General features: G+C 44.1%; 3 protein-coding genes, 1 long non-coding RNA gene and 2 pseudogenes across 12 annotated transcripts; 2 read left to right on the top strand and 4 right to left on the bottom strand.

Moving 5' to 3' along the window:
• Positions 1-27,583: 27,583 nt before the first annotated feature.
• Positions 27,584-28,928, bottom strand: LOC136463115 (protein ALP1-like; annotated as a pseudogene).
• Positions 28,929-30,093: 1,165 nt separating this feature from the next.
• LOC136465435 (nudix hydrolase 8-like) lies at positions 30,094-33,233 on the bottom strand (annotated as a pseudogene).
• LOC136466940 (pentatricopeptide repeat-containing protein At1g51965, mitochondrial-like) lies at positions 31,866-37,799 on the bottom strand. Of its 4 annotated transcripts, none has more exons than XR_010761509.1 (3): positions 37,086-37,799; positions 34,208-35,648; positions 31,866-31,963 (listed from the first exon to the last, which is right to left on the bottom strand). XR_010761509.1 is itself a non-coding variant. In XM_066465474.1 (2 exons), exons 1-2 carry the CDS (start codon positions 37,782-37,784, stop codon positions 34,446-34,448), a joined length of 1,902 nt encoding a protein of 633 aa, XP_066321571.1. In that variant the 5' UTR covers positions 37,785-37,799; the 3' UTR covers positions 33,055-34,445. The 4 variants fall into 4 exon arrangements, 1 of the variants encoding a protein (XP_066321571.1); XR_010761508.1 differs by lacking the exon at positions 31,866-31,963 and adding an exon at positions 32,786-33,032; XR_010761510.1 differs by lacking the exon at positions 31,866-31,963 and adding an exon at positions 32,786-33,028.
• A 2,062-nt stretch (positions 37,800-39,861) lies between these two features.
• LOC136466937 (endoribonuclease YBEY, chloroplastic-like) lies at positions 39,862-48,738 on the top strand. 5 transcript variants are annotated; one of them, XR_010761503.1, is made up of 13 exons: positions 39,862-40,320; positions 40,494-40,745; positions 40,830-40,925; positions 41,413-41,587; positions 41,684-41,764; positions 41,855-41,955; positions 42,452-42,544; positions 46,510-46,581; positions 46,924-47,043; positions 47,135-47,185; positions 47,966-48,151; positions 48,288-48,444; positions 48,651-48,738. XR_010761503.1 is itself a non-coding variant. In XM_066465471.1 (12 exons), exons 1-12 carry the CDS (start codon positions 39,988-39,990, stop codon positions 48,336-48,338), a joined length of 1,590 nt encoding a protein of 529 aa, XP_066321568.1. In that variant the 5' UTR covers positions 39,862-39,987; the 3' UTR covers positions 48,339-48,426. The 5 variants fall into 5 exon arrangements, 2 of the variants coding, with proteins under 2 accessions (XP_066321568.1, XP_066321569.1); XM_066465471.1 differs by lacking the exon at positions 48,651-48,738 and having other exon boundaries at positions 41,876-41,955; positions 48,288-48,426; XR_010761504.1 differs by lacking the exons at positions 47,135-47,185; positions 48,651-48,738 and having other exon boundaries at positions 47,986-48,151; positions 48,288-48,426.
• Positions 48,739-49,121: 383 nt separating this feature from the next.
• On the bottom strand, positions 49,122-50,527 carry LOC136466938 (protein OXIDATIVE STRESS 3-like). The gene is made up of 2 exons (XM_066465473.1): positions 50,006-50,527; positions 49,122-49,461 (listed from the first exon to the last, which is right to left on the bottom strand). The coding sequence occupies exons 1-2, from the start codon at positions 50,278-50,280 to the stop codon at positions 49,128-49,130; spliced, it is 609 nt and encodes a 202-aa protein (XP_066321570.1). The 5' UTR covers positions 50,281-50,527; the 3' UTR covers positions 49,122-49,127.
• LOC136466939 (uncharacterized) lies at positions 49,319-51,456 on the top strand. Of its 2 annotated transcripts, XR_010761507.1 has the most exons (3): positions 49,319-50,265; positions 50,534-50,892; positions 51,344-51,456. It is a non-coding gene; the product is annotated as an uncharacterized lncRNA (long non-coding RNA). The 2 variants fall into 2 exon arrangements; XR_010761506.1 differs by lacking the exon at positions 51,344-51,456 and having other exon boundaries at positions 50,534-50,911.
• The last annotated feature ends 19,668 nt before the right edge of the window (positions 51,457-71,124 follow it).

Here is a 71,124-nt window from a genome sequence, read left to right as displayed (position 1 = left end):
GTAATAAAAACGATAGTATCGCAAGTTGAGTCAATGAGTGAGTTGTGCATATTTAGGTGCTTTGTTGAATTGTCATTATATTTATGCTTGATTTGCATGTTTGTAATGATTGCAATGATCTTGTTGGGTGTTCCCACAATTTCATTTAGTTTATAGGCCTAAGGTATAAGGATTAATGAAATAAATAGTTGGGTTACGGTTTTCTTCTATTTTTCCTATCCCGTCTTTGGAACTGTATGTCTTTATCGGTTCATATCTTTGATTTTGGACAATAAAAAGAAATCATGAGGAAAAAAAATTTGGACAACAGTAGACTTCAATCACAAGAAGATGCAAGCTATACTTTGGTGTCCCCTACTTTACCTTATCTTAAGGGGGGTAGCCAAGTTGAAGGATTTGTAAGATTAAGTTTCTTGCATTCTAGTGATTCATGTGGAAGTATTGGATATTTCGATGGTTGGGGTTTTCTCTAGTCGTTCATACTATCAATCCTTTCTTGTCATCTCTTAAAACTACAATAAAGAATGCTATGAATGACTAAATCCTAATGCACATATGTTGGAAACAGATGGCCTCTACCAGGAGAAATGCCTCACAAGATGTTGGAAGGAATGTTCCCACCTCTAACCCATCGCCGTCAAGTCCCCCAACCAAAGAGCAAGCTTTGATGACGCAGACTCAGCTAATGGAAGAGAAGAAGAGAAAACGTGATCTTCAATGCCAGCTAAGGAACACTCATCCTCGGATCGCTACGCCACTAAAATATCAGTCACCTCCTATGAATCTACTTGTGAGTACAGATCAAAATCAGTATCAGCAACCCGATGATGAAGTGCAATAGGTCAGCTCTCAAGAGCCAGAACAGAATGTCCATGGGAAGTAGGTGCATGGAAATAAGTTAAAACGGAATCACATCCTTGGAAGATTGAATAATGTGAATATGACTACCATTCATGGAACTAAGAAGGTCGTTTATGGATGGATTACAGTAGGTTCAGCCAATGCTATGGTGATGTTTGACCCCAGTGCGTCACATTCGTTTATCTCCAGTGCATACGTAAAAGAACATAAGATAACTATGCTACCAATGAGGAAACCAGTGATTATTAAGTCCCCAGGAGGAGAAATGAAAGCAAACCGCATATGCCCAAGAGTTAGTCTTGACATAAAGGGGATAAAATTTGAAGCAAACCTTATTGTGTTAGAGTTAGTGGACGTTGATGTTATTCTTGGAATGGGATGGATGTCTGCATGTAAAGGAGTCATCAAGTATGCCCAGCGTTCGGTGTTTCTAACCACACCATCAGGAGAAAGAATTGAGTATGAGGGTTTTCATCCTGCACCTGAGGAATATGACAATGGAAATGATCTAATAGAAGGTGTGAATACTGAGGATAGTAAAGTGGACTGTGAGTTTCTAGATGATGGTGTAGAGGAACAAACACCCTTAGAGGAGCTCCATCCGACAAATGGTGATTATCCAGTTAGAATCTTAGAAAGAGCCTAGGGAACTCTTAAGGGAGAAGTGCTTAATGTGTGTAAAGTTCAATGGAATAACCAATCAGAGGAAGATGCAACCTGGGAAAATGAGAATCAATTGAAGATGGATTTTCCTCATCTCTTTGAGGTGTAACACAACTACGTTAGAAGTCAAGATGGGGGTGTCATATGAAGTTAGTTATGCCCTTGAGTTTAAGATTTCTGTATTCAAGACAGTTGTGTCCCTTGACTTAAGGGGTAGTTCGTGCAACCAAATCTTTTTGTTCTTAAGCTTTGCAGATGAGGCAGATGTAACTTGTTAAGCTGGTTTACAATGCAAGTTAAAATGTTGGAATGTTTATCTGAGTTCTATTCCTAGTTCTGTCTCCCTTCCTTGTCCCTAGTTTTCTCGAATCTCGGGACGAGATTCATCTTAAGGGGGGTAGAATTGTAACATCCTAAAAATTTGTCTCTTTTGAAAATAGGATTAAAATGATTTATTTGTGATTTTTTGTGCTCATGAAATATAGGAAATAAAAATTTTCATTAAATTAAAATACATCATAAGGTAGCAACATGTGTGATGCACACATGCCATTGCATTTGATTTTTATTGGTTGAGTGGATTTGAGTGAAAATTCAAATTGGTTAAAATTGCTTTTGCAAATAAAATTAAAAATGACTTTGAAATAAAAGAAAAAGGAAATTAGAAAAAAAAGGAATTTAAAGAGTTGTATAAATTATTTTTTTTGAAAACTTAATAAAATTTTCTCACTTTATTTGGAATTGAAAAGTATATTCAAAACTCTATTTGAATTTGCATTTGGGTTACATTTGAATTTGGCTTTGAAAACAAAATAGGAAAAAGATTTGGAAAAAGGTTTATTTCCTCTCTCATTTCCCCTCTCTCAATTTTTGGCCCAGAGGCCCAGTTTCCCCATGGCCTACTCCGCTGCCTTTCCCGTGGCCCAGCTCGTCACCTGGCCCAGCCACACTCCTCCCGCACTGGCCCAATCGGCGCCCCGCTACTCCGCGTCCTCCCTCCGCGCCGCTCAGCGCGCTCGGCCTGCTCCGCGCGGCCCAGCCGGCAGCCCGCTCTGCTCAGCCTGCCCACAGTGCACGCCCACATGCCGCTCCTTCTCCCTCACCGCCCCATGGGTCCTGCCCATTAGCACCTTTTCCTTTCTTCTCCGGCTGCCTCTTTCTTTTTCTCCGCACCACCGATGGCGCGCCACGGATGGCAAGCCACCGGTCCCCTGCACCCGCATGGAAAGCACCCCATCTCGCCCGCGCACCCCGCTACCCTTCCATACACGCAGTACCCCCGGCCTATAAATCCCCCAACCGAGCGCCTTCCTCCATCTTTTCTCTGATCGCCGCTCAAAGCTCACCATCGCCGCTCGGCAATCCGCTGCTCCGGTGCCCAAACCTTGACGCCGACGTGACCCCGAGCTCTGCCTTGTTTCACCGCGCCCGTAGGTATCACCTATTTTGTGTTTTCGCTTTCTTTTCCTTGGATTCAACTTCACCCGCCCTCTCTTTATCTCTCCAGCCACCGCCGCCGACGAACCATGCCTCGAAGACCTCCTTGGACGCTGCGCTTCCCTCCTGATGACTCACGGTGTGCTCCTCCGCCTTCCCGTGCCATCCATTCGTAGTTTAGCGCACTAGGACGCCATAACACCGAGCATTCGAGCCGCCGGCCATGGCGCCGCCGTGGGACTCCACTCCTGCGTGATCCCTGCTCTCAGTTTTCATCTGAACGAGTTCACGATTACCTGTAGATCGTCTAGGTGCCCTCAGATTTGGTTTGGGGTGGCCGAAGTCACCTGTACCCGCATCACCGGTGAGCTTAGGGTACTGGCACCCATGGCGCCGCCGTCGGTTGTGTCTTCCCTAGCGATCCCTCCGTGCCTACGAACCAGCGCCGTTAGATCTTAGGTGAACGGCTGAGATTAAAACGTACCTGTTCGGTGCATGACCGGTCCACCGTGGACCCACGGACCTAGTCCACGGTGCCGCGTCAGAGCTGGCCCACGCCACATGGTGCACCGCGCCAACCAGTCACCGCCACATGTCTGCCCAGTCAGCAGATGAGTCAACCCCCAGTCAACCGTGCACGTTTTGCAGAAAAGCCCCCACGTTTTCAAGTAATCAACCCGCCATCCATATTAATTCAAAATAATTGTTTTTCAGTCCTGTTTTTATTCACTTTAGACCCTGTGTTTTCTAGAAATAGTAACCGCAGTCCAGCAGCCGTGTAATTTCATATTTTAATTGTTTTTATTCAAAAATGAGTTCAAATATTTACAAAAATGCCACTAAACCTTATTTCATGCGTAACTTTTGCGTTTTAAGTCCGATTTGATCCGTTCGAATTGCGTTAGGATCGTGTTTACGTTATCTACATGTTTATACAACTGTTAGGCATGTTTCCAACACTTGAAATTCATGAGTAGGTTTAATCTATTATTTAATTAAAGTAAAACTTATTTAAATCATAACTTATTCAATTCAACTCCGAAATAGTCCGTTCAAGTTGCGTTTGTTTCATAACAACGAGATCTACGCTTTAGCAATGATGCTTACTATATTACTATTTCATAAAAATCATAGTTTAAATCATATCTTGATTAATGATTATGCAACTAGGTTTCATACATAAAATATGATTTACTTTTGTTTTATAATCTAAAGAATTGACTTAATTTAATCGATATTATTTATAAAATATCTTTTATATATGAATTCATATAGTTAACATAAATGAAGTCTATAGTTTCTTTTCCACGTATTAAGTAAATCTTTTGGTAGATGTATCTTTTTCATCGTAGCTTCGATTAGCGTGCCTCTCGCGACTATGTGTTCGTAACGATGCGTAGAATCGTGTTTCAATCTCTTTTACTTATTTTTCTATGATTGGTGTACTGTTCTGATATAGATACAACTATATGCTATGCATGTATGTGTATGGATGTTTGTGTGGTGTTCTACGATTGTCCAGTCGGTGAGATACACGTGGTGATCCAAGAAGAAGAAGAAAGACATCAAAGAATAAAGCTTACCGAAGGATCGATGTGTAAGGCAAGTATAGCATGGGACCATCCTTGTTACCTATTTACATTTAAACACTTAATTCATATTGCATGTGTCTCCCTTGTTACCATTAAGGATATCCTAGATATTTGATATCTTGCACCTTGAAACCTTTGGGATATTGCATGGAATAGTTTTTGCTAGTGCTTAATCAAAACCATGATCTTGTAACTTGACTAATGATATATGCAATAAACATTAAAACATGACTTTTTAGTAACATGGAATCAGGGGGCTGGAGTGTTTAGCTACTTTCTAAATGCTCTAGATTCCTCTCCCTAAGGACTCATCTGTAAGTGATCATCCGGGACTTACAGTACAGCTATGAGGGCCATATGGCTCTGGCTTTAGCTCAGTATGAGGACCTTTTCTAGCTCGTTAGTGGTTACCTTTACGGCGCAAGAGGGGCTCCAACGGGTATGATCTTGGTCTACCAAGTATGTGTACTTGCTAGTCACTACTTGGAGGGGGGTTCATGCTTATTGATGGGTAAACCTTAGCGGCCCTAACTTGTTAGACGAACCTTTGAAAGGCTTCATAGTGAACCCTATCGACCTTCCTTGGTAGTGGGTCAAGAGGCTGATCACCTCGGGCAAAAGGGTAAATCACGACTCATAGTGAACGTGTACAACCTCTGCAGAGTGTAAAACTGTTATAACAGCCGTGCTCACGGACACGAGCGACCTTGGACCCTTATGGAATAGAGATGATCACTAATGGATAATGGTTCTAATGATCAATTGTTTATGCTATACATTATTCATGTTTACTTGATCATGAGTTTATGGGCTTATGGATAAACTTGTTGCCAGCCAATTGCTAAAAAGATGATCTATTAAAGCTAATCGTAGTAAACCAGTGTCAGCCTTTTTGAGCCTCATGAATCCCATGATATAATTGTTAAGTACGACATGTACTTACACTTGCTTTATTTTCTATACATTGGATAAAAATCCCGGATGGGTACCAGATTGCTGGTTTGGAAGAGTTACGCTTGTGGTCAACCAGTCAGTCGTCCCTGTGGATTCGGAGTCCTCGCCAGAAGATCAGAGTCTACTTTCCGCTGTCTATACTCTGAGGGTACTTTTCTTTTACTAATATGTTATGTAATAAGTATTGTCTTTTGATATTACCCTTATTTGTGGCTATATGTGAGATTTGACTTCCTGGGCTCACATATAGTGTGTATCTGGTTTTGTCTTTAAAACCGGGTGCTACAGTTCTTCTCTTTTTCCTCTGTTGTAACCCATGCTTTCCCTTCGCCTATAAATGGATAAGCAGGGCACCCCATGAAGGGGGATCTAGATCGACATGAGACCGAACCATGAGATAAAAGCACAAGAGTAGCGATCGAGCTCTTAGCACTCATTCACTCCTTTCACCAGAGACTTGGGATCCTTTCCCTCTCTCGCCTATCTATAACCCTACTACAAACCAAGTGCTGGTAACACAAGCAGCAGTAAACTAGACGTAGGGACATTCTGCCCAAACCAGTATAAACCCTTATATCCTCCGAGCACACCATCCGAGCCAGACGCGCAAATACAAATTTACTCGTTGGTGGTCCAAAAACACTGACAGTAGCCTTCCCATTTTTACAGGGCATGACATTACCCTCTTCACCGTGGCACTACCGTTGTGTGGCACTACCACTCTGGGACGCTGCACTACCGTGGTCTATGAAGGCTGATCTGTACCAATTTTGCTCTTTCTCTCAAACTAAACACACCCAAAGCCATTCACTATCCTTCTTCTATTTGTCTTGGCTCCTTTTGTGTGGCCGAGCCCATGCTTGATTGAAGGATGTCTTCCTTTCTTGAATTGTGGCCCTTTTGATTTATCAATCTTCTTGTCATTTGATTGGGTCTCACCCATCCATCCTTTTCTAATGATTTCATTGAGCCTAGCAATCTCCTTTCTCATAGCTTTCATGTTTGCAAGGTTAGTGGAATAAGCATTCAAATCAAGATTAAAACATTTTCCACAACCTTGACTAGTGGAGGGAGTAGAGGTTTCCTTTGCCTTAGAGAGATGAGAGTTGCTATCCCAAAGAATGCTATATTGCATCTCAAGTTCTTTGTGCTTTTCATCCAAGTCACAATACTTTTTCTTGAGAGCTTTATTTGCTTTCTTTTGCAATAGCATGGTCCTCTTAATCTTTGGCCAAAGCCTTGCATAAGGATTCCACCTCACTTCTCTCTAATGCAAGAGCTTCTTTGCTAGAAATGTAGAGATCCTCTTGTTGGATAAGAGTCCTCTTTTTCTTGTCTGGAAATGAAGTGATCGATGCTTCCACCATTGTAGCATGTCCTCTTTTTCTTGTTTGGAAAGCTTCTCTTCACTACCTTGTAGCCTTGCTTCTTTAGACCCTTGTGAAACCTCTTCATAAAGAGAGCAACATCATCAATCTTCTCATATTGATCATCATCATTTTCACTTTCACTTGAAGATGATGTAGTCTCTACTCTTTCTTGAACTTGCTTGCTTGCTTTGGGCTTGCTAGTTTGAAAGGATCAAGATGCCCAAGAGGGGGGTGAATTGGGCTAATTACAAATTTCATTGCAATAATCAAATCCTATGGTTAGCCCAATTAACCCCTTGTGCCTAGAAAGTGTTTCTATTGATCTAACACACAAAAGTTTAGCACCCTAAGTTCCAATCCTACTCTAGCATGGCAATTCTAGGAATGTGAAAGACAAGTATTGAATTGCTCAAAGTAAATGCTTAAAGTAAAGAGAGGAGAAGGAACGCAGCGATGTTTTGCTAAGGTATCGGAGACTCAACACTCCCCACTGGTCCTTGTTGGAGCACCCGCACAAGGGTGTAGCTCCCCCTTGATCTGCACAAGGATCAAGTGCTCTCTATGGGTTGATTCTTTGACACTCCGTCATGGTGAATCACCCACAACTGCTCACAACTTGAGTTGGGTCACCCATAAGCTCTGTCGGATGATCACCAAACTCCCAATCACCACCAAGCCATCTAGGTGATGGCGATCACCAAGAGTAACAAGCATGGACTCTCACTTGACCATGACAAGCCTAATAAGAAGGTTGGATGCACACTTTGCTACTCTTGCTTCACTAATGAGGGCTCTCTTTGGGATTCTCAAATCTCAATCACCTCACTAGGACCTTGCTCTTCTTGGCACTCTCAAACGTGTTTCTTAGCTGTTGGAATGAGCAAAAGTACCCCCACACACGAATGGAGGTGGTATTTATAACATGGGCTGAAAAACGAACCGTTATGTGCCTCTACGGGGTGACCGGATGCTCCGGTCATGTTGATCGGATGCGTCGGTCAGTTTACCCCAAACTCCAATGTTTACAGTGTGACTGGATGTTGTCCAGCATCCAGACAGCACTGACCGGATGCGTCCGGTCGCAATTTACCCTCACTGGAACCTTGTTGATGTCGACCGGACGCTGGACCTCTAGCGTTTGGTCACTTGCTGAGTAGCGTCCGGTCAGTAGCCAGCACCTGACCAGCGTCCGGTCAGCACTAACCAGACACATCCAATCAGTATTCTCCCTTTCTAGGACCTTACTGGAGTTGACCAGACGCTGGCCCTCAGTGTCTGGTCACTTGACCTCTCAGTGTTCGATCACTTCTAGATGATTTTACCTTGATCAAATGAACTGATCGGACTCTGAGCCAGCGTCCGTTCACACCAAAGCCAGCGTCCGGTCAGTATTTGACCCTCCATTCACTTCCAACTCTCGATCATATGTGAATGAAGTTTGCTCCATTGGATCTAAGGACTATTTAGGAGCTACCTAGCGCTAGTTTTAGCAAGTGTGCACCACACCTAACCCACTAGACTCACCTAGGTCAAGCTACCCATCTATACCCCCTTAATAGTATGGCCAAAGGAAAAACAAAGTCCTAAACTACTCTAAGTGTCACTTCAACTCCAATCGACACTTAGAACTAGTCCATCCTTAACCTTGTCATCCATCCTTTGAAAATCGAAATGATTTCCATCGTAGGGGCATGACCATCATGATAGCCCAAACGATCTCTATTACCGTAACCTAACTTAATTGCCTCTGCAAAACACATGTTAGTCACAGTAATCACGTATTGTCATTAATCATCGAAACCCAACTAGGGGCCTAGATGCTTTCAATCTCCCCCTTTTTGGTGATTGATGACAATACCACTTCGAGTATGTGAAAGAGATGAGGTTTTTAACATGCTTAGTTTATATAAGCTTTTGGGAATAAGAACAAAAGCGTTAGGCAAGCTTATATGACCCAAGCCAACATGATATACTCAAAAGATATAAAATAGGTATGAGTACAAGTAATAAAGCTCATTTGCATTGGAGTAAAACGCGGAAGCAAAGCAAAAAAGCATAGCAGAAGTGATATGACATATAAATGATTCAAAGTAGAGAGCACACATGTCACATATCACGATCACGTAGATATCACTATCACATAGATATAGTTTAATGCATAGAAGTAAACACACGACGAATGCATAAAAGTGTATCACACATAAAACTCCAAATGTACTAGATAATAAGCTACTAAGTAAGCTAAGCTCCCCCTAAATAGTTGCTCCCCCTAAGACTATCATACTCGAACCCTCTCCCCCTTTGGCGTCAAACACCAAAACCTAAGGGTCGATCGATGGGGCTGCAGCGGACGAGCCGGGTGCTGAGGTACGAGGAGCTAGCTAGAACTAGGCACCATCATCATCTGACCCTGAGCTCTAAGCAGTCTGACCCTCGGTAGCTGGAAGCGATGCTGAAGTAGTCTAGGTCGGATCAGGAACAGGAGCTGTTGTAGGCTATGCTAGTATGACTGAAGCAGCTGGCTCTGATGATGCCACTGAGGAAGGGAGCATCTTTGTAGTCCTGGTAATAGGTGCAATTGTAGAAGGACCTGGGACATGCAAGTATGGAGGAGTAGGTTGCCCTGTCAACTCACTGAAGGATGCACCAAGGCTCCTGGACACTATAGTCTCTAGCACTAGCAGCGAGGACGTCTCAACCGGTGTGAAGCCTGTCTAAAGAGGTGTGAACTGTGGGGCTATCACTAGCGAAGCAAAATACTAGGACACCTGCTCTGTAGGTGAAGCAAACTGTGCTGGTGGCTATCCCTGACTCTGAAGCCCACTAGGCTGTAATGCTGGAGTCATCGAAGTGGTGGCAGGCTGACCAAGCTGGGGCGAAGGCTATGGCGGTGGAGCCCCAATCGCTGTCACTACATGCTGCATGAATCCAAGAAGCTGCTGCTACATGAGAAGCTGCTGATGCATGGCCTACTGTTGCTGCTATATTGCCTGCTACTGCTGCTGGATGGCCTCCTGCTGGCGCTGGAACTCATCCTACCGAGTCTAAAACTGTGCAAAAGTGGCAGCGGTCTCCTGAGCCTGGCGTGCCTGATCCTACCTCATCCGCTCAAGTATAGCAAGTAGAGCGGGGTCTGTCTGCGGTGCAGGTGGAGCTAAACTGGAGCTGTCGAACTCATGATCATGTCGACGTGCAGACATCTAAGGAATGTCCCTGTAGTCCTCGTCTGAGCTATCACTGGGGTCGCTCTCGACCATCCCTTCCTACTGAGCAAGCTGCTCCTCCTCAGTAGCTGCAATACCCCTAATAATAGCATCTTGCTGGGCTGCAGTCTCTAGTATATATAGATGACGGTGCGGCTGACTAGGTGCCTATGGTGTACTATGGCAGATCATCTGAGTCAGGTTGTATGTAGGGAACTCTGTAGTAGCACCACTATACTCAACTAGCATCTCAGGCGGCCTCACTATAACTACCCTGTGAATAAGAAATGTGATCCAATGGGCATAAGGCAACTATCGATGACCTCTGAACCCCTCAGCAATAGTATCCTCCATCTCACAAAGAAGGAGATCTCAAATGTCAAATATGGTCTGTTGCATCAGGGAGTTGAGAAGCCATAGCTGCAAGCAAGTCAAGCCCTCGTGATACCCCATTCTCGGAATCAGGGTCCTCCTCATAAGGGCATCCAGCACTCTAGCTATAGGAGTGAGATCACTAGGAGTCCTGCTCGATCCCTTGCACAAAGGCTCCTTGAAGCAGGGGCGAACCAAATCTGTGGGAGGCACCATACCGCCATGAGGGCATCTAGGAGGCACTGTCTGTCCATAGCAAACATCATGTAACCTGACGGGCTGCTCCTAAAGCCTGAGTATCTCCCTGACCCTAGTGCTTGTCAGCCTATAATCTCTGCCTCTGAATGCAAAGTGAATGTATCTGTGCTACAGGTCAATCCATAGTGTAGCATAGAACTGATGGACCCAAGATGGAACATATAATCCTGTCCATCCAATCAAGTCTGTCAGCCCTGGCAGATATGTAAGGTAGGGGCGAAAGTGCTCTCCAGCTGCAGCAACTATAGACTCAATGTTGCACACCCTCTGAGGTCTGAATATAGCTCCACTATTAAGATATGCATTGTAGAAATCCTCCTAGAGTGGTGTGTAGAAGTCCTCTGATGCTCTGTCATCCCTCCTCGGCGGGAACCACTGCTCAAACTCCACAAACCTGAGCTACTGCACCTGCTTAGCCGTGGCGGCCCTCAAGTCCAAGTGTGTCATAGGAGGTGGACCCTATGGTCTGGGCGGTGGACGAGAACCCCTCCACTGTGTATCTGCCCTTGGCGTGACTAGAGCACGGGTATGACTAGAGCGACGAAGCTATGGCTGAGGTGCTTGTTCTATCTCCTTGGCCTGGTGTCCCTCATAAGCCTGCTCTGCTGATGGTGCCTACTACTGTGACTCCCCCTAAGGCTGATCCTCATCGATGGCAACATGTCGACCTCCAATCATGAGAGTCCCAGCTAGACCACCATGAAGGCGCTCAACCTGCTCAAGTGTATCCCTCGCTTCTGGTGAAAGCTGATCTGCGATCCAGACTCCACTGCGAGCACCTCCTCTCTCAGCATGCTCTGCAGCCTCTGCAACTATGGCTGCTCTAGCTGTCTCTGCATCTGGGTACTTGCGCTTCTTTGTTTTAGTCTTCTTCATCGCCTTGCCTTTTGGATCTGTAGGCAAGCGAGGCGGACACCTCGGATCCTCATCACCCGAACCGCCTCCAACATTCTTGACATGAACCATCGGTTGGATCTGAAAGGAACAACTACCGCTGACAAGAAACAACTACCAACTATCACTTCTGAGGCTTGGCCTCGATCCGTACTCGTGAGCTTGGCCCCAAGTTGACTGACAACTGCCACTGAGACCTTAACGGCACCAACTCGCTGCACGATGGAATAGATTGGGTTTATAAATAATAACACTAAATCTAGAGATGCAAAACCCTAATAGAGCAAGCAATTGGGTACGAAATTGAATCGAAGGCTTGCTACCTGACGAACCGTCGATCCGAGGAGAAGAGAAACGACATGCAGGGAACCACTGAATTGCGAGGCTTGGGTTAGGGTACCGCGATGCGCTGGGTCGGTAGTGGATGGAGATTGAGGTCTTCAGCAAGGATGCAATGCGAGTGCTAGGGCATGAGGCGTCAGCGACACTAGAGAACTAGCGACGGTAGTGGGCGGCACTAGGGCAGTGTGGCGTGGTAGCGTGAGCGCTGGAGCACGGCGCACGGGCATGGGAGCGGCGGGCGGCGTGTGGAGCAGCGGCGTGCAGTGGAGCGCGGAGGTGTGGCAGGCAGCACGGCGGCGTGGGCTCGGCTAGTGCGGCGGCTCGGCGAGGTTGCAGAGACGGCGATGCGGGCGGACTAGGTCAAGGACGCATGGTGGCTCACGGTTGTAAGGGTCCCCGACGGAGTAGGATAAGCAAAGAAGAAAAAGGAGTTTGTATGCCACATGGAACCTATTGACCGGACGCTCCTGTGGCAGCGACCGGACACTGCCACCTAGCGTCTGGTCGATTCCAGAGAGGTCCAAATCTCCTGGAATCACGACCAGACGTGTCCGGTGGACACCAACCGGACACAGCCAGAGTCCGGTCACCTTTCCTTGAACGCCTTCATGCTCGACCAGATGCTGAAATGCAGAGTCCAGTCACTCCTTCGCAGCGAGTTCACCTCCTGTGAACTGACCGGATGCTGGACTCTAGAGTCTGGTGCAGCGTCCGGTCATTCCTTTTCCAACGAACCTTCAAAGTCCTTCGTGCTTCCTGTTCCCAATCAAGTCCCAACTCAAATAAGATCCAAATAAACACCAATTGGGACTGATGTGAGTGACCTCTCTCAAACCCTCATGTTTTCAAAAATATTTTGCCTTAGGCTATAATTTTTTTTAAGAAAATAGGCAATAAGAGGGCAATTTGAAGACAAACGACAAACAACAATCATGCATATGCAATGCAATACTTGAAAATAAATCTAGTTGCTTGTCAAGTTTGATCCAAGGTTAAGCTTCTTCACACGCTTTTCAGCGGTTATCTTAACCATGTTAGACAAGCCCTATATGCATTACAAAACATTAAACATGTTGTATATTACAATGCAATGCAAGGGACAACACAAGCTCATTTTTTAGTGAAGTTACTAAAATCAAGAACATTGAGCTCATTCCGCAATCTACAAAATGTTGCCTCATCTAGCGGTTTAGTGAAGATATCCGCCAATTGATCCGTGGTCCTTACACCTTCTAATGATATATCATTCTTTGCAACATGATCTCTAAGAAAGTGATGACGGATATCTATGTGCTTGGTGCAAGAGTGTTGAACCAGATTATTTGCAAGTTTTACCACACTTTCATTGTCGCACAAAAGAGGTACTTTTTCTAGAACTACACCATAGTCTAGCAAAGTTTGTTTCATGTAAAGTATTTGTGCACAACAAGCACCCGCGGCAATATATTCCGCTTCGGTGGTGGACAAAGCCACACTATTTTGTTTCTTGGAGGACCGAGACACAAGTGATCTACCAAGCAAATGGCACCCTCCGGATGTGCTCTTTTTATCAACTTTGCAACCGGCATAATCCAAATCAGAATAGTCAACTAATTCAAATATAGCTCCTTTGGGATACCAAAGGCCAATGCTTGGTGTGTGCTTAAGATACCCAAGGATTCTTTGAACGGCAATCAAATGAGTTTCCTTAGGATTAGCTTGAAATCTAGCACACATACACACACTAAACATGATGTCGGGCCTAGATGCGGTCAAATATAACAAGCTACCAATCATAGAGCGGTAGAGAGTTTGATCAACCGGGTTACCTCCCTCATCTAGGTCGAGATGCCCATTAGTTGGCATTGGTGTCTTGATTGGCTCACATTCATCCATCTTGAATCTCTTGAGAAGATCATTTGTATATTTCTCTTGAGAGATGAAAATCCCTTCTTTCATTTGCTTGACTTGAAAACTAAGAAAGAATGTAAGCTCTCCAATCATTGACATCTCGAACTCCTTCGACATCAATTCACCAAACTCTTTGCAAGAATCTTCATTTGATGATCCAAAGATGATATCATCAACATACACTTGACAAATGAAGATATGCCCATCAAGCTTCTTGGTGAATAGTGTGGTGTCGACCTTCCCAATGGTGAAGCCCTTCTCAATGAGGAAGTTCTGAAGGCACTCATACCAAGCTCTTGGGGCTTGCTTAAGCCCATATAAAGCCTTGGACAACCTATAAACATGATTAGGATATCTAGGGTCTTCAAACCCGGGAGGTTGATCAACATAGACTAGTTCATTAATAAAGTCATTTAAAAATGCACTTTTCACATCCATTTGATAAAGTTTCATTTCATGATGTGATGCATATGCAAGGAGGATACAGATGGCTTCTAATCTTGCAACCGGTGCAAAGGTATCTCCAAAATCCAAACCTTCAACTTGAGAGAACCCCTTTGCCACTAGTCTTGCCTTGTTCCTCACAACAACGCCTTGATCATCTTGCTTGTTTTAGAACACCCACTTTGTTCCAATGACTCTTGCACCTTTTGGCCACTCTTCAAGAGTCCAAACTTCATTGCAGGTGAAGTTGTTCAACTCTTCATGCATGGCATTTATCTAATCTGGATCTTGAAGAACTTCTTCTACCTTAGTAGGCTCATAACAAGAGACAAAAGAGTGATGAGCAATAAATGAAGCAAGTTTTTGTGATCGAGTCATTACACCCTTTGATGGACTCCCTATGATGAGATCTTGTGGATGATCTTGTAGTAGAGGTGTATTTCTTCTATTGATCACTTGAGGAGGAGGTTGTGGAGCATCAACATCTTGTGCTTGTACCACCATTTGATCATGAGAGACATGAGTGTCTTTATTTTCTACTCTCCCATCTTTATCACCATCTTGTGGCACACTTGATGAAGAAGGTGGATCAATCACTTGTATATCATCTTCATCATCTTTAGGCTTGATGTCTCCAACCGGAATGTTCTTCATACCCTCCCTCAATGGTTCATCACCTACATCATCAAGATTCTCATGTGCTCCTTGAGAGCCATTAGATTCATCAAATTCCACATCATATGTTTCTTCAACCAAGCCGGTGGCATGATTAAATACTCTATATGATTTAGACTTTGATGAGTAACCAACAAGAAAACCAATATCACAATATCTTTGAAACTTCCCTAGGTGTTGCCGCTTCTTGTAGATGTAGCATTTGCAACCAAACACCCTAAAGAAGGAGACGTCCGGCTTCTTCCCATTGAGCAACTCATAAGGTGTCTTGCCAAGGAACTTTTGAAGGAATAGGTGGTTTGATGCATAGCATGCGGTGTTGATAGCTTCTGCCCATAGAGCTTTGGGGGTATTGTACTCATCAAGCATTATTCTTGCAAGAGTGATCAATGTCCAGTTCTTCCTCTCAACTACACCATTTTGTTGAGGAGTATATGTTGCGGAGACCACATGCTTGATCCCAACTTCATCATAATAGGCTTCTATGTTTGTGTTGTCAAATTCCTTTCCATTGTCACTTCTTATCTTCTTAAGCTTCACTTCAAATTCATTTTGTGCTCTCTTGGCAAACTTCATGAAACAAGATGCAACTTCGGATTTGTCATGAAGGAAGAATACCCATGTATACCTTGAATAGTCATCAACAATCACAAGACAATAAAGATTTCCTCTTAAACTCTTGTATGTTGTTGGTCCAAATAAATCCATATGAAGGAGTTCTAGCACCCTTGCGGTTGACATGAAAGCTTTTGTTGGATGGGTATTTGCAACTTGCTTGCCGGCTTGACATGCACTACAAAGCTTATCCTTCTCAAACTTCACATCCTTCAACCCTCTCACCAAATAATTCTTCATTAGCTTCTTGAGTGAGCTCATCCCAACATGAGCAAGTCTTATATGCCATAGCCACCCAAGTGTTGTTTTGGTGAATAGGCATGTCTTCAAGTTTGCATCTTCAGAGGTGAAGTCCACTAGATATAGGTTGTTGTATCTAAATCCTTTGAATATTACATGATCATCATCCTTCTTGGATACAACAACCTCTTTCTCGGTAAACAAGCATTGGAAGCCAAGATCACACAATTGTCCAATGGATAGCAAGTTGAAACTCAATGAAGCAACATATAGCACATTGGAGATGGAATGATCATTTGATATAGCCACTTTGCCCAATCCTTTGACCTTGCCCTTTGAGTTATCTCCAAATGTGATTCTTTTTTGTCCATCTACTTCTTCATCTAGTGAGGTGAACATACGAGGATCATCGGTCATATGTTGTGTGCAACCACTATCAATAACCCAATGACTTCCACCGGTCTTGTAGTTCACCTACACACAAGAGATCAAGCTTTAGGAACCTAAACTTATTGAGGGCCCTTCACCTTCTCAACAAGTGACTTAGCAACCCAAATTTTCTTAGGTCCATTTTTGTTGGGAGGTCCTAAGAATATCACTTTCATCTTTCCACTAGAATCCTTTCTAAGCATGTAGTGAGCATTGAAGGCAAAAGGTCTAGCATGCTTGGGCAAGGGTTGTGGTGGTGGAGTTTGGCACTCATGAGCAAAGTGGCCTTCTTGTCCACACTCAAAACATTTCTTTGGCTTTGGCTTGGACTTATGTTGTTGTTGAGCTTGAGCCTTCTTTTCTTGGTTTGCCAAGTACCCAATGCCACTTCTATCCATCTTCATAATGGTGTTCATTAGTAGCTCACTTTGAATATGCTTGCCTCTAGTGAACTTGCTCAATCCAATCTTAAGATGCTCTTTCTCCAACTTGAGCTTCTTGTTTTCTTCCTTGAGAGCATCATTGTTTTTCTCTTCCTTGAGCTTCTTGTTCTCATCTTTGAGCTTCTCATTCTCAAGGATCAAACCATCATCATGAACAATAGTTTCTAGCACAATAGACTTGGTGGTTTTGAGTTCTTAAAGATCTTTCTTGAGCTTTTCATTATTATTCTTGAGCTTGACAAACTCATCATAATCATTGGCTTCAACCACTTGCTTGCCCTTGCTACTAGAACTTTGCTCAATGCTCTCAATAATCAAGTCATCATATGATGTAGCTATATCAATCTTAACAACATCGTTAGTAGCATCATGTGGCTCATTGGATAAGAATTCTTGAGCAATAACAAGATTATCATGATTAACCTTAAGAGTAGTATATTCTTCTCTTAGCTTATTGTGGCTAGTGATGAGCTCATTATGTGTCCTCTCAAGTTTATCATGTTTTTCTTCAAGCTCTTTCTTAGAAGAATTGAGCTCCTTGAGTTTGGATGATATAGCATGATTTGCTTCTTTAAGCTCAACACTAGCCTTTTCCGCTATATCACATTTGGCTAAAAGAGAATCATTTTTAGCTTCTAGCTTTTCATTTTTAGCTCTAGTTTTTATAATGATCTTAGTGTATTGTTTTAGCAATCTAGTAAGATCATCATAAGAAGGTGATTCATATTCATCATCATCACTATCACTATCATCATCACTAGCATGCTCATCATCACTACTATCATCATTATTAGATACCTTGCGGTCACCCTTGGCCATAAGGCATAGGTGTGTAGAGGATGATGGCAGTGGTGGCGGTGAAGATGATGAAGAGTCGATAACAATTACGGCACCTTCTCGTTGTCACTATCATCATCGGATGAGGCACTAGATGAATCAATGTCCTTGAGTCAATCACTGACAATATATGCCTTTCCACTCTTCTTCTTGTGGAAGTCCCTCTTCTTGCCATCTCTCTTCTTGTATGGCTTGTTCTTCTTCTTCTCTTCTTCTTTATTACTTGAGTCATCTTTCTTGCCCTTGTATTTGTTCTTGAACTTATCTTTCTTGGGCTTAGTGCATTGGTGTGCTAGATGACCAAGTTCTCCATAATTGAAGCAATCCATCTCGGAGATTGGCTTCCTTCTAGAGCTAGTGAAGAACTTCTTCTTGCCATCAAACTTGATGCCACTCTTGTTGAGCTTCTTTAGCATCTTAGCGGTATTCTTCACCATGAGAGCAAGACTTTCATCATCAACTTCATCATCACTTGAGCTCTCATACTCAAGTCTTGCTTTACCCTTCTCTTGGCTAGCTTTGAATGCTAAGTACTTATCTTTCTTCTTGGTAGAGGATGAGCCATCTTGTGGCATGATGTGCATGTACATCTCATGAGCATTGATCTTTCCCAAGATTTGTGTTGGTGTAGCGGTGGAAAGATCACCTTGATGAAGCACGGTCACAATATGCCCATATTTATCAATGGGGAGGATACTCAAGATCTTTCTTACAACATCGGATGGTTGCATTTGAGTGAGTCCAAGCCCATTGACTTCGTCTATAAGAACATTCAAACGTGAATACATCTCATTAGCACATTCTTTAGGAAGCATTTCAAAAGAGTTGAGCTTTTTCATGACAAGATGATAGCGTTCCTCACGCTCACTCTTAGTTCTCTCATGGAGCGCACAAACATCCGACCATAGTGCATGGGCGTCTTTGTAGTTCCTCACCCGATTGAACACATCTTTGCAAAGGCCTCTAAAGATGAAGTTTCGAGCCTTTGCATTCCACTTCTTGTAATTCACCTCATCGCCTTGTAGGTGAGTAGCATCCTAAGGTTTTGGGAAGCCTTGTGAGGTGGCTCTAAGAATACTAACATCTAGAGCTTCTAGATATGCCTCCATGCAAATTTTCCAATAAGGAAAATCATCTTCCTCAAAGATAGGAGGAGGTCCATCCCTGTGAGACATCTTGCTCTAGGTGGTTAAGCCTAAATACGTGAGCACGAGGCTCCGATACCAATTGAAAGGATCAAGATGCCCAAGAGGGGGGTGAATTGGGCTAATTACAAATTTCTTTGCAATAATCAAATCCTATGGTTAGCCCAATTAATCCCTTGTGCCTAGAAAGTGTTTCTATTGATCTAACACACAAAAGTTTAGCACCCTAAGTTCCAATCCTACTCTAGCAAGGCAATTCTAGGAATGTAAAAGACAAGTATTGAATTGCTCAAAGTAAATGCTTAAAGTAAAGAGAGGAGAAGGAACGCGGCGATGTTTTGCCAAGGTATCGGAGAGTTGCCACTCCCCACTAGTCCTCATTGGAGCACCCACGCAAGGGTGTAGCTCCCCCTTGATCCGCGCAAGGATCAAGTGCTCTCTACGGGTTGATTCTTTGACACTCCGTCATGGTGAATCACCCATAACCGCTCACAACTTGAGTTGGGTCACCCACAAGCTCTGTCGGATGATCACCAAACTCCCAATCACCACCAAGCCGTCTAGGTGATGGCGATCACTAAGAGTAACAAGCATAAACTCTCACTTGACCACGACAAGCCTAATGAGAAGGGTGGATGCACACTTTGCTACTCTTGATTCACTAATGAGGGCTCTCTTTGGGATTCTCAAATCTCAATCACCTCACTAGGACCTTGCTCTTCTTGGCACTCTCAAACATGTTTCTTAGCTGTTGGAATGAGAAAAAGTACCCCCACACACGAATGGAGGTGGTATTTATAACATGGGCTAAAAAACAAACCATTATGTGCCTCTACGGGGTGACCGGACGCTCCGGTCATGTTGACCGGACGCACCGGTCAGTTTACCTCGAACTCCAGTGTTTACAATGTGACCGGACGTGTCCGGTCGCAATTTACCCTCACTAGAACCTTACTGATGTCGACAGGGCGCTGGACCTCCAGCGTTCGGTCACTTGCTAAGCAGCGTCCGGTCAGTAGCCGGCACCTGACCAGTGTTCGGTCAGCACTGACCGGACAAGTCCAATCAGCACTGACCGGACGCGTCCGATTAGGATTCTCCCTTTCTAGGACCTTACTGGAGTCGACCGAACGCTGGCCCTCAGTGTCCGGTCACTTGACCTCTCAGCGTCCGGTCACTTCCAGATGACTTCACCTTGATCAAATGAACTGACCGGACTCTGAGCTAGCGTCCGATCACACTGAAGCCAGCGTTCGGTCAGTATTTGACCCTCCATTCACTTCCAACTCTCGATCATATGTGAATGAAGTTTGCTCCATTGGATCTAAGGACTATTTAGGAGCTACCTAGCGCTAGTTTTAGCAAGTGTGCACCACACCTAACCCACTAGACTCACCTAGGTCAAGCTACCCATTCGTACCCCCTTAATAGTACGGCCAAAGGAAGAACAATGTCCTAAACTACTCTAAGTGTCACTTCAACTCCAATCGACACTTAGAACTAGTCCATCCTTAACCTTGTCGTCCATCCTTTGAAAACCGAAATGATTTCCATTGTAGGGGCATGACCATCATGATAGCCCAAACGATCTCCATTACCGTGACCTAACTTAATTGCCTCTGCAAAACACACGTTAGTCACAGTAATCATGTATTATCATTAATCACCAGAACTCAACTAGGGGCCTAGATGCTTTCATAGTTGAAGCTTGTTGGTTGATCTTGGACTTGCTTGTAGAGCCTTGCTTGCTTGATTTGTTGGCCTTGAGAGCTACATCTTTGATCTTGATGCCCTCTAGCTTTGCTTGCAATTCTCTAAGTTTCTTCCTCTCGTTTGCTTCTTCTCTTTGCATGTCAAAGGTCAAGATCCTCCCAAGTACATCATTTGGTGTCAAGTACTCAAACTTCTTCTTGTCTCTAATTAGAGTGACTACGGTCTCATTTCTAAGTGAATAAGCTTCCAATGTAATCTTGACAACTTTGTGAGCATCTAGCTCATCATAACCATAGCCTCTAATCTTGCCCACCATTGTCATCAATCTATCAAACATCTCTTGTGGCCCCTCTCCATCCAAGATTACAAACCGGTTGAGCTTTGATATCAACAAGTCAATTCCTGCCTTTCTCACTTTGTCAACCCCTTCATGTGCTAGGTGCAAAGTGTCCCATATTTGCTTGGCAACCTCAACTCCAATCACTCTATTGTACTCATCACCATCCAAGGCACTAAGCAACACACTTGTGGCTTGACCACTGAGGTGAATGATTCTCATCTCTTCTAGTGTTGGGTTCTTGGGATCAACCTGTGGCTCAAATCCATTGCAAACAATCTCCCAAATGTCGGGGTGAAGACCTATAAGATAGGCTCTCATCAAGTGCTTCCACTTGGCAAAGTTAGTCCCATTGAAATGAGGTAACTTGCCCATGGGCACATTGATAAAAGACCTCCGATCATGGTTAGTAATAGGAATAGAAGAATAGTTAAAGGATACGGCGACATATTTGTTGTTGTTGGCCTTGCCCTTTCCTTTCTTCTCCTTCTTGTTCCCCTTCGACACTTGGTATGACTCATCATCATCTTCATCTTTGAAACTACTTGATATGCTTGATGATGTACTTATTGCCATCTCTTCTTCTTCCTTCTTCTTCCTAGCTTCTCTTCCTTTTTTTGCTTCTCGCTTGAGCCTTCTTTCTTCTTTTCTTTGCTTCTTGTCGTCTAACCGTTGTTCCTCCTTCTTCTTCTCTGTTGCTTCTCTTTTTAGTTTTCTTGCCTCCTTCCTTCTTCTTCTCTCATTCTCATTGAGAGCTCTTTTGGCATCGGTAGCCTTAAGATGTGGTAGCGTGGTGTTGCTTGTTGTCGACGCGCTCAGCTCGCTGCTGTCCGTGTCAACATCCACCTGCTTTATGCCACTAGTTTCTCCTCTAGGCTCCATACCTCACATGGTGAAGCATATATGAGGTAACCCACTTTGATACCACTTGTAGGATCTCTGGTTGGCCTAGAAAGGAGGGTGAATAGGCCTGTCAAAACAAACACTCAAACTTTTATCAATTTCACCTTGCGGCACTGCCGCTCTGACAGGCAGCACTGCCGCACCTGCAGACAACTTTGAGTCACATTTCAAAATTAGTAAACGAAAACTTAGATCGAAGAAATTTCTCAGCTTACTGCAGGTATGATAGTCACAGATTGAGAGCTAGAAGTAGTAGGAACACCACACACAAGTAGATCGACTAGAAACCCTAGAAATCACCTCAACAATAATATGACATGCAAGTAATATATATCAAGCACAAGAGACACAATGATTTATCCTGTGGTTTAGCTCGCCACTAAGACTAGCCTACGTCCACGTTGTTGAGGTTAGCCACTAAGGCTTAGGGCTTTCCAACCCTTCCTCATTCTCAAGTCAAGAGACTTAACTCTTGAGATGATGGGTGAGTTTATTAGCTTCAAGAGATGGTTACAAACCTCCCAGGGCTGCCACACAAGTTGGCAAGCTCCACGGGCGTTGCTCTAGCCGGCTAGGAGCTGAGCTCCAAGAGTAACAAACACAACCGCCAGCCAAAACGTGAACCAAGTGCTCTTTTGAGTTGAGGAATCAATGGAGCTGCTCTCTAATTGAGTTTTTGACCCTTTTCTCTCAAGGATTGATGGGGAAATCAATGAATTTGCTTGAGGGCTTAAGGTCACTAATGGAGGGAGAGAGAGAGAGAGCTCTTTTTCTGTTTTGGACGAGCTAGAATGAGCAGAAGGAAGAAGATAGCCATTGGGGAGAAAGAGGATGGGTATAAATACCCCCTCATCCCCAATGGCCACTTAAGCCGTGGTAGTGCCACACTGTGGCAGTGCCTCTCTTCAAGTGTAGCAGTGCTGCACCAGTCAAGACAACAAGGGTAAGAGTGAAGTTTAGTCTATCTTGGCTGTGAATCTGAGGATGCATGTGTATGTTTGAGCACTTGGTAGCACATGTTAGCTTAACTCATAATTAGGGCTTGATTGCACTTTTCAGTAAGGCTTGCTAGTTGATGAAATCTGGTCTAAAAGTGCTTTTATGGTTGCATCAATTAGGTCTGACCCTCACTATTAGCATCATAGATTAGAAATCGTCAAGTAGTAAGTCTCGCTTATGGCCAAGCATAGTCTTTGGCTGCATGCTATGTCTGCATTGACTATTTAGCCGATCGCCTGAGCTTTCACGATCTTGGCGTGTTCGTGCGATCTCGTTAGGCATTTATAGATCTATATGCTTTGAAGGTTTAATTTGTTATCTTTATTATGGTTGCATCGGTTAGGTCTGACCCTATTGCTAAAGATAGTAGATTAGATCTGATAGGTGTACGGGTTTGTACGCGTCTAACGGTTGAGTGGTTGCACGCTATGACCCTTCTTTCGGTGGAATCGGCTATTTACTGTCTTTTGAGAATATGTATTGGCTATTTACATGCTGTTTACTTGTTTTTATGCCGGTTAAAAGCTAGTATGTTTCTCAATCAAATTATATGCTTTCACGCCTATTTTTTATATCTTCTGCATGCTTTCATGATGACCGGCAGGTTAGATCTATATAATTGAGTAACTGATGATTGTCGATATGCTTGTTTTACTTATCATACATCATGAACATGCAGGATATCGACTCTCTAGTCGATAGCCTTGTCTTACTAGCCACTTGGCCGCACATTTGAAACTATCTGGACAAACAACCGGCATGTTCCACTTTAAATTACTGATTAATCTTGCTCCCTTGTCAATTACATGTCAAAGTGACAGGCACACCCTCGAGGTCACGACCATCCGGTCCGGTGGTGCCCTCCCTACGCCCGTAGAGAAAGCTCGGGATCTGCTCCACGTGGGCCTCTCCCCGGCATTGATCACTGTGTTCCCGACGTCGAATTTTTGGCGTCAACACGGCCATCCCTTAACCAACTTTGTGAATGTGGAAAACCTCCTGTAGCCCTTCTCTATATATAATTAGGAATCTTAATCTAAATATGAAAATATAATAATATGGACAACTAGGAATCTTATATTAATCCAATTAGATCTCTCCAACTCCAAATAACCAGAATATGAATCTTAATCCAAATACAAAAAAATAAGAATAGAAATCTAATAAAAAGGAAAGAAGGGTAGAATTTCTTTGTTAGTTTCTTTTCTTCAGCAAGGAAACCGCCGACACCTGTCCAAAGAAAACGGAAAAAATACAAGCCTACTCATACACCTGTGGGGAAAAAAAGCAAAAAATACAAGCCTAGGATCGTACCGAGATCCCATATATATAAATTATATAAATAAATAAATAATAGAAAATCATATAAATTATAATAAATAGATAAATAATAGAAAAGTAACTGCAGCTCACCACATGTTTTATATGATCTATAAAAAAATTCTATTCAACGAGTAGTTAACACCTTAGAGTTTATGGGACAAAAGAAGTGTAAAACCATGGCATTGCATATATTAGATTAATCTGCATATTATATATAATATATAAAATATCTAATGTCCATGTTAGAGAAATCTGCATCCATGCATGGTAGAGAGTTTGCTTCAAAACGAAATGAAATTGATGATGCAATCACTGTCTAGAGTCTGATTCTAAGACAAAACACGTATATATAAGTTTGTAGGCCTGAACATAATTAACCAAAACCGAAAGAACCGGAAATGAAAATTTTGGTTTCTCATATTGAGGAACCGCAATAACCGAAGAAAATTCGGTTTGACAAATTTTTATGAGTCCTTCAAAAGAGTCACCAAACTCGATATCTACCAACACATGGATACTATAAAGTTAAAGTTATGGTATCATTATGGGTATATCTTTTGTGCCTTGTGATTAAAGAAAAAAAATCTAGCGAGACTCGTTTTACCTTAACATTAGATAGTTTTTTTCATTGCAACGCACGGGCATATTTGATAGTAATTATCAAAAAGGCCCATGGGTGGGAAATATGTGCTTAGGAGCACTTTCTTTTTGTTTGCATGTGAAATTCGTACGGATTACTTTACTGAGAATATATCAACTGTTTCAAACAGGGCCAAAATAGAAGATGCCTATAAAACCTTTGTGTCTTTCAGTCTTCAGATATTATGGCCCCGTTCGGTTTACTTTATATTCGGCTTATTCAGCTCTTTTTTCAGTCAGAACAGTGTTTTTCTCTCGCAACAATTCAGTCATAACAATGTAGCTAAAATTCTACCAGTCGAACCAGGCCACAACGTGAGGCTGGGAGGTGTTTGATAGAGATGCGATGCACGGGAGGGAGGGAAGGCTGGGAAAGTAACACATTTCACGGAATCCTACAGGGCTCATTGTGCATACATGTGACAGGCAGAGGAGACCTTTCACTCAACTGATAAACTAGAATTTTACTGTACTATGTCAAATTTGTATATGATAATTTAACAACAACAGCAGCATATAGTAGTTTACAGAAACCACTATATGGAAACAACTGTTTTTTTTAATCCACACTGTAATATGCACTTGTTAGTAAGAATTGAACAAATGCAAGGGTATGCACAGGAGCTTTGGTACGAACTAGTACTAAACAGGTGATGTAGGAGGGTGTTTGATCCGGTGACTAAAATTTAGGAGGTGTCACGTGAGGGTGTCGCATGATGTGTTCGAATACTAATAAAAAAACAAATTACAAAATCGGTCAGTAATCCACGAGACGAATTTATCAAACATAATTAATCCATCATTAGCACATGTTTACTGTAGCACCACATTGTCAAATCGTGGATTAATTAGGCTTAAAATATTCGTCTTGCAAATTAGTCGCAAACTGTGTAATTAGTTTCATAATTAGTCTATATTTAATACTCCATACATGTATCCAAACATCCGATGAGACAGCGACTAAAGTTTAGAAGAAGAAACCAAGCACCACTGTACTTTGAGGAAAACAGCAGACGCACACGTGCTGACGTGCATATGGAGGCAGTCCAAACTCCAAAGGGAGGAGAAGCTGTGACATTTGTAGGGCACGTGAACCTGATAGCGGCAAGCTTAAGGCAAAGGCAGCTGGCTAGAGGCTAGACGCTGGCCGTTGACCAACTACTACTCTTTCCCAATTATTGTCACTAAGCATGTGTTTGGTTTGGGAGCCAAATGAAATGGGTTGGGTTCATCCAATTTCTCTGGTTTGGAATCAATCCATCTCTTGTTTGGTTACATGGATGGGTTCAACCCAGTTTTCTGTTTGGTTGGAGGATACAGTGGGTTCGAATGGTTCCATTCCTTGTTTGGTTAGAGGGATGAGGGTTGGCAGGGAATATGATCACCTCTTTGGTGAGATTACCACACATTGCAAATATCTTCACTTCCAATCAAGTTCAAAGCATATTCATGGAAGCAAAATAATATGCAATGACACGTACAGAATCCCATACATCAGGTTCAAGCCTTACTTATAAAGCAAGTTCAAGGCATTACATAAGTCCAAGCCTTACATGATAATAATTAGATGTAGCCTTACACATCAGGTTCAAGCCTTACTTAAATAAAGCAAGTTCAAGGCATTACATAAGTTCAAGCCTTACATGATATAAGTTCAAGGCTTACACAGTTGGATAAGTTGTACCAAAAGAAACCTCCCACTCATCCAACATCACTCTTACACTCCAGGAAACTTATCACTGATGAACATTAAAAACCAATGAAGCCGGTTCTTGTATGGTAGGTTATAGAAAGATTTAGCAATAGTAGGGTTGGAACACAAATGAAGATGGTATGCAGATACGTGGATCGAATTAAAACCAGGAAAGGTATTTAGGATCTGAAATAGGTCAGGTGGCAACTCATTTTCTGGTTTGCTAGCAGTTTTTATAGCTTCAACGATGTTCTCACCTACACTTTTGAATACAGCAATCAGCCCCTCCTCCTCAATGTCAACAACCTTGGCCTTCTTGTTGGGTTTAGTAGCAGATGATGGTCTACTAGTAGATGATGTTGCCCCTTGAGTGGTATGACCATCACTCAAACCATTTCCAGTAATCTCCTCCTCATTTTGGCTATCGGCCTCATCATCTTCTCTACCTAGTGCTGCACTTGAGTCCTTTGCAAAGTTTTCTATAGCCATGCTATTTTCAAATATTGCCTCCATCTCTTTTATAGTGCAAGATGGGCTTGTTCAAAAACTCAGCATCAGACTTATAATCCTAGAATGGGGGAAAATTGTAGTCAAAATATGAAATGATAGTCCAATTACAAAAGAATTGAGCAGCAACTTTACCTTCACATGGCCATTGTAGTGCTCATCATCAAGTTTAATCATGCAGTTATCTTCATCAAACAGTGCAGCACTCAACTTCTTAAGTTTAAGTATCTTTGCCCACTTTTTTTGTCATGTCTTTAAATGATTCTTGACTTGGTCACCAGTGCAAATAGTGTTGAACTTCTCATTGATAGCCCTAGCACAACCATTGTAAAAATGTTTCTTGAATCCCTTTGATGTCTTCAAACCACTAGCCACCAAATCAGCCAGGTGACTAAGCATGAAAGCAGACATTGCTGATGTCCATGTAGCATGGCCGCTAGTTCCACCAACTCCCTCAACTGCATCCTCCATTGCCTGCCACACAAACACAAAATCAGCAAGATGAGACCCACAATTAGGAATTTCAGCAAATGTTACACATGATTGAGCAACAAATACCTCCTTACAAATGGAATTCAACACCAAATATGATCTTACAAATGTAACTCAGCCACAAATATGTCCTTACAAATGGAACTCAGCCATAAATATGTCCTTACAAATGGAACTCAGCCACAAATATGTCCTTACAAATGGAACTCAGCCACAAATATGTCCTTACAAATAGAGTTCAGCAACAAATATGATCTTACAAGTGGAATTCATCTACAAATATGTCCATACTAATTCAATTTTAGAACAAATATTAATTAACATTGTTATTTTGCCGGTCTGTCCACATTTGATCTGCTAGTTGCTGCCTGAAATTAACCATAGCAGCATGCTCATTTGCTTGGTCAATGCGTGTTGAAGCATGGTTATAGCTAGGCAAAGTAACATCCTCTGTAAAAAACTCATCATTCTCATCTTGTATGACCCAATTGTGAATGATGCAGCAAGCACAAACAATATCTACTTGTGTTGGAAAAGGGAAGAACGGGGTAGCATCATCAAGAATTTTGAATCTTCGCTTTAGTGCCCCAAAAGCACGCTCTACTGTCACACGAAGAGATGAGTGCCTAAGGTTGAATAATTCCTTCTCATTTTGCACTGGATTAGTTTCCCACTCATTCAAGTGGTACCGGACACCACGAAAAGGGGGCAAAAATCCAAGTTTGGCTCCATATCCAGCATCCACTATGTAGAATTTTCCTATCATTTGATGGACAAATCGGTCGCATGTCTATATACAAAAAATTGTATGGACAAGTTGAGAGACTGCTAATCTATTACCTTGTGGAACACGAAGGCCATTCTCATGTTCTAAAGCATCTCGTAAAACTAGAGCATCATGTGTTGTCCCCTCCCAACCAGCCAAGACATAGGTGAATCGTAGATCAAAATCTACAGGTGCCATTACATTTTGTGTGGCAAAGGATTTCCTACCACGAAAGGCATGCTCAATATCCTTAGGTACAGATGCTCTCACATGTGTACCATCAATTGCTCTAATACAATCCTATTTTTCAATATGTTTATATTAGGGACCATATGAATACAAATCTCAAATCTCAAAAAAAACAAAACAAGTATAAGCCTCACACCTTAAAGTAACGATCCCATCTGGAGCTCCTTGCAATTTTGCTTGGTATGTCCATAGACGGGGGCCTAATTAGTTCCCCTCATAGCTCACCAATAGCACGTAATACTTTGTTGAAATAGCGGCTCACTGTTTCTCCCGATCTATCAAAATTAGTTTCAACTAACCTATTCCTAAGGTTATGTCCCACAATGTTTAGAAACATACCCACTTGTTGCTCAACACACAAGTGGATGGTATCTTTAAGTAAACCACGATCTCTAAAAAGTTTGCAAAACCGGAAATACTTGTCTCTGTTAAGTCTTAACATGTTCAGACAAGTTGTATCATCCTTCCAAATTTTGTTGTTTAGATATTCTAGTCTAATCCTATCCCTTTCCTCCATAGGCCCATAGGTAATACCAATCCTTCTTGCATCATGCTTACGTTTTCTAGTCTGAATAATCAAGGCCATCATTGACAACATGTATGCAGCAGCTGCAAAAGTTACAATCTTGGTCCTCTTATCCATCTACAATACAAGAATGATTTTTAAACCAATAATGCAGCCATGACATTGGTTCTGTTCAAAATCGCTTAGCAAATAAGTTAAAATTTGTAGACCACACAAGATGAAACATGAGTTCCGATTTCTACCAAATATAGATATGAGTTCACATGCTAGGGTTTCTTACCTTGGCTGCAGGGGACGAGATGGCCGGCCGTGGAGGCCCAACTGTGAAGGGCGACGCTTGCAGGGGAGGGAGGACTGGCTAGAGGGGAGGGAGGACCATGCAGTGGAGGTGACGGGAGAGGGGCGCGTCGGATCCCGGCGACGGAAGAATGAAGGGTGGCGGGGGAGCGAGGACCGGCGATGGGAGGCACGAACGGGAGCAGGGAGGGAGGCTGAGACGGCTGGCGCCGTCGGACCTAGGAGGCGCTGGCGCCGCCGGATCTGGGAGGGCGAGCAGTGAGCGGCGACCGGCTTCTGTGCTTTGCCTCGTAGAAACGAAGCCACGGGGATGAGGATAGCGTGCTGGGGTGACCACGCCAAGCGCATGTGATGCGGGTCCGCATGGTCCGCACGTTTTGGAGGAATCCATCCAACCCGCATCTAGACAACATATTCTCTACTGGGTCAAACCCAACCCACTACATTTTTCATCCAAACACAAGTCGACCTAGGTCGAACCCGCTCCAACCCAGTTAAACCCTCAATCCAAACACTACCTTAAGTCATGCTATTTCTATCAGTCGATAGAAAACGAATTGGGGAACGGGGAACTAACTAAAAAAAAGTGATTGGATTATGATCGGTATCATCATTTTTTTGTGTGTGTAGCGTTGTTATACTAGCAAATTCTAATTAGCAATTATCATGGCACGATTAGTACCATAAGTGTTAGTGCATATTGATTAGAGTGATGTGACCGTAGCTTTGCATTGTAAATTTGCAATATTTTTTATTTGATCGATAACATACATACATGAATACATCCACCTCCACCCTTACCGTCAGTGCCAACGAATAACATACACTGTTGTTCGATAACTGATACAGTTGACTCGACCATGGCAGCTTCTTGCTAATTACAGTACTATTTGAATTTTTGCCAAACATGTTCCATACGGGGAAGATTTTGCTTCTATTGACGCAGTGGACGGTCACTGCTGCCAGTGCCACGTGTCCAGGTGCTTCACCACCGCTTGCCCATTTCGTCCTCTTCATGGAACGGCTTGGCTGAGAAATTCATCTACAGGCATCCACACTGCAAAAGAAAAACCCAAAAGTGTTCGTTTCATCTAACAGTGAAAACCATCTTTTTCAATCTGAAAAGCATCTGGATCTTGACGAGTACCATTGTAGCCTCAATATCAGATTCATCAATTGTGATGTGAAACGACAGTGCCTTGAGTGTGCAAGGAAACAGTATATCTGAATTCTCTAAAGTGACTTGGTGTGCAAAGGAATTTTCAGTGGAAAGGTTAACGCTTAACGGCCTGCTCTCTGCTTCTACTTTAGCAGCCACAGCGCTGCCGCTGCTTGTTTTTATAACTGATTGAACAGTACGTATAGGAAGGAAGTGCAGCAGCAACAGCGCTGCTGCAGCTACCTCTTCCGAGCAGGCTGTAAAATAACTATCATTGACTTGAGTTTGATATATGCCTGAACGCAACGCCATCCAAGAAAGAAGTTTCTATTTGTAAAGCACTAGGAAAATGTATAAATAATAAAAAGATGCTAAATAGCATATACATTAAGTGGAACAACTAAAATATATTAACAAAATGCAGCATTTTAGAAACTAAGCAAGTACAACTTCTGTTCCAAATTGTATCTAGACATAGCGTGTATCTAGGTGCATAGCATAAGCTATGTAACTCAAAAAGCTAAAATGACTTATAGTTTAGAATGGAGGGAGTATAACCTATGATGGTTGTTGCCTTATCAGTCAGTTCTTTTATATGGGTGAAGATGATTGGATCCTTATCGACAAAACCAGTAGGAATCTTCCAAATGCCTGAACAGTGTGATGGGATTTCCTTTCCTTAACGACAAGCACCTAAATTAGAAAAAGCATTTAATACAACCACAAAGCGCATAAAGAGTTATAATCTTATTCAGAAAGTAATATTACTAAGGAAACAAGTGCAACCTAGAAATTGTTATAACCTCTCTTTTGTCATTCATGATAAATCCTCAAACGCTAATTTGATGCAATGCTTGTAAGGCAAAGCAGTAGGGCGTTTTGGAAGCAAGAAAGTTAGCCTCACATAGCCTTGTTCTGCATGTTGATAAATGACCCCGCCCGAAGAAAATTAATCCAAGGTTAGTTGCACCCTAACATCAGTTACAAAATCAAGAGATTTTAAAATGCTGAATCAACAATGAACATATAGCCATCCAGGGAAAGAAATGAGATTGAAGGTAGCATTTTCAAACAAAAATAACTGGAACAATAATCAAAGAAGTATTAACAGTACAACTTGCCTTTATTGGTATAGGAACTAGATCAGCTTGATCTTCCAATATCTTCAACTAGACCCCACTTTTTCGCTGAAGTATGAAACCCATCAATATCTTTATATATCCATTTATTTAATTGATGTTTGCACACATTACCTGTTGACTCCAGTAAAACAGTGAGGACTGGAGTGATAACTACAAGCAAGTGTCATGGGAACAGCCACATGAACACCCTTCGGCAATAAATTTCCAAAGAAATATGGAGCTGTTCCAAATATTGAAGATTTCAAACAGGGCCGTCTAACTGCTGAAGTTGTCAAAAGTACAATATTGTAAGGGAAAAGTATGGGATCCAGATAGAAATTAGTTTGTAAACTGTGGCAATATATTGCATGAGAAAGGGTCATTGTATACAATAATGAACCAGTTGTTTGCAATGACGAAAAAGTAAGAAAACAAAGAGGTTATGTGCGTGAAAGCCATCATAGACTGTTGTTGCTTCTACTTTCTCCTATATAGCACAAGGTTCCCCTCCTCCCCCAACACACCCCCAACAGAAGATTTAGCATAGAATTGGTGCATTGCCACATGCTACAGGCCTGCAAAAATCAAATTGTTTTGCATCTGAAGTCTTTGGCAAACCAAAGAAAGATAACACCTTAAATATGCTAAGGGGTGCACACAGAAAATGCTATTTTTTATCCCTCAGTAAACTTGAAGTCCAAAAGAATTGGCAACACAAAGAGGCCTATCAGCCTATGTCTCTTAAATAGAGCAGGGAAGATCGAATTAGTCACAGAATATTTGATAAGGCGTCTACATTTTTTAAGTGGGCTTTGCACTATTTTATATGAAAAAAAGAAGAAAAATGCACCTATGGTTATGAATCCCATTGGAACCAGCACATAGCCTTGTCAAGAGAGAGTCCCTGAAAAGATGCCATATTGGCCTCCTAAATGGAATTATCTCCAACTTTCTATACTAAAGCTCCTATTGGATTGCAAACAATCAAAATACAATTCTAGAGTAACACACAACTATAAATGCATAAGTTCCAAAAATAATTCAAATACGAGTATAATTTCTTAGGGTAAAAATTAAGATTTTTTTACTTCCAAGTATCTGTAAAAGTAAACATCATAGGCAAGTTCTACAAATAAAAAAAGCTGCAAAATGGATCAATCTAAACATTCTTGAATGACGGACTCCAATTTTCAAACTAGAATAGTTCAGTTATGATTATCATAGAATATGTAATGTATGTAAAATTTTAATCGATTTGACACTGAAAACAATCTTGTAACTATAAAATTTAAATTTTAGCTTAAGTGTTAAACATCAATCTGAATTCAGAACAATACATTCAACTTAATATTTTTGAAATAAAATTTATATCTATAAATTCACATTCAACCTTTCGTATCAAAGCTCAATATAAATCTGTAATCAATTTTTAACATATGGCTCAAAATTCAAAACTTAATACATTTAAATTCTGCAAAACCAGGATACAAATCTATACCCAGAATGTCGTTCAATGTCTTGGATTGAGAGAAGACAAATGTGTACCAAGAGTAGGTCGGTATGAGTATGTCTGGCAGCTTAGGTCCATAAAGGACAGCCACTTGATAACTTCTAATGGCTCGGACTCTTACAACCACACCCTGGCTAGACACAAATTAGAGGATTTATGACCATAAATGGCAGTTAATCAACTTGGAACCAGTCGATGCAGAAGCTATCAAAGTTCCATAAGCATGTGGATAACACAGAAGTTTGGAGCTTCAGCAAGTCAGGCTGTTCCTCAACTAGTGCTTCTATACTCTTCTGGAAAGTGAGAAGTGCAAAATTGAAGCAATTTGAGGGCATGGTTTGGGACCATACGCTGTTCAACTAGTGCCCTCAAATGTTCTTGTGTTGCTCCTAAACATTGACAGCAACAGCTCATAACCACAGAAAATTCATCCATATCTTATCCTAATGGACTAGAAAATTCTTCTCACAACTTGTGATAATACAAGGATACAATGAATTAGGAGGTTCATAAATTGTTTTTACAAACTAATATTTCTTTCAAAGGAATATGATTTGATTACTCCGGATCGCCACCTCATTGGTGACATAGACGGCAGCACCTCATAAAATTGATGGATACTGCCATGCTAGGTAGTTGAACAAGTAGTGCACTGAGGATAAAGTCATTTCTCATAACACCTGACTTTACATCAAATCATATGAAAGCAAATGGAACAGTGTTACGAAAATGCTTGCTGATGACACAGCTCCTTTCCACTATTCAAGGAGAAATTTTTCCTAGGCTAATGTATAATTGTATACATCAAAAGATGTAAGAAAAAAAATACTTAGCTATGCTAAAGCTTGTTGTTGGCAGATTCAAGGAGAAAGTTATGTTTCATCTGAACAGGAACAGTTCAGGCATTCTCTCCTACATACATTCACAGAAGAAAAGGAACTGCCAAGGCTACAGAGATGTTGTACAAACGAGAGAAAAAAATGGCACGTGTCTTCTTCATAATTCCCTTCCACAGTGCACACAAGTACACAACCTTCCATCTTCCCTTCTGCAGTGCACACAAGTACACAACCTTCCATCTATGACCCACCAGTCTTAGTTTTTTAGATGCATATAAAAATGATCCAAAGACCAAACTGAGGCCAGAATGAACTGGATCTCTGGTTCCATCTTTTCCCCCAGCTAAACTGCTGGCCCGATCTGGTTTTAATAACTATGAATCTAGGTACTAACTCTGAGCTTTACAAGATAGATCCTCACATCTTGAAAACAGTCTTCTAATAAGATGACGAAGTAGAGATGTTTTTACCTCTTCTCAAGATGTCCATCGTCCACGAATTGTTCAGAACCGAGATATTGGCAGCCATGCAATACTATTTATACTTATCATTCTGATGAGTCAGGACTACTAGATTGTTTTCACGGTAATTCAGCAATCATTTGTTGACATTATTGACCTGAAATACATTTGCAAGTTTGCATACAGACTATTTGTCCTCAGCTCCACTACACTGGAGGTATGCAACCGAAAGAACCAGGGTACGTTATCATACTGGACTTATAACCCAACCTGTATTCCGACTTGGTTTACATATTCTTACTGTTCGTTGAGATCTACTATCCAATCTCTCAAGTATTGAGTAAGTTATCAAGTCTGGAGTCAATCCCTGTAGCTTCAGAGTTTCATAAAATTTATGAGCTTCTGTTGTCTTCCCACGTCTCTCCAAACAGTCTAGTAAAATGTTATAGGTTACAATATTAGGAACGCATCCCTGTGCAATCATCTCATCAAATAAGCTGCATGCCATATCAACCTTATTGGATTTCCCAAAGCACTCAATTAATATGCTGTAAGTGAAGACATCAGGATCATATCCTTTCTCTTGCATATCTTTGAAAAGCATGTGGGCTTCATCGAGATCTCCATTTTTTCCAAGGCAATTTATCATAGAATTGTAGGTGATGACATCAGGCTTGCAACTGCCATCCTCCATTTCCTCAAAAAGTTCAGATGCCTTATCAACTAAGCCAACCCTACCAAAACTTGAAATCATAATATTGTACGTGAAAACATCAGGAACAACCCCATTGGCTTTCATCTTATCATAGAGACTGCTCATGAAAGACACCTGCTTCAGCTTCCCAAGAGCAGAAAAGATCATATTATACATTCCAACATCTGTAGTAATCCCCTTTTCAGGCATCATATGCAGTAGATCAATAGCCTCTGCTGTCTTTTCTGCATTGCATAGTGCCTCAAGCATTGATACAAAAGCATCCCGGTCTCCTTTTTCATGGGAACTCCACATACGACAGAATACACTATGAGCCTCACTTGCATGCCCAGATTTGCACAGTGCCTTGACCAAATAAGAATAAACTGACCTATTCAGATGTCCACTACAGATATCTAGAATCTCATTCAGCCTGTGGAGTTGTCCCCCTGTTGATAAAACATCCAGCATAATGCTATATGTGAATTGATTGGGTTGGCAGTCACTCTCAATCATTTTAGAAAGCATAAAAATCGCCTTGTCAACCATCTTGTTCTTACCAAGAGCCTCAATAACAGTATTATAAGCAATCAGATTAAGAACACATCCTTTGGACACCATTTCCTCCAAAAATGAGACAAATTTAGTGGTCTTCCCAGCCTTTCCAGACATTCTAATTAGTATAGTGTATGTGTATGCATCTGGATCACAGTTGTTTTGTTTCATATCTTCAAAGACTTGGTAAGCTTGGTCAACCTGCTTGAGACAAATTTCTACTTGTCAATGGATTATATGCAGTTAGGTCGAAACTTTTCTTGGGAAGGAACAAAAATTCAGGGTTTCTAGAAACAAATTTTTACTGCTGCAAACGCACTAAAATGATGACTCATGGTACACCATGCCCTCCACCTCCCTTACTATTAGACTCTGTCAAAGCAAGTTAGCCCATGGCCCACCTGTAAGCATAGTATTAAACAGCATTGGTAGCGCCGCAATAGTGTCCACTATAGCCGTAGAAGCCCTCTACCACTACCGTTACAAGGAAGTGGACCAAAGATAGTGTGTTGGAAATTAGTGGCCGCTATTGCAAGCCGCTATTACTGTTGTTAGGCTGCTATTCGCTATGTGGATGGTTCAAGTGACATTGTGGATGATTCCAATGGTAATCAAAATATTAAGATAGTGATTTGGACCATGATAAAGAATGATGGGATGATTGATGATATCCTTTTCAATTGATATAAAAACTTAATGAAATTTGTCTCCATGTGTCGTCTTTATATCTTCATCATTTATATGCTTCTTTGTGATTTTATGTCATTAAATGTAATAATTAACTAAAAACTTCTATTTATTTTAAGAAAACATGATATTAGTATTGGCATATGCTGTAAATTTTGACTATTTTTAATATTCCGCTATTGGGACTTAGGGGACATTCAGTTCCGTTTCTCATCAGAATCGGAAGAAACGGCTCCAAACAGGAATACTGCCGCTGGAATCGGAGCGGAAATGTTCTGCATTTCCTTCAGTGGTGGCCAAAACGCTGATCAGGTGGTTTCGCACCGATTCAGGGAGCCAACACCTTCAGCTGTGCTTTGTTCTGCTGAAAAAATTACAGAAGTGCCACCATCTCCTTATCCATTCGGCTGCACTAGGCTGGGGTGGACGGACGGGATTCAGTAGTGCCACCGCGCCGCCTGCGCCATACCAGGAGCGCCCACCTCTCCCCACGCTCCTTACCCGGATGGCAGCCTTCCCACACATCCCGACCTCGCCAAGCACCGTCTGACCCATCCGCATCGGCCTCGCAATGCCCCTCTACCTTGCCACTGCCGGCTGCGCCCGACGACCTCACTACCGCCGCCACAGTACTAGTTGATGTTGTTATATGAATGAATTAACTTTACGTACAGCCGGCAGTGGCAAGGTACCAACCACCTACAGACCACAGAGAGTAGAAGCTCATCTTTACGTACTGTGCAAGTACCATCTAAGTTGCACAAATTTTGTCCCCAGGAAATATTTGAGTAAGGTATCTCTCATACTCGTGATTCCTAATATGCTCTGGTCATGTGATCAAAATTAAACATACCAACAACATTTTTAACACAACCATTCCTACTTCTTAAAGTTAGCACAGCATGACATAAAACATCGCTAAATATATGCGATTCGTGATCATTATCATACCATTCCAGCCTTGGCAAGCGCATCAAGCAGCATGTTATACGCAAATATGTCCAGCTTGTAGCCCTTCCTCCGCATCTTCTCATACATCTCGAACCCCTTCCACACCTCCCGACTTCTCAGATAGGCCTGCACAAGGCACTTGTAGGTGTACCCGTTCAGCCTCAGCCCCCACTTCTTCGCCAGCTCCAGGCACCTCCCCACCTCCACGCCCATCCCGACCAGCAAATTCACGGTGGAGATGTTGACAGGCACGCCGTCGCGCTCCATCTCCGCGACGAGCCGCATGGCCTCGGCGGGATCGGCGCGGTTGCGGAAGAGGAGGACCAGGATGCGGTTGTAGGAGAAGGCATCGTGCCGGAAGCCGGGGAGGGAGGTGGCGGCGAAGCGGAAGAAGCCGAGCGCGAGGGAAGTGTCGGGGGCGAGCGCCTTCATGACCTCGGAAGCCTCGGCGGAGGTGAGAGTGAGGCGGTGGGAGCGGAGGTAGTCATCGAGGTCGAGCAGCGGGGTGGGGGACGCCGGGGAGCGGAGGATTCGGGCGACGGCGCAGATGAGGTGGCGGCGCGGTAGGGAGTAGCCGCGCGTGTCAAGCGGGGTGGGGGGCGGCGTCGGCGAGACGGTGACGGTGAGGGAGGGGCCCGAGGGGGACGGCGTCGCCGCCGCGATGCGGCCGGCGTAGGTCGTAGCCAGGCGGCGGGGCATTTTGGCCGGCGTGGATTGGCGTTTGGGGGCCCGCCTGAACTGAACCCTCTCGCACAGCTTCTACAGGTTCACTGACATGTGGGGCACCAATGTCTGGGACAGCATGTCAGTGAGTCTTCTCAAGTTTGCCCTTCTCTCGTGGAGCTGGAGTTCAACGGTTAAACCCTATCTTCCGTTTTTGGGATAATTAAGGCCGCGTTTGGCAGGGCTTCTCCACCGGCTTCAGGAGTCGTTTGGAGCCGTTTTCTGCCAAACAGGGTAAAATGAAACGGCTCCATCGATGAAGCCCCTAAAAATGTGCTCTCACAGAGCTTTGGGGTGGGAAGGAGCCAAAAATAGTGGCTTCTTCCGGCTTCACCTCATCCTATATGGCGTTCTGTGAGAGCATATTTTAAGGAACTCTATATGTGGAGCTGTTTTGCCAAACAATTTACCAAAACGGCTCTATCTCCACTGATAGAGCTGTTCATGGAGCTGAAGCCCCAAAAAACAGCTTCCTTGGTGAAGTGGAGCCGTGCCAAACGGGGCCTAACTTTTTACCGTCTTAACATATGGCAGCTCTTCAAATAGCAGCTTTAGGTTTGGCACTACGTTAGCAGAGAGAGAGAAAACGATACACATTATCACTTTTGCTCGCGTGGCACGCCAGCTCTGCTGTCCAGCTCGGATCCGAGTCAGCAGCTCCATACGAAAAGTCAGTCATGCCCCTCCTTTCATTGCCATAGATTAAAGGATGGACGGCTCAGGATAGCTGCAGACAGATATACATATACTTGTATTTTTAAGATATTTATTTTTTATCTTGCAAAGGAAAAAAGAATGTATATGACATCATCATGATGTCCACGGCTGTACAAACATATAAGCAAGCATGCAGTGCTACTCGCACCACACGCACGCATCCAACGTCGTCACTCCCTGTAGAAAACTCCACCGCCGTCGCCTGTACAACATGCGCAGGTGCCGATCTCCTCGGTCCCAGCTTAGATCCGGCGCTAGGGAATGCAGATCCGGTGGTCCGCCACCCTGGTCACCATGGAGGAAGTCGCTGTAGTCGCCGATTCGCGCCGTTTCCAACGGAGTCAGGGGCTCGTGCGAGGCCCCTTCCCCATGGCGCGCTCAAGCCGACGAGGGGGCGCGAGCCCCACCCTCGTCTGAGGAGGAGGATCCCGCGTCGCCGCGCTCGCGGCTGGGCCCGGCGTGGCCGTTCAGGAGGGATCGGGCGGAGGCCCCGTGCGGAACTCGGAGCCAAGTCGGACAGAGGCCGAGACTATGGTTGGCGGCGTCACCAGCGTGCACTTGACGTCGGAGCACTGCAGCCGGCTGAGGCGGAGGAGGCGGGACGGCAAGCTCCGGGACGTTGACGGCGCGGCTGCTCGAGGCTTCGCCACGCGCGTGCGGGGTAGGCATGTCGGGGCGGAGCGGCGTGCCGCTATCGTCGGTGGAGAGCGGCTCCGTCTCCTATGGCAAACGCCGGCGTCGGCGCGCGGCCGTGGACTTGCAGGCTGTGGTCCCGGCTGCCTCGCCCCCAACTTCCCCTATGTCCTGTCAGCCGCCGCCATGGACCCCATCATCGGCCATGGCCGGAGCTTGAGCGAGGAAGGGATAGAAATAGAAGAAATAGATGAGGGTCAAAATTATCATTTTTCATGGTCGGTCTATGCTGTCAGGTCGAGTTGGTGTGCTACGTCAGCAAAAATAGCAAGAATATATCAAATGCTCTCTCTCGATGGTAAATACGTAGGAGCAATTTTAAGAGTGTTATCTGAAGAGGTGATATCCGTTATAATGGTAAAAAGTTAACACCATGTTCGCTTGACTTATAAGCCATACTTTTTTCGGCTAACCAATAATATTTTTGTCTGACGATAAATCAGCTAACAGTGCAAGCTTCAGCCTATTCGTTTAGCTATGACTTATCATAAACGATCGCAAATTTCCGGCTAACAGTATTTTTCTAAACACAACCCAGCCAGGCAGCCAGCCGTAATTGTCCCCGAACCAACGACCATACTGACCAGCCACGGAACAGGCTCCACATCAGCGAACCGAACTGGGCATAAATATCCCTCCGTTTTTCCTCGCTGCTTCTCCCAGGCGGCCAGGCCTCGTGGAGCTCCTCCCTCACCCAGCCAACCTCGGCCAAATTTCGAGAACCTTCTAGACGCCTCGCGCGCACCACGCCAATCTGCTGCTGCTCACGATGGTGCGCCTCCATCAGCTCCTCTCTCGCGCGCTCGCATCTCACCAAATCCTCCCTTCTACCACCTCCAGCGTTCGCTCCACCCCGCGGCTGCTCCTCCCTCTCCGGTCGCCGCCGCCTGCTCCTGCTCCCCACGGTCGCACCCTGCTTCCCATCATCGTATCCGCGTCGCGGCAATACGCCTCGTCGACCTTCGGGAGGCGAAAGCGCTCGTCGCGGCCGCCGATGTTGCTGGGGCGGAAGAGGGCGAGGAGGCCGACGCGGAAGGGCCCTGGCGAGCTCAGCGTGCAAATTGGCATAGAGGAGGCCCTCCCCGACGATCCTGAAATCCTGGTAATAGCTTTGGGGCCCTAGTTTCGCAGTTTTGAACTGACGAGGCAGGTTTTTTCTCAAAATAAATTGAGTATGCATCTGAAGCCACTTTGTGGTATTTCCCTTTGCACATTTATACGTAATGTTAAATTGGCATTACAAATGTGCCCATCTCACTGCAAATTGCTGTGCAGAGCATTGCAGAAACTCTTCGGACAGATGTTGAGAAGGCAGCGAAGCTGGCCCTCAACGACCTTGAAGGCTCAAATTACATGACCAGAGATCCTTCTGTTTGCAATGTGAACAAGTATGCTAGCATTGAGGTCTCTCTGCTGCTTTGCGATGGTGATTTCATCAGGAAGCTCAACAAGGAATGGAGGGATGAGGATCATGCTACTGATGTTCTGTCAATGTCTCAGCATATCCCAGAGCTTGATATTCCCATTGTATGGCATCCTACCAAATAAGTCTATTTATTTTGGATGCTTCTTTTGACCCATTTCGTTATATGTTTTGTTTTGCTTCGACAGCTGCAGTTGGGTGATATAGTAATTTCTGTTGAAACAGCTCGACGGCAAGCAGAAGAAAGGGGCCACACACTTCTTGATGAGATAAGAATTCTCATGGTTGGATTGTTTTCCTCTCTTTATTTCCTAATAATGTTTAACTCCAACTTCTCCAATTGCATCAATGGATCAATAGTTGTGTCGTTGTTGTCAGATTTATCAATATAGTCATGTTCAGCTTTGCTTCAATTTGTACCTCCAAAGGCAAATGTGATGTTCAGTTCACACTGCACTTTTGAACCTTCACAATAGGAAAATACAACATTAAGAAAATTTGTATCAAAGGCATAAAAAGCTTATGGCACTATTTTAGTGGAGTAGTATCTGAAATTTAAAAGCTGCCTGCAAAAATAGAGACTACAGGTCATGGCAAGTTGCACGATGCACTAGTGCTCAACTGCTTATTTCCATCAGCCATTGTGTATCAACAGCTGAATGCCTCTATGCATACTTCTTTGCCATTACTGCTGTATTTTGTGAAGCTTCCTGCATATGCCAGCCAAAGAGCTTGCACACTTTTTTGGCTAACTGACTTAAACTTCAATAGGTGCATGGGCTATTGCATTTATTGGGCTTTGACCATGAACTCAACGAAGTGGCTGAAGAAGAGATGGAGAAGGAAGAAGAACATATGTTAAATACTCTTGAATGGAGAGGAAAAGGATTAATTAAGAGTGCCTATGATATTGCTACTGGTATGGAACATTTACAAAATTCTGTTGGTAAGTTTCTTCTGCATGTTTTAACCATTACAGAAAAGAAAATGAATGCCAATCTACATCTCGTCACTTACCTATGGATTCACTCACTGTATACAGAGGCTGATAGCAATATAGAGAAAGTGATCCTACAAAAGAAACATCAACCCAAACTAAGCCATATCATTTGTGATATAGATGGTGAGTTGATTGAGCACCTAGAAATATATTGGCTTCTAATTGGATCTTGCCAAGTTCTAGTGTATAATTTCTTCCAAATAAATTGGTAAGGTACTATTGTGGATTGTGAAGGAGGCCTGCATGAAGAATCAATAGGATCTTTCAGAGAGGCAATTGCAACAGGAGTAAATATTATCATGGTTACTGAAAAGGTGGGTACTATGCACTCATGGTATTTGTTCACACAATACTAATGGCACTGATCTGAAGTGGAGGCTAATCTTAGAATGATTTTAAAATTACCATTTACCAATCACATGCCAGCTTTCCCAAGACAGACAGTATGTGGAACATTCTCATGAAAGCTGATAAGAGGATGTTTAGATCTTTATTAAGTGAATTTAATTATGGCAATTGTTCCTAATTCTCTTTGATTGTATATAGGCTAGTTACATATCTTTTATTGATTGAGAGAATCTATGAAACAGATACTTTTAGAACTTATACTTTATGTTAAGTAACTCTGTAAGCCTGCCAAAGAAAAATTCTATTATACAATAATTACTTTTTTTTACTGAACTCCAATAATAAGTAATACAATATCATGTGATCAACGAACAATTAAAGCATGTCAACAACCTCTAAGAATCTTATCACTTCATATTACTTTTTTTATTATGTGTTGTTGATATTTTGTTCTTTATCTAGAGTCGGGCTTCCACCATTAGAACCTTCAAGCTTCTTGATTTCCATGAAAAAGGTGATTTTATTTCAGAGACTTCACCTGGTGTATTTTTGCAGGTACATTATATCCAATTTATTTGAATAAGAATTCAAGATTTGTAGAGATTATTTATCAAAACTGTGTACTTGTGTGCCATCCAATATTATGCATTTGCCCAAAGCATCAACAACAACAACAAAGCCTTTAAGTCCCAAACAAGTTGGGGTAGGCTAGAGTTGAAACCCAACAGAAGCAATCAAGGTTCAGGCACATGAATAGCTGTCTTCCAAGCACTCCTATCTAAGGCTAAGTCTTTGGGTATATTCCATCCTTTCAAGTCTCCTTTTATTGCCTCTACCCAAGTCAACTTCGGTCTTCCTCTGCCTCTCTTCACGTTACTATCCTGACTTAGGATTCCACTACGCACCGGTGCATCTGAAGGTCTCCGTTGCACATGTCCAAACCATCTCAACCGGTGTTGGACAAGCTTTTCTTCAATTGGTGCTACCCCTAATCTCTCACGTATATCATCGTTCCGAACTCGATCCCTTCTTGTATGACCGCAAATCCAACGCAACATACGCATTTCCGCGACACTTAGCTGTTGAATATGTCGTCTTTTCGTAGGCCAACATTCTGCACCATACAACATAGCAGGTCTAATCGCCGTCCTATAAAACTTGCCTTTTAGCTTCTGTGGTACCCTTTTGTCACATAGGACACCAGACGCTTGCCGCCACTTCATCCACCCTGCTTTGATTCTATGGCTAACATCTTCATCAATATCCCCGTCCCTCTGTAGCATTGATCCTAAATATCGAAAGGTATCCTTCCTAGGCACTACTTGACCTTCCAAACTAACATCTTCCTCCTCCCGAGTAGTAGTGCCGAAGTCACATCTCATATACTTAGTTTTAGTTCTACTAAGTCTAAAACCTTTGGACTCCAAAGTCTCCCGCCATAACTCCAGTTTCTGATTCACTCCTGTCCGGCTTTCATCAACTAGCACTACATCGTCCGCGAAAAGCATACACCAAGGGATGTCCCCTTGTATGTCCCTTGTGATCTCATCCATCACTAAAGCAAACAAATAAGGACTCAAAGCTGACCCTTGATGTAGTCCTATCTTAATCGGGAAGTCATCCGTGTCTCCATCGTTTGTTCGAACTCTAGTCACAACATTGCTGTACATGTCCTTAATGAGCCCGACGTACTTCGTTGGGACTTTATGTTTGTCCAAAGCCCACCACATAACATTCCTTGGTATTTTATCATAAGCCTTCTCCAAGTCAATAAAAACCATATGTAGGTCCTTCTTCTTCTCCCTATACCGCTCCATAACTTGTCTTATTAAGAAAATGGCTTCCATGGTTGACCTTCCGGGCATGAAACCAAATTGGTTCATAGAGACCCGCGTTATTGCTCTTAAGCGATGCTCGATAACTCTCTCCTATAGCTTCATAGTATGGCTCATCAACTTAATTCCCCGGTAATTTGTACAACTTTGAATATCCCCTTTATTCTTGTAGATCGGTACCAATATACTTCTCCTCCACTCATCAGGCATCTTGTTCGATCGAAAAATATGGTTGAACAGCTTGGTTAACCATACTACAGCTATGTCCCCGAGGCATCTCCACACCTCGATTGGGATATCATCCGGTCCCATCGCCTTACCTCCTTTCATCCTTTTCAACGCCTCTCTGACCTCAGATTCTTGGATTCTCCGCACAAAGCGCCTATTGGTGTCATCAAAAGAGTCATCCAACTGAAAGGTTGTGTCCATATTCTCACCATTGAACAATTTGTCAAAATACTCTTGCCATCGATGTCGGATCTCATCCTCCTTTACCAAGAGATGCTCCCTTTCATCCTTAATGCACTTAACTTGGTTGAAGTCCCGTGTCTTTCTCTCACGAACCCTAGCCATCCTATAAATGTCCTTCTCTCCTTCCTTCGTACTCAAATGTTGGTAAAGATCCTCGTACGCTCTACCCTTTGCCACACTTACAGCTCGCTTTGCAGTCTTCTTTGCCACCTTGTACTTCTCTATGTTGTCGACACTCCTGTCATGGTACAAGCGTCTATAGCATTCTTTCTTCTCCTTAATAGCCCTTTGGACTTCCTCGTTCCACCACCAAGTATCTTTAGCCTCGCGTCCCCTTCCTTTGGTTACTCCACACACCTCTGAGGCTACCTTCCGAATGTTGGTTGCCATCTTGTCCCACATATTGTTTATGTCGTCTTCTTCCTTTCAAGAGCCCTCTTTGATAACTCTTTCCCTAAATACCTCTGACGTCTCCCCTTTCAGTTTCCACCACTTTGTTCTTTCAATCTTAGCTTGTTTATCCCTACGGGCACGCACCTGAAAACGAAAATCTGCCACCAAAAGCTTATGTTGAGAAACAACACACTCCCCTGGTATCACCTTGCAATCCAAGCATGGTCGTTTGTCCTTTCTTCTTACGAGGACAAAGTCAATCTGGCTACAGTGTTGTCCGCTACTGAAGGTCACTAGATGAGATTCTCTCTTTCTAAAGAAAGTGTTGGCTATCATCAGGTCAAAAGCTACTGCGAAGTCCAGAACTTCCTTCCCCTCCTGATTCCTACTACCATACCCAAAACCTCCATGAACTGCCTCGAAACCTGCGCTTGTAGTACCTACATGCCCATTAAGATCTCCTATAAAAAGCTTCTCACTACTAGGTATAGCTCTAACCAGACCATCTAAGTCTTCCCAGAACTGTCTCTTAGCACTCTCGTCGAGGCCTACTTGGGGGGCATACGCACTAATTACGTTCAAGACCATATCACCAACGACAAGCTTGACTAAGATAATCCTATCTCCTTGCCTTCTCACTCCCACCACACCATTCTTGAGGCTCTTATCAATCAAAACTCCTACTTCATTTCTATTCGCAACTGTCCCTGTGTACCTAAGCTTGAAACCTGTATTGTCCACCTCCTTCGCCTTCTGACCCTTCCATTTAGTCTCTTGAACGCATAATATATTTACACGCCTCCTAGTCGCGGTATCAACTAATTCTCTTAACTTACCTGTAAATGACCCTACATTCCAACTACCTAAACGGATCCTAGTTGGTTCGACTAGCTTCCTTACCCTTCGCACCCGTCGACTCTGATGCAAAGACCCTTGCTCATTTTTCACTACACCCGGGCGCCGATGTAGCGCGCCACTAAGGAAGCGACGACCCGATCCTTGGTTACTTGACACCATGCCCAGATCACGACACGGCGCGTCACGGGGGTAACGACCCGGCCCTTGCCCATTTAACACCATACCCGGGTTCCGATATGGCGCGTCGCTAAGAGGGTTACGCCCCAACGATTTTCTTTCGGGTTTCATCTCCATTTAAGTGGCTAGGTTTTTACATTGGCTCGCCACGCCTAACACAACCCTCCTCCTTTACCAGGGCTTGGGACCTGCTATGCTGGGACACCAAAGGCGCCCCACCATAGGCGGAGTTGCATTTGCCCAAAGCATATTTTATATATTTTTATTTCACATAATTTCAGAAGTCCTTTATATATGTATGTGTGGTTCACTAGTTTAGCATAACCAAATTGAGTTCCTTGTCATTAACTTTGACCAAACACTCTTTGCTTGATATTCATTTTTCTCCTAGGAAATAAATGGCTTGTCAAAAAACATGTAAAGTTACATGGGTTGGAATGAAATGTTGCCTTGTTGCGCGAATATGACATGGTTAAATACTTAAATTTTGAACTATTCAGGGCAAGGTTAAGCTTCTTTAATTGCTCCCCTGTCCATGTAAGTTGTTTCTGCAATTATGTAATATATATTCCATCAGCCGCATACAAATGAAAATATGTTAAATTAAGATGTTTTCTCATGCCATCATGCAAGGATTACGTCGAAGGAAGTGGTACTGACTTTTGAGCTCTCCCCATCATTTTTTTCCTTTGTTTATCTGAACATATACTGGTGTCTTTGAATCTTCCCTTTTCTCAAATGATACTTGGTGCCCGAATAGTTATATTTCTGCTACATTTGGTTCAGGGTTCACTTGTCTATGGAAGGGATGGCGAAGAAGTTTATAGAGCAGAACTGGATTTAGATATCTGCAAGGAGGTAATTATATAATGTCATTGAATTATTTCTATACTTTGTCTGTAATTTTATCATATATTCTTTTGTTAGATGTGTTTTTTTTTCTGTTGAAGTTTTAATTCTGCACCCACTATTCCTTTATTTGGAGGTATTGGCCATTTTTTTATTAATTGGGGTGTTATTTGTTATTGGTTTTGGATGGTATAGGCATGTAATGCGCTCCCCTTGAGCATGAGCTCTTTTTTTCGTACCAATGTTTCCTTCGCCTCTGTTAACAATTATGTATCTCTTTTATTCATTTTTGTTAAAAAAACTCTCTAGGCATGGAAAAATCATCATTTATGTTACTTGCAAGTTTTGCAGGCATTTCTGTACTCCTTTAAGCATAAAATTCCTCTTGTCGCATACTGTGAGGAACAATGTTTAACCTTGTTTAGACACCCATTTGTTGACTTGTTGCACACTGTACATAATGAAAACAAGGTATGACCTGTAGATATTTGCTGTACAGACTTATGTTCTAACTATGATAGGCTTTAGGCAGTTGATGCAAGTTTGAATTTCATATTATCAGGTAAAAGTGATGCATTCAATTGAGGACCTTTTGGAATGTTCGTCTATTCAGGTTTGTCTTGTACTCTTGCTTTAATGTTGGCAAGCATATAATGATGTATTGTATTTATAAGGCTGGTAGGCTTTTCTTTTTTGATTATTTTGGACAATATTGTTAGTATCTGGTGCATATTAGTTGAACTTTTTTTAAGTTGTCACAGAAGTATGATATTAAAAAAAAAAGCTTTGAAGTAGTAAATCTATAGCCTTTGATGAGATAATAAGCTTATAAGCTCATAGCATCCTCACTCTTAATGTTCCAAATTGTAGGTCTATTTATATAGATCATCCAATGCACTAGCAGGTAGCAGGAACAGGAAGATCGCCCTGCTTACCAACACAAATCTTGAAGCGGCACTATTAGTAGTTTAGTAGGATAGGCTTGTCAACCTGTTCTTAGGTTGTCAGTTCAAATTATCATCCTGAGTATCAGCTTGTAAGGATCCTTATTATTTCTGTACATAAAAAAACATTGAGCAACCTAGGAGGAACTTGGTGACTTATTATTAGCCTTGGGTGGTCTGGGCGAGCAACTGAGCTAGGTTCTGTTCCTATATTATCTTTTTAGATGATAAGGTAAGATTGTTGAGGTTCTGTAGGTAAACAGAGATGAAAGAAGAAATGTAGTATGATTAATAAAATGTCAAGGTAGCTCATAAAATGTCTTTAACAAAAAATTGTAGGAATAACGAATACTGTTGAGCAGCACTCCGTACATCTTCAACCAATCAGATAAATAGATTTAGATCAGTTTGATTTCAATTGGATTTACACTATTTACTTGCACATGCAGAAATTGCTTCTTTTTGACAGTGCCAAAGAGGATTCATCTGTCCTATGGCAGCATTGTTCAGAACTGACCAAAGGGAAAGCACATGCTATCAAAATGCATCCAAATACAATTGATATTGTTCCCCTCAATGCTTCAAAGGGTGGTGGTATAAGAATTCTACTTGATCATCTTGGAATAACAAAAGATGTAAGAATTCATTCCCATTAAAGAACTGTATTTAGTGTTCATTTTTGTGCCTTGTCTCAATCTGTGGATTGCTCTGTTAAAAACTGGAAGTGCTGATATTAGAGTTTTCTTATGAATGTCGTTTACCCCCCTGCAGTGTGATCTTGATGCTGTTGGAGACTGTACCAGATGGCTGAGCAATAAATGATTCAAATCATTACTGGATCGTTCTTAAGAAAAAAAAAGTGGAATGGTAGACGTAATGCATGCGCCGAAGGAACAAAATTATCACTTTGGACATGTTTGCTCTGAAGGTTGAAAAAAATCGTATGTTCGTAGCACCATCCTTTTTAGTTGGCAATTCTTGCATTTTTATATTTTGGAAAAGGAAGGGGTGGTGAATGAAAATTTAGAGATTTCCTTCAGGTCATGCTTAAAATTCAAAGTATGTAACGTCAGTGGAAACTTGCCTTATAATAAAGTTTAGATAACATAAATTTCTTGCTTGTCTTCTGAACAGATCATTTTGTTTGAGATACATGGAAAGAGAATTGAATGGGCCACAGCCTTGGGCAACTGGAGCTTATCTTGTGGCCTTTGCTTCTGTCCAAAGTCATCTGCAACACCATTTTAACTCTACGTAAAAAAATTTATAGTTTGTTTTGTGTAGCGTTGATAAACGCTGCTAAGCAAATGTGTTAATGGTTCATCCACTTTGTTGATATTTGTTTATATGGAAAGAATGCTGAGTATAATTGATGAGTAGGAATTCGATGGAGGCATTGTGATAAAGATAACTGTATTTTCTGCCATGTTGAGCTTTGTTATGACTCACCCTTTCTCATTACATCCATTTGATTGATCAACCTTCATATGGATCATGAAATAAAGCACAAAAGAAATCAGGTTGATCGCAGAAGGAAACATAGTTCAGATTTTTCATGTATAAAGCACACACGAAGCACAGCTGGTCAATGGGAAGTGGAGACTTGTCACCCTAGTTTTCCCTTCGTTGCAGATCAATATGCATGAGTGCATCTCTCTTGCCCTGGTGTGCATATGATTTAGTGCTGATGTTCAAATGGCTGGTGTTGCTAGTTCTTGGCACTATAGCAAATGAACCATTTGAGGTCTTCTTTGCCATCACCTTGTTGCCTGGCCTTGGTATGATGATTGACCGTTGGTTCATGTCTAATCCTACTGAATAGCTTTTACATGCTCTCATCCTCTTACTATATGAAATTTTCTTCGCAAGGTCTTGAACACTTGTAGCATCAAATACAGATGTGAATGATTGGGCCTTCCCTTGGTAGTAATTGGACAGCCCTTTCCTGTGGAAATTGTATTACTTTAAAATGAATTTGAATGCTTTGCATATGCAGTAAATTTTATGAAAGTAATGTTGACTATTTGTGTTTTTATAATCATGGTATTGTGTTTATATCCACTCATTTTTTTTTCCTTTCAGCAAATATACATGGTGAAGTTGAACTCTGTTGCATACTTATCATAGGTCTTGTGCAAAGGGGAACCTCTACTAGTTAGCACAGAGCAGTATCAACTTTCGTTAAACTGAAAGTGAATTTGCAAGCTTTTTATAACAAGTAACAGAAGATTTGCCAGTATAACACAAGACAAAGAAATCGCAAATTTATTTTAGCATTTGTAATTTTGAGGCTATATCTATCTCGACCGTTATCAGGAATGTAAAAGTTACAAAACTATTTTGTGAAGCATGGTGACACATTGTGATTTATTTGTAGAAATTGGACAAACTTCCATTATGTTTTTTTTAAGGAAACTGGACCATAAACAAGCATGGTGTTGTTTTCTCTAGATTAGTTACAGTTGTGTAGTGGAAGACAATATATGCACCTGATTGGAAGCTCATCTAGCAGTGAGGATAACTCATACAGGGGACCCTCGGCATTCAGATGCAACGTGCTCGAAGATGCTGAGGATGGCTGAGAGGGATGACCGAGTGGGGAAGAAGTTGCATCATCAGACACATTTGAAGCTGATGAGCACAAGGACCCACTGGACGCGCCTGAGAAGGAAGCCGACTCGGAGTGATCATCACCTGGTTTATTGCAAATCTCCTTGTGACACAAGGGTACTGCATGAGATGCTAAGTTGTAAGGCTCTGCCATTTCATATGAAGCTCTGTTCAAAGTTTGGAAGGCAAAGGGACGCAGCTTATGTGGATATATATAGGAGAAAAAGGAAGAGCTATTCAAATGGTTAGATAAGCGTCTTGTTTAGTCAGATAAATTTTATCAACTCGGGGCCACGGAGCGAGTGATAGTTACCCTTACTCCATGTGATCTTTCTTGATAGATTACCATATCGATATTTCTTTTGCTATCTAATTAATTATAAATTCTGTCTCTTCGTTGTTGACAGGAAGGAAGGAATGGACATCAGTCAGTTATTTGGATAAATCCATGATATCCTGATGGGGAGCATGTGGAAACAACGCCTTGTAAGCTGAGACAGACAAGCATCTTATCTCAAGCCAAGAAAAAGAGTTAACCCTAGCGGATTAGGAAGGATAAGGTAGATTATGGCAGCAAGGAGGTGCTTTCTGTTAGCTTGGGGATCATGCCTAGGGTGTTAATAATGATAAATAAGAGAGAGATTAGTTTGTTTATTGTGGTCTGGTAGACTTTTACAGCCAGTCGGCTGGATCTCAGTCAGGTCGTCGTCAACAATGGATATGCTCCCTTATCATGCACACACGTCTCTTCTCAGGAATAATGATGGTTAGTTGGTGCTGTTTTCTCCAAGATATTTACAAGAGAAAAAAAATCTTTGCTTCTCGTAAAGCTTTTATGAATCACTCCTATTTTATTAATCTACTGGCTTAGTTACTTAGGGCATTTTTGGAACTCATTGATTTATATAAAAAATATTACAGTTCCACACAAATATTGCTGAAGGGTGATGCAGCCGCTGGTTCCTACAGAAACAATTGTCAGTTACGTGCATTATGCGTAAAGGGTTATGCATCTGTATTCATATTGCTTTAGGACTTTAGGAGCCTAGGAGTGAACGCTTACGTGCAAAGGGTGATTCTCACGTTACGGTTAAGCCACGTAGAATTTCTAAATTTATAATTGCATATGATTTGTCAAGCATAAAGCAATAAAAAAGGGAAAACAAACTCTGCATTTGTCCTTGGGAGACTACTAGTAACTGAAGACTTCTCTGCAGAAACACTAAACGCCAGAAATGCATCCAAGGAGGAGATACCCTTACTGCACTTGCAACGTTACGTGCAAGCTTGCAACGACGGTGCCGGACGGACTTGGATAACTCAGTGACCCACACCAGGTAGCAAGAGAATGCTTGGTCGCCTTGTTCCACTGCATGTCTAAGCATTTTTTTTAATGGTTTTCAGTTGTGCTCAATGGACCTGTAAAATCTACATTGGCTGCTCGACCATTCCTCTCACGTTTTTTTTTTCAGAGAAATTTCCCTCAACAAAAAGAAATTTGAGTAATGCGTTCTCTACAGTAATGTGAGGGTTACTGTCTCCGGGGAAAAATTGATGGAGTTTTTTATTTTTGTTTTCCATGTGTAACTTTACCGTTATTTTTTACTACCACAATACATATACTTATAGTGCCATGTATATAAGATTATGAAGGTAACCTTGAAGACAAGCCTACACATATGATTCCTTTTTCAAACCCGACGTTATAAATACCTGGTAGTTAAACTCGCTGCTGCACTAAATTTTATAAGGCCAGTCTTTATCACAGATAATGAAGTGTTGGCATCTGCGGCAAAAGAGAAAGGACATGCTTTATAATCCGGGTCATTGGTCTTTGTGGCCACTTTTCAGTTCCCACGGCGAACATACTGCATTCTATAGTACAGTGGCTGATAATCTCGCAGCAGGTTTTCATTCCTAGCTCTTGCTTGTTCTAGGGCCCATTCGGTTACAGCAAAACCAGTCAAGGAATTATTCCAACTGATGAAACTTATACAAATTTAGCTAGCATTCCCGTCAGGAATTTTTCCAGGTGAGCATTCCAGATGAAACGAACGAGCCCTTAGTCAATCTTGGACTTGTTAAAGACATTTAGGATCTCTAGCAGTAGATCTAGGAGGGATACACATGGATTCGGAATAACACATGCACATGTAAACCTAGAACACTACACCGAGAGAGAGACAGAGAGACAGAGGGGTGTGAGGAGAGTAAAGGGTTCACAGACCATTGGATCCCGTGGAGTTGGAGCTCGATCCGGCCATCGCTGGTTCGTTGATGGAGGCAGCACACGGGCAGCGACGGTCGGTGAAGAGAGGTGATGCAGTGGAGATGGTGATGCAGTGCAGTGGCGACAGGGATGACGTTGGCGGCGGAGGCGCTTCCCGTCACTGGCTGCGCCCCTCACTAGATCGGGATTAGGGTTTGTCGGTGGGAGTACGGCTCACGATGAACCTCGTACTGAGAGCCGCCGGCCCCCACCTCTTTATATAGCGCAGTGTGACAGGGGCCCTCCAGCCATAGATGGGCTGGGCGCCCCTGATCAGGGCGCGGATCAAAGGTCCATCAAGCCGTTGGGCTTAATGGTGGAGAGATCATTCCAATATTCTCCCCCTTGATCTCAACTTATACCTTAGCTTTAATACTTTTCACTTTTACTTATTCCATCACAGATTAGTGCATAAAGCGTGCTTCCTCGTCACAGTCAATTGCCGATAGATTCAACAGCTACAATGCACGTCTCTGATATGAAATAGATACTTTAACTTTTGTGCCCTTTATGGTCCAGGAATCATAGGCTTTTCCTTAAACCCATGCCGGCTACATGTTCTCTGAACACGTTGGGTGGTAAGCCTTTTATAAGCGGATCCACGAGCATCTTTTCGGTATTTATATGCTCAAGACTTATCATTTGATCCCGGACTCTATCCTTCACAACATAATACTTTATGTCAATGTGTTTGGCAGCACCACTTGACCTATTGTTGTGAGCATACTGTACTGCTGGATAATTATCGTAGTATAACTTCAGTGGTCTATAGATGTCGTCAACCACTTTCAAATCGGGTATGAACTTCTTTAACCAGTTCACCTGCCCCGTTGCCTCATAACACGCTACAAACTCGGCATACATTGTGGATGATGTAGTGACGGTTTGCTTTGAGCTTTTCCATGAAACAGCTCCCCCTGCGAGAGTGAATACATATCCAGACGTGGATTTTCTATTATCTCCCGCATAATCAGAATCTGAATATCCCACTATATGGAGTGAATCAGATCTTCTATACGTCATCATGAGGCCTTTCGTTCCTTGCAAATAACGCAAGACTTTCTTTACCAATTTCCAATGTTCTATTCCAGGATTGCTCTGGAATCTACCAAGTAACCCGGTAACAAATGCCAAGTCAGGGCGCATACATACTTGAGCATATTGTAAGCTTCCGACAGCTGAAGCATATGGAACCGCTTTCATTTGATCGATCTCATATTGGTTCCTAGGGCATTGAAAATCCTCATATCTGTCGCCCTTGACTATAGGAGCAGGTGAGGGACTACATTTGTGCATACTGAATTTCTTTAAGACTTTTTCTATGTATGCCTTTTGTGACAGTCCTAATACCCCTTTTCTTCTATCTCGGTGAATCTCGATCCCTAGATCGAACGAAGCTTCACCAAGATCTTTCATATCAAATTTTGAGGACAAAAACTTCTTTATCTCCAGTAGTAGACTAGCATCACTACTAGCAAGTAAGATATCATCCACATACAGGACAAGGAAGATGAACTTCCCATTCTTAAACTTTGTATAGACACAATTGTCCTCTACATTCTCTTTAAACCCAAAATTTCTTATTGTCTGATCAAACTTCAAGTACCACTGTCTTGAAACTTGTTTTAATCCATAAATGGATTTCTTTAGGCGGCATCCCATTCGTTCTTTTCCTTCCATGACAAAACCTTTCGGTTGTGCCATGTAAACATTTTCCTCTAAGTCTCCGTTGAGAAATGTCGTCTTTACATCCATCTGATGTAACTCTAAATCGTAATGTGCCACTAATGCCATTATGATTCTGAAGGAATCCTTACATGAGACTGGAGAAAAGGTCTCATTGTAATCAATCCCTTCTCTTTGTGTAAAGCCTTTTGCCACAAGTCGGTCTTTATATCTCTCTATATTCCCTTGAGAGTCAAGTTTTATTTTGTAGACCCATTTATAGCCTACTGTTTTGGCTCCTTTAGGAATTATCTCCAAATCCCAAACTTTATTTGCATTCATTGATTTCATTTCATCTTCCATGGCCTTAAGCCACTTTGATGAATGATCACTTTTCATGGCTTCTTCAAATGAGGTGGGATCATCCTCCATTTAAAATTCCTCAGTGTTGTAGACTTCATAATCAGCAGGAATAGCTGATTTTCTAACTTTTTGAGACCTTCTAGGGGCCTCCTCATTTGGCACATTTTCTGTTTGAGGCTGTTGTTGCTCCCCCTCATGCGTGGCAATAGGTTCTATAGGATCCTGAGGGACAGGTTCCTCATCATCATTCATTGTTGCCATAGGCAGGATAACAACAGGTGCTGGCACCACAGTGTCTTATACTATCGGTGCAGCAACAGCAGGTAGTGAGAAAAATGGCTCATGAATGATCGGAGTGGGTGCATACACCCGCTTCTCTTCAAGGTCAATTTCTCGAGCTACCATGCTCCCCCTCATCATTCCATCCTCTAGGAAGACAGCGTGTCTCGTTTCCACAAACTTTGTATGTCTATCTGGATAGTAGAAACGAAAACCTTTTGACTTTTCTAGGTAGCCAATGAAATGACAACTCACTGTTTTGGGATCTAGCTTCTCAATGTTTGGGTTAAAAACTTTAGCCTCAGCAGGGCTCCCCCACACACGCAAGTGGTTAAGTGAGGGTACTCTTCCTGTCCACAACTCATACGGTGTTTTAGGCACCGACTTACTTGGTACTCTATTGAGAATATGAATGGCGATTTTTAATGCCTCCATCCACAGACTCATCGGTAAAGTGGAGTAACTTATCATACTATGCACCATATCCATCAGGGTACGGTTACGCCTTTCAGCTACTCCATTCTGCTGAGGTTCGCCCGGTGTTGAATACTGGGCGACTATACTATTCTCCTGTAAGAACCTTGCAAAAGGTCCAGGAACTTGTCCATACGGGGTATGCCGACCATAGTACTCCCCCCCCACGGTTAGACCTGACTATCTTAATCTTTAAATCATGCTGATTTTCAACTTCTGCTTTAAATATTTTGAATTTATCCAACGCTTCTGTTCTTTCTTTAAGTGGATAAATGTAGCCATAATGGGAGTAATCATCTGTGAATGTTATGAATGAATCAAAATCATCCACACTCTTTACAGGAAAGGGACCACAGATATCTGTGTGAATAATCTATAGAATTCCTGCGCTTCGTTTGGCATCTTTCTTAATTTTCTTTACATGCTTTCCTTTTATGCAATCTCTACATTGTTCTAAATCTGAGAGCTCTAATGGAGGAAGAATATCATTCTTAACTAGTCTTTCTATTCTCCCCCTCGAAATATGGCCTAAACGACAGTGCCATAATTTCGACAACGCATCGTGAGCTCTCTTTCATTTTCTGTTTGCATTGTTCGATGAGGATACATTCTTATTCACATCATAGACGGAATTCACATTTTTACGAAGTGATAACAAATAAAGCTCGTCTTGTTGGAAGGCAAGACCAATACATCTATTATTAAACAATATCTGACATTTGCCATTTCCAAAATGGCAATCATAACCATCATGGTCCAACTTTGATACACTAATCAAGTTTCTTTACAAAGAAGGTTCATAAAGAACATCTCTAAGAAAAAGTATGAAGCCATCAACAAGCTCTAGCGGAAGATCGCCAACGGCCTCAACATCTGCTTGTACTCCATTTGCGACTTTAATGAAACTTTCGCTTCTTTGCAAAGTTCTCATCGAACGGAATCCCTGTAATGAATTAGCAACATGAATAGTTACACCTGAATCAATCCACCAAGTAGATTTTGAAAACTTGACATACAAGGATTCATTTACGAACGTAATAATGTTCTCACCTTTATTTTTTATAATCATCTTTAGGAAATAGGGACAATTCTTCTTATAATGTCCCGTCTTCTTATAGTAGAGACACTGATCTTTATCCACTGGGAATTGCTTGCTCTGAGACTGTTGCATGGGACCCTTTCCAGATGACTTGGAGGAAGAGCTGTTATTATAGTTCTTTTTCTTATCTTTTAGGTAGTTGACAGTACCACCCTATGAAACTTTTATTTTTTCCTCCTCCTGCACACACATGGCTATGAGCTTTTCTAAATCCCATTTCTCGGGCTGTATGTTGTAATTAACAACAAATATGTCAAATTCTTTTGGCAAAGAAGCAAAAGTCAAATGAATAAGAAACTCATCCTTGAGTGCAAAATCCATTGGTTTGAGCTTAGATGCCAAATTGCTCATTCTCAGTATGTGCTCTCTAATGCCACTGCCGCAACCAGAGTACCTTTGTATGACCAGCTGCTTGATCAGCTAGGTTGCATATGTCTTTGAAGAGCCAGTAAACTGACTCTTTATTCTTTCTAGGTACTCTGTGATCGTGTCATAGTCTGGAATTGAGCCCACTATTGTAGGCTCAATTGTATTCTTTATCACAGCCAAACATTTCTTATTGGCTGTGACCCACTTTCTATTTTCAAGGTCAAAAGACATCTTTACGGGAGCAAAGTCCTGCTCTCTGTTCTGCCATGCAGCATCAGTCTCATCTGTCTCCCTCACCGGTGCCACAGGTTCTTTGGGACACGGTGTGGTGACTACCCAGTCCACCTCAGCCAATATGAAGGCCAAGTCGATCTTTTTCTTCCATTCAATGTAGTTATCCCCTTTTAGAGTGGGGATCTCTTTGATACAACTCATCAAGTTGTATCCGCCTAAAAACACAATTCAAATAGTGTGAGAACACAAATAATAACAATAACAATTGCATGTCTTATTTTCAACGTTGGTTAAAATTAAAACATACAATTGTTCTCTACACTAATTTTACATCACCGTTGGGCAGAAATAGAATTAATGCAAGACAAAACATCATAATATTGCCATTAATCAACGTTGGTCAGAATAACAACAATATTATAATCAATTTAAAACATATCCATTTTCAAAATTAAATTCTCCCATTGGTTCGAATTTAATAATGAAAATTACATCTTTAAATATGCAGCGGAAACATTAACATTCAATAATCATTTTTCCAGAAACATAAAGGTATTGTTCTGTTCTCAGTGCAAAATTGTCGTTGGATCAAAATTTGCATAGAATTTGACATCAAAATCAATTCAAATTCATCAAATATGAAGTAAACAGTTTCTGGAAAAAACAAATAAACATTTCCCGAGCTATACTGTGTACAGGCCATTTCGGCCCAGCAACGCACGCGCGGCCTAGCTCGCGGAGCCCAACGCGCGCGCCCAAACGGCCTAGCCGCATGGCCCTTTTTTTTCTTCTTCCAATCCTTTTCTGTTGGCCCAACGGCCAAAACAGCCCAGCCCAGCGCTCGCACTCGCGGCTTGCGGTCCCCGGCTTCCCAGGCCGCAACGTGGGCCTGGGCCGGGAAACTCCAAACCCGCCTGGGCCATTTTTGGCCCGAGCGCTCCTGGCCGTTGATCTCAGGGCAACGAGATCCGACGGCTCAGCACACATTTCGGAGGAATAAAACCGGCGGCGGCGGTGATCCCGTGAAACCCTAACTCCCATTTCTCTTTTGCTTTTCCTTAGCACAGCCGTGGTGGCCAGAGGATGGCGGCGCTGCCGCCCGGCCACCTCGCCGGTGAGGTGATGCCCCGCCGCAGCAGATTCACATCCCCTCCCTCATTTCTTTCTCCTGTTCCACTCTCCACCCAGCAGCAGAGCGGCGGCCGCCCAAGGCTGGTCGACGAAGGAAGAAGATGGCGGCGCCGCCGCGGGACCCCTCGCCGGCGCCCGTGCTCGCCCGAGGCTGAGCGTGCCACCGTCGAGTGGCCTCCGACGGTGCCCTAAGTTGGGCGGAGCCTACGCGCTCGAGGTTAGGCGCGGCTCCCCCTTCTCTGCTGTGAGCCCGAGCCCATGGCTCGGCTATCTCTCCCGCGCACCGCCACAGAGGCGGCTGGCGACAATGATGGGACGGCCGGGCCCCATGTAGGCGTGCCCCTGATGACCGTCCCCTTTCTGTTAGGGTTAGGGTTTCTCTTTCTTGATCCGATTCAAAATCGGATCAACTTCTTTGGATTTCTTTCGATTTTTTTCTGATCTAGATCCACGTACTAGATAGGCTGGCTTTGATACCATTGTTAAAGACATTTAGGATCTCTAGCAGTAGATCTAGGAGGGATACACATGGATTCGGAATAACACATGCACATGTAAACCTAGAACACTACACCGAGAGAGAGACAGAGAGACAGAGGGGTGTGAGGAGAGTAAAGGGTTCACAGACCATTGGATCCCGTGGAGTTGGAGCTCGATCCGGCCATCGCTGGTTCATTGATGGAGGCAGCACACGGGCAGCGATGGTCGGTGAAGAGAGGCGACGCAGTGGAGACGGTGATGTAGTGCAGTGGCGACAGGGATGACGGTGGCGGCGGAGGCGCTTCCCGTCACTGGCTGCGCCCCTCACTAGATCGGGATTAGGGTTTGTCGGTGGGAGTATGGCTCACGATGAACCTCGTACCGAGAGCCATCGGCCCCCACCTCTTTATATAGCGCAGTGTGATAGGGGTCCTCCAGCCATAGATGGGCTGGGCGCCCCCGATCAGGGCGCGGATCAAAGGCCCATCAAGCCGTTGGGCTTAATGGTGGAGAGATCATTCCAACAGGACCCATTCTAGAAACTGTGCTATCTAGAGGGGTAATTTTTTTATCTATGTACTCTGTATTTAAGCTTTGAATGGAATTTACCTTTTCCCAAAAAAAATACCATTGTTGATGGTCAAATATCAACGTTTGACCACATTTGGTCATATCGTCAAGTATTCAAGCTGGCGTGACAGATTAATTTGCCTTTTTCAGTTCGATAATGATGCGACAAGGACGTTCGTCTGTGACTCCCGTCCGGACGTGCTCCCAAAAAAATCCCCTCCGCTCATTGAACTCCTAGTGACGCCTCCATCCCCATCCCTGCTTGGACGCCGCGCCCAACTCCGCGCTAGCTGCTCGTTCGCTTAAGCCCCATCCCGCCCGCGATGCTTAGTTCCCCATCCTGCGCCGCGCTCCATCTTGCACTGTGCCACGTGCCCCATCTCCTCCCTCACCCCCACCCCCACCCACACAGGCATGACTGTGTCCGTCCTCACGCCGTCGCTCCCCGACCAGTCGGCTCCGATGGTTTTCGTGCTGTTGGTGGTGGCGAGGGTGCTGTAGCAGCGCACGTCGTGGGGGTGGCCTAGGAGATGGCGCTCCTCGCGGGGCCCCAATAGGTGGCGGCCCTCCTCGGCCTCCTGCTCGGCTAGGCCTCCTCAGCCTTCTCCTTCTATGCCGTTGCCACTCTAGTCCCCACCAGGTAGGTCGTGGCCGTGCGGCGGACGCTGTGTTTCAACACTATGTTTCAAGTGTTTCAGGCGTTTCAAAGTTATGTTTCAAGTGTTTCATCTTTACATTGCAAAAAGTAGATTTGGAATATTGCATATGTTGCAATGACAATATACGCATGTTGCAAGCCTATATTTTAAGTGTTTCAGACATATGTTGCAAATGTTTCATCTGTATGTTTTAAAAGTAGATCTTGGTGTTGCACATGTTACAATGGCTATACACGCAAGTGTTTCATCTACTTTTAAACGTATGTTGCAAATGTTTTATCTAAATGTTTCAAAAGTAGATTTGGTGTTGCACGTGTTTTTTTACTCTTGCACATATCGCAATGGCACCAGTGGTTGATGTTACAACGACCTTCCTCGCACTACGCGCCTCGCCCTCCTCTTCCTAACCTCCCTTCCCTTACCTTCCCTCTGTCTCCTTGCCGCAGTAGTTCGAGCTCGGGGGAAAAACCATACACGACTAGCGCGCAGTCGCCCGCAGAGGTGGTGGCCTCAGGTGGGCCCGACGGCAGCGCGATGCTTGCGTGGTGGCTCCATAGCAAGCTAAGGTCCGCGCCATCCGCTCACTATGGGCGTGATTGGTTCAGGTACATGGGCCGTCCAGACTGGGCGCCAGAGCCAGGCCAAGGGCGGCCAGGCTGGGCGCGTGCTACCATCATTGTTTGGTTCAAATGCTTCCGGCGGCCCAGGCTTCATTGAGCTTCTGTTTGGTTGCTTGCGTTTCGGCCGGATAATAAGGCTGTCATCATCATACCATCATTCCTGAACCATTATGTTATTTAGTGTATCTACTTTGGAGATAAGCCCGTCAAGTTCTCACTAACCGGTGAGAGACAGCGACTCGAATCGAATTACAACTCAGCTGAGGGGGTATTCCTAACTCTCACCCTGGCATACTTTGCAAGGGTAGCCGTGGGTCACCTTTGGTACAACTCAGGAACCAAATTCGCAGGTTCGATCAGCGCCAGCACTCTCAGGGATTACCCTTCTACCAGGACGATTAGGACTTTTAAATCACCTGCCCTTGGACTCACGCCTACGGCTCCCTTCTGAGGCGTACTTTATACTTGTCGACTCTTGGCCTGAGGTGAGCTACTCGGCTTCGTGGTCGGTCTCCAGACCCGGCCAACTAAGAGAGAGGCATGCGTTCAACATGAACAAGAAAGGCTCCAAGATTCAGTCCTTAAGCGACACAGACAGAGTCACTACAAACCGGCAAGCCTCCGCCCGGTCTTCAATTTAAATTAAGACAGGTTCTTTTCCACGATAGCAAATATAGCCAACCGTGCCATATGTATATCCCTATAGCTCGAAGGTGACAGGAAATCACCTGACTTCTACCGCGTTTAAGCAGGGCTAAGCACTACATGAGCCTGAGCTACATAGGATTCAGGGTATCAATATCTGGACAAGGATTGGATAACCAATGCAGCAAGTGTTTGCATCCAACACCTAACTTAATACAACAATATATATGTAACAATAATACTTTAATTGTATTTCGGAAATTAGGAGGCTTAATATGCTCCGGGGCTTGCCTTTCACAAAGTTGCACGGATGGTGATCCGGGCACTCAACGGCGACCTCGTCTGGCACTTCTCCTAAGGGCTGTACCTCCTGAACCTCCGGTGTTGGCTGCTGCTGCTCCCCGCTCGGTTCCTCGAATTCCAGCAGTGTCACCCCTTCCGGTACACCTATTGCATGCATATGCACAAGATAAATATCATGGATGCATAAGGAATGGCATGATGCTCATGATGAATGGATAACAGTAAGTGTTTAACGAAAACATCACTGGACACTCGTTTACCGATTAAGAATAGCTCTATTCAAATCACTTTAAAACATGTATCTAACTTAACTCGAAGAACAAGATCAACTTACCTAACTTGCATAACCTAAGATAAAGATGCTCATCTTCAGTTAAAGGCCTAACACCTAAGAACATTACCACAAGCTTAGGAATAGTAAAGGCATACTTAAATCAATAGTTAAGGTTTCATATGCAAACGAGCAGTTCCTTAATTCAATCACAACAAGAGTTCTATAAATTCAAATGACTTGCAAGAGGACATTCTAGAAAGTTTATGAAATTCTCTACAAATCATTTGTAAACATCAAAGCATGATTCTTACGTTAACCAAATCGAATTAGAGTAAACATAGAATCTGTCCAGAAATGGCAGGTTTACTAAATTAAATATTTAGTGATGATGCAAAAGCATAATTGGACCAAACCAAGTTTACCAACTTGTTGTGCATACTAGAGGAACATCAGAAAGTATAGTGCTAACTTCTAAATAAATTATTTAATATCCTTTTCTAATTTATTTAGTTAATTAGGTGATTAAAGTAAAATCTACAAAAATTACAGTAGCTACCTCATGCTTCACATAGACTACCATAAAAATTTCAAAGCAATTGGACAAGCAGAACTTGTTGTATCAAAAATAACAGATGGCAGGTCTATTTCTAGCATAATTAAGAAACCCTATTGAAAAGTGTCAAGCAATAGATTTCACATTTTTCCTAGTATCATTCTAGCATAAGAATAGCACTCACCAAATTTTACCTTTACTGGATCTATAGAAAAATTATGAAAATTCACACAAGATCCATCCATGCAAACAAGAGAAATACCTAACTCCTACATATAGTGTCCAAAGTGTATGAAAATTTAACTACAAGCTATTCATGATATGAGCAGTACACCATAAAAATTTCATGCCATTTGGAGCTACACAGAAAAAGATATAATTACCCCTATTTCCCACATGATTAAAAGAGATAATTAGCAACTCCATTTTTCATAACAGAACATAGCATAAATTATATTTTTAATATAAACTAGACATTATCAGGAACTCAACAAAATTGGAACCACATCATTTGGATCTACCAACCAAGAGATATACATTTTTGAATCTGTACTCAAATCTGTGAAAAAGAATAAAACGAAACAAATTGGAAACCCTAACCACTACAGCTGGGCCGGCCCGGAAGAACACTGCGGCTCACGACGCACGCGCCAGCACACTCAGCGCGGCCCAAGGTTGGCTCCCGCCTGCGCGCGGCTGCTGACAAGCGGGCCCCACTAGTCAGAGAGAAAGACAGGGGAGGAAAGAAGAACGACGGCGGTAGCTCGCCGCCGGTGGCAGCTCTGATGAGGCCACGGGTACCAGCGTGTTCACCTCACCCGTGCGCACCTAGGGGTATCATTAATCGCAGCAATTTCAGTGGCTAGGGGGAATGGCGACTGCCATGGCGGCGCACGGCCGCGGGTTGGCCAGCTCCGACGAGCCGACGGCATCACGACCCTAATGGTCTACCCTACGAGCATCAGCATCACTCATTGGACCAAGAGCAAGGGAAAGAGGGGGTAGTAAGAGGCTCGAGCGGCATAGCCACATGCGAGCTCGGCCGACGGCGAACATGGCGACCCAGTGGACCTGCCTTCACGGTGAGCCCTACCTAAGGCGAGGACGAGGTTTCGGTGAGGTTGAGGACGTGGAGAGGCTCACGGTGGTGCTGTGGTTCAGGGGAATTGAACAATGGCGCTCAGTTTAGGGTGATTTGGCTCGGCGGCATCACGGTGTTCCCGGTCACCGCGCTTGCGTGGAAGAGAATGACAGAGGGGGAAATGGCGAGAGGAAGAGGGAGTGAGCGAGGCACTGGCTTGGCTTTCATCTGGGAGCACGGCGCGTGACGTGGAGGCGCTAGCTGAGCATGCACACCACACGATGGCCAGCCTCCAAACCGGTCGGCCACGGCGTTCTCTGAACCTTTTTTGAAACGGCTGAATCGAGGTCCGGTGGCACGACTGACAGCACCATTTCATCGCCTCAAAGCTCGCAATCCAGCCCAAGTTAACAGTAGGTAGTAACAGCAAATTTGTAGAGCTACAGGAGTACTACAACATTGTCAATTGGAGCTTGGACTAATTCGGTTTGGATTGGGAGATACAAGATCGCAAAGAGGGGCTCATGAAACTGTAAGTCAGGACTTTGATTGAAAAAAAATTTCTAAGTCTTAAATCAGCAGGGAAACCTGACTTGTGGGCCCTGTTTGAGCATGTTCTAGCCATTTTCATGAGATGGTCATATTGAGACTTTTGTTCCTTGATAAATTGGCTACAACTTTGGTAAAGGGTGCACATCCATGCAAGGTCTCTAGGTTGGACTTTTTAATCAGTCAAACAGAGTCACTCTAGAGGTCATCCTAAAGTCAAACCTCCACCTAGAGGGCAATTTAGTCATTTTGATCCACATGAACAATGTCCCATCAATTACCCTAAGTGTAGTTAAGGTGTATTAGACCATAATTAACCACTCTACACAAGTGCTACACCAACTTCTAAGTATCACATGTGATGAAACAACAAAACACTCAATTTACCCTAATGTTGCAATTCCATGTTTCACATGTTTCATGACTTTGTTGTAATTTTAAACTTGTCATATTACTACCATGTTGCCATGTTTCAAGGTATGAGAAACTCATGTTGCATTTACATGTGGCACTAACTACCATTCACAAGCAATCAAGTATGAAACAAACATAATTGAGAATGTTGCATATACATGTTTCAGTAACAATAACATGCTGAGATAGATGATGCACATGTTTATGAAGTGAAATGAAATTTTGTGGGAGCAAAACACCTAGGGTGTTACAGGCTGCCGCAGCGCCGCGCCGCTAGCAGGTTGTAGCCATGGAAGAGGAGGATTTGGGGTGGGGGATAGTTGCGGAGTGCAGACAAGAGACGCAGCAGCAAGTGGCGCTGGCCACGGGCGTCGCCGGGGTGTTCCTGGCACCGGCAGCCAGCAGCTACATGCTGAAGCAGAGGGAACTGATGCCGAGTACTTTTTTCTGCACGAGCCATGAAGGGATCCGGTTCATGAACAACCGGATTTGGTCCACCCGCTCCATGTCTGGCACCGTGGTTGAAGAGGTGGTGAGTCGGCCTCTTCCCTCCATTTGGCTCATTGTATGCTATATAAAACCTCTGTGATCTGGCTTGCTCTATAAGGATGTAGGACCAAATATAAATTAGAATTATCATATATATCCTAGTTTATCTATCCTAGATATATAAATCTTATTGTTAGAAATTGTTCAGTGTTCTCAAATTGTGTAAAGTGCCTCTCTTTTTTGTTCGATGCGATTGAGCACCTCCATGCACTACTGCTAGACACCCTGTGTCCTCAATAGAAGTTTTGCCACCTATGTTGAAGTAGTTCTGAAGTCATGCTATTTTTGCTAGAATTCAGTTATTGTTACTGGTGCTACTGCTACATAGCAATTTTGCTGCACAGAGCCAGTGAGGAAGGATAGGAGACTGAAGAACTAAACAATTATGCATCCAATGGACGGATTCTGAAAAGTATAACAAAATGTCGGTTCTGAAATTTGTTTTCTACTGGTGTTGTTGTTGCCTTCCTAGAAATGTTGATTATCAACCTTTTAATGATGGCAATAATTGTTATATTTTAACAGTCCATCCTGTTATAAGTTTTGTTATATTTTTGACATGGCCATCAGTAAACACAGTTAAGGGTTGTACAAAAGCACCATGTAGCATGACACTTTTCATTATGTTGCTGAAGTTCTTATTGAGGGTATTAAGGTTTTCCAATTTATTGGCAGGAGGTGTACCAGAGAACAGAAGGGCCCTTGGAGCCCCAGCCAATTGCCGTAGTCCACCGCGACGACCCCCATCAAAGCATACGTAGAGGAACGCCCTCCAGGACCAAGGTGAGGCACATGTCATTTCTAGGATTTCTGGGAATTCTATGCTGTTAGGTGGAAACATGCTATTAGATGAAACTTTCCCTTATTGCCTCTTGCTAATCTCTATCTCTTCCATACAACTAAAATATTCAAAAGAGAATCGTTGATAGGCGTGCGAAACAAATCATTGCTCGCCCCGCTCCCTTTGTGCGAAACAAATCCCGATGCCTACGCCGCTTCCCTCGGCTTCCTCTGCCACACGCCCCCCCTTGCGTGAAGCGCCACACCGAGCGGGACAGACGGCCACCGCATCGGTGCGAGCGGGCAGCCTGGACCAGTCGCGGCAGATGATGTGGCTGAGGCAGAGAAGGTCGTGGGGACCGCCAGTTTCTCAGGCGCTCGCCGGGGCGCGGTGCAGCCAGGCCGGATCGAGTCGGCGCTCGGTTGAAGACGGCGTAGCTGAGGCGGAGAAGGTCAGCCAGGAAGGGAAGAAGGCCACCGGCGTCGGCGTCGTTCCTTGCTGTGGTGCGGCGACTGGTCAGCACCTGCTCGAAAGCTAGCTTCGGCCATGGCTCATGATACTGGCGACAGCGGCGACGAACTCCCAGCACCCGCGATGAAGAAGTCACCCGCCGAGAAGGAAGCCAAGAAGAGGTCAGTCCCAGTTCACCCCCTCGTGATTCCTAAGCATACATGGTCCAAATCCGATTCTAGATTTTTGCAATTCAGGCATTCCATTCGTTTGTTGAACTGCTGCAGAGGGGACAGTCCTGCGATGGGGACAGTTCGGCCAACGCGACCTCTTTGACCGATGGGGACAGTCCGCTCGGCATTTGTGGCTCGCCGGTTGGCAGGGCGCCGCGTCGCCTCCCCCTCGACCCCCTCCCAGCCATGGTCGCGACCGCATGGCATCCCATGGGTCGAGGCCCCAGCGGCAGCTGCTGCCGGCGCGCCGCTCGCCGCAGCCCCTAGCCTTGCCGCGCGCCCGTGCCGCGTCGGTCGCCGTAGCTCACAGGCCGCCGCAGTGCCGCGCTGCTCACAGGTTGTAGCCATGGAAGAGGAGGATTTGGGGTGGGGGATAGTTGCGGAGAGCAGACAAGAGACGCAGCAGCAAGTGGCGCTGGCCACGGGCGTCGCCGGGGTGTTCCTGGCGTCGGCAGCCAGCAGCTACATGCTGAAGGAGAGGGAACTGATGCCGAGTACTTTTTTCTGCACGAGCCATGAAGGGATCCGGTTTAGGAACAACCGGATTTGGTCCGCCCGCTCCATGTCTGGCACCGTGGTTGAAGAGGTGGTGAGTCGGCCTCTTCTCTCCATTTGGCTCATTGTATGCTATATAAAACCTCTGTGATCTGGCTTGCTCTATAAGGATGTAGGACCAAATATAAATTAGAATTATCATATATATCCCAGTTTATCTATGCTAGATATATAAATCTTATTGTTAGAAATTGTTCAGTGTTCTCAAATTGTGTAAAGTGCCTCTCTTTTTTGTTCGATGCGATTGAGCACCTCCATGCACTGTTGCCAGACACCCTGTGTCCTCAATAGAAATTTTGTTTTTTTTGGATTAAATGTCACTTTAACGTTGGTATTTAATTTTACAGTATTGTTATCTTGTCGTGCGATCCGCGTGCTTTTAGTAGTATAAAATGTTAACTATCCCGTAGGAACGCACGGGCACGAACCTAGTGCAACATATAAAAAAGGCAAATGAAACACTTAAAACATGCATCTGAAACACTTGCAAAAACAGTTGAAAACTATTGCAAAACAGACACAACATATAGATAAAACACTTGCTACATATGTGTAAAAATATATGCAACATCCAAATAAACACGCTTGCAACATACGTCTAAAAAACAGATGAAACATTAGAGATAGACTTTTGCAACATACGTGTACAACCATTGCAACATATGCAATATCCCGATCTACTTTTGCAACATCCATATGAAACGCTTGTAATATACCTCTAAAACATCTGGAACATTTGAAATGCGAGCTTGCAACACGTATCCTCGTACAGCCTCCTCCGTCATTTGCATCGGGACGCCGCAGCGGTAGCAGCAGGTGAGGCTGGAGGGCTTCGCCACCAGGGCCTAACACTTCTCCTTGCGTGTCGGTGTCATCAGGCCAGGCGAGTGGCGGAGTAGGTGCAGCGAGCACGGATGGCGGAGCAGCGGGGGCGGGCGGCGGGTGGAGGAGGAGCAGGAGTAGCACGGGGCGAGTGGCAGGAGTAGCACGGGGCGAGTGGCAGGAGCAACGGAAGAGGGCACGGGTGACGGAGCTGCGCAAGGCGGGCGGCAGGACCAACCGAAGGGGACAGACACGAGGTTAATTGGACCAGCTGATCCGTAGGCCTAGGCGCGCGGCATCCAGACAGGATGGACACCCACGTTCTATCATTTCGGCAAATATAGTGGAAGAATAGAGACGAGTTATAGCTTATTAAGGGCCACTGGCCCCTGTGTTTGAACTCAAACGCTTCATTGCCTTATTGGCCCGCTACAGTAGTTTTGTTGCTGTTGGAGCTCAAAGTACCGAGAATAATCAGCATGTTTGTTTCGTCGTAAACGATCATGGATTATTTACTACTGACTAGTTTGGTGTGAGAGAAAAATACTATTCCAGCTTATAATCCATGATCATATACGAACAAGCGAACAGACTGAATATACTTTAGAGCTGTCTATGCTCTATCAGCCTATGTCTATGTGTGGGTAATTAATTTGGCTTCTTGGTACGGTGTTGCGTGCGTAAGCATCTTTTTCAAAGGTTTTTAGTGTGCTCAATGGACCTTTGTCCTCTATAATTCGGGCTGCTAAATCGTCCCTCTAATATTTTCTGTTCGGAGAAATTTGGAACATTGGGTGTGTTACGTATCCATATGTACATGCGCATGCGTTACAGAGGGTCAGGTAACCTGACCTGTGACCTCCAACTCTACCACTGCAAGGAGGTGAGATGGGTACTACACGAGTTGACAACGACTGTTAGAATTTATATATGAGCTACGGTCTATACGGATATTCTAATAAATCTTAAAAGCCTATCGCTTAGTGTTCTTTAGTGGAGAAATTTTGATATTTAACTTCGAATTCGCACGTCCTCAACATTTAATCCTCAATTCGTAGTTGAGTTCTTTTGATATTTAGGATTTCGAAGGATTTCTCTCATTTCTTAATTCTACCTGACTATTTTCACTGTTTGGGCTACCGGAAAAGACCACAATACCCCTCTATCTCTCTCTCTAATCAAGTGGCTGGCATCGTTTCCTCCCCTCCGTACAACAACACTTGGTTCCACACTGGCAATCTCAGCTCCATAGCTTTTTCTCGTCCTCCATCGACCTCTTCCATTGATCTTCTGCTTGCGCGCATTGAGGCCATAGCAGCAGCTCTCGTCGAAACCGCGTGATCAGGAAGGGTCAGGCCAGGCCAGGGCTGCATGTGCCATGACCAGATGGATTTGCCATTTTTGTTTCATTTCACTGTGGGTGCGGGTGGTCGAGGGTTTAAGAGTAATATGCATCGTGGGTCCTTAAACTTGTCTTGAAGTGCCACTTAGGTCCACAAACTCTCTAATCATATTTTTGGCACCCTAATGTTGTTTAAGTATGCCACTTAGGTCCATAACTAATCGGAACAAGGTTTTGACCGACGTGGCATGGACAGCGTGGCGCAAACGCAAGCTGCATGCACGAGCAGCCGCACAGGAACATGCACGAGCCGCCGCCACGCAGGCGAGCACACAGCTGCGCACAGGCACGCGCGCAAGCCGCCGCCGTGCAGGCTAGCACCAGCCGCGGCCGCGCACAGGCGCGCGGGCGAGCCGGCTCCGAAACCGTGCCTGTCACGGGCTGCCGGGGTGCCGTGCTCGCGCCGTCGCCAGCCACCCCGGCCCTGCTCTGCTGGCTGCTGCGGCCTGCTCTGCTCTGCTGCCGTGTCGAGGAGCCCCGTCGCCGGTGACCGCACGCCACTTCACCGGCAGCACCAGGGACGAGCAGGGCAAGCCGCACCTTCAACAGCGTCTTCACCGCGCTCGTTGGCATCTTCCAGCAGGCCATCACCATCATCGTGGTGGCAATTCCCGAGGGCCTCCCGCTCGCGGCGACGTTGACGCTCGCCTTCTCCATGAAGCGGATGGTCAAGGAGCACGCGCTGGTGCGCACGCTCTCGGCGTGCGAGACCATGGGCTCGGTAACCGCCATCTGCACAGACAAGACGGGCACTCTCACGCTTAATCAGATGAAGGTGACGGAGTTCTAGGTCGGCACCGACCGACCCGAGGAGGTCACCGGCGCCGTCGTCAGCTTGCTGCTCCAGGGAGCAGGGCTCAACACCACCAGAAAGCGTGTACAAGCCGGACAACGTCTCGCCGCCGGAGATATCGGGCAGCCCGACAGAGAAGGCTCTGCTGTCCTGGGTTGTGGCGGACCTCGGCATGGACGCCGACGCATTGAAGAGGAGCTGTAAGGTGTTGCACGTCGAGGCGTTCAACTCTGACAAGAAGCGCAGCGGCGTGATGATAAGGGACAACGCCACTGGCGCGGTGACCGCGCACTGGAAAGGCGCCACGGAGATGGTCTTGGCGAGCTGCTCTGCGTATGTTGGTTCAGACGGCGCGGCACGCGAACTCGACGCGGGGAAGAGGAGGAAGCTGGAAGAAATCATCAGTGAGATGGCGCGGTCTCTGCCCATGGACAAGCTGGTGCTGGTGTAGTGCCTGAAGCAGAGGGGCCACGTGGTCGCGGTCACCGGCGACGGGACCAACGACGCGCCGGCGCTCACGGAGGCCGACGTGGGCCTGTCCATGGGCCTCCAGGGCACCGAGGTTGCCAAGGAGAGCTCCGACATCGTCATCATGAACGACAACTTCGACACGGTGGTGACGGCCACCCGGTGGGGCCGCTGCGATCTGCCGCCGTCGTCACTCAGGGCGTGCTCTGTATTCATGCAATACTACCGTAAAAATACACGGAAACATCAATCTTTGTCTCCTCTTAACTCTGAATCTGTTTAGTTTTGGCACAAGAGGTAGTAACAAATGTTGTAGAGCTACGCGAGATCTCCAACTTTGCTTAAAGTGCCAAAGTCTAATTCGGCCTGGTTAGAGAGAGGCGCACGGCAGCGGGGATGGTCGATAGGAGCAGCAGGGCCGTGCTCATGGGGGTCGCCGGCGTCGCGGCCGCGCTGCTCATTGGCTGGTTCCTGCTCGCCCCACCTGTGTCTCGCCGCGTCACTGGCTGGCTCCAGGCTCCGCGAGGAACGGCGCTAGTCTCCGAGTGGCCAAGTGGCCGACGAGCCACGGCAGCTCCTCGACACGGCAGCAGGGCAGAGCAGGCCGCAGCAGCCAGCAGAGCAGGGCCAGGGTGGCTGGCGACGGCGCGAGCGCGGCACCCTGGCAGCCTGTGACAGGCACGGTTTGGGAGCCGGCTCGCCCGCGCACCTATGCGCGGCCGCGGCTGGTGCTAGCCTGCACGGCGGCGGCTTGCGCGCGTGCCTGTGCGCAGCCGCATGCTCGCCTGCGCGGCGGCGGCTCGTGCATGTTCCTGTGCGGCTACTCGTGCATGCAGCTTGCGTTTGTGCCACGCTGTCCACGCCACGTCGGTCAAAACCTTGTTCCGATGAGTTATGGACCTAAGTGACATACT

This window comes from Miscanthus floridulus, chromosome 7 (genome assembly GCF_019320115.1).
Source record: "Miscanthus floridulus cultivar M001 chromosome 7, ASM1932011v1, whole genome shotgun sequence".
Lineage (NCBI taxonomy): Eukaryota > Viridiplantae > Streptophyta > Magnoliopsida > Poales > Poaceae > Miscanthus > Miscanthus floridulus.
This window is presented reverse-complemented; position numbering and strand designations above follow the sequence as displayed.

What these genes read in the sequence shown, in the direction of transcription:
- LOC136466940 (XM_066465474.1), bottom strand. Translation starts at nt 37,784, where the DNA reads ATGCCCCGCCGCCTGGCTACGACCTACGCCGGCCGCATCGCGGCGGCG. An exon ending in CGCTTGCCAAGGCTGGAATG is followed by an intron (nt 35,649 to 37,085) that starts GTATGATAATGA and finishes TGTCTCAAGCAG; the next exon opens with GTTGACCAAGCTTACCAAGT.
- LOC136466937 (XM_066465471.1), top strand. Translation starts at nt 39,988, where the DNA reads ATGGTGCGCCTCCATCAGCTCCTCTCTCGCGCGCTCGCATCTCACCAA. An exon ending in CACCTGGTGTATTTTTGCAG is followed by an intron (nt 42,545 to 46,509) that starts GTACATTATATC and finishes CATTTGGTTCAG; the next exon opens with GGTTCACTTGTCTATGGAAG. An exon ending in ATCTTGGAATAACAAAAGAT is followed by an intron (nt 48,152 to 48,287) that starts GTAAGAATTCAT and finishes ACCCCCCTGCAG; the next exon opens with TGTGATCTTGATGCTGTTGG.
- LOC136466938 (XM_066465473.1), bottom strand. Translation starts at nt 50,280, where the DNA reads ATGGCAGAGCCTTACAACTTAGCATCTCATGCAGTACCCTTGTGTCAC. An exon ending in CTAGATGAGCTTCCAATCAG is followed by an intron (nt 49,462 to 50,005) that starts GTGCATATATTG and finishes CAATTTCCACAG; the next exon opens with GAAAGGGCTGTCCAATTACT.